The sequence below is a fragment of the Candoia aspera genome, chromosome 12, assembly GCF_035149785.1.
Source record: "Candoia aspera isolate rCanAsp1 chromosome 12, rCanAsp1.hap2, whole genome shotgun sequence".
Lineage (NCBI taxonomy): Eukaryota > Metazoa > Chordata > Lepidosauria > Squamata > Boidae > Candoia > Candoia aspera.
Window position 1 is genome coordinate 11109795 of NC_086164.1, and position 69063 is coordinate 11178857.

General features: G+C 50.0%; 3 protein-coding genes across 6 annotated transcripts; 1 reads left to right on the forward strand and 2 right to left on the reverse strand.

Moving 5' to 3' along the window:
* Positions 1–237: 237 nt before the first annotated feature.
* On the reverse strand, positions 238–4011 carry MARS2 (methionyl-tRNA synthetase 2, mitochondrial). The gene is made up of 3 exons (XM_063313602.1): positions 3645–4011; positions 2185–2519; positions 238–1400 (listed from the first exon to the last, which is right to left on the reverse strand). Exons 1-3 carry the CDS (start codon positions 3892–3894, stop codon positions 240–242), a joined length of 1746 nt encoding a protein of 581 aa, XP_063169672.1. The 5' UTR covers positions 3895–4011; the 3' UTR covers positions 238–239.
* A 12-nt stretch (positions 4012–4023) lies between these two features.
* On the forward strand, positions 4024–29905 carry AIFM1 (apoptosis inducing factor mitochondria associated 1). Of its 3 annotated transcripts, none has more exons than XM_063313598.1 (17): positions 4024–4196; positions 16150–16289; positions 17056–17152; positions 17733–17762; positions 19177–19301; positions 19393–19523; positions 20705–20795; positions 21345–21429; positions 21732–21808; positions 22321–22429; positions 24667–24774; positions 25544–25632; positions 25993–26133; positions 26506–26648; positions 27607–27731; positions 28598–28794; positions 29660–29905. In XM_063313598.1, the coding sequence occupies exons 1-17, from the start codon at positions 4124–4126 to the stop codon at positions 29729–29731; spliced, it is 1833 nt and encodes a 610-aa protein (XP_063169668.1). In that variant the 5' UTR covers positions 4024–4123; the 3' UTR covers positions 29732–29905. The 3 variants fall into 3 exon arrangements, with proteins under 3 accessions (XP_063169668.1, XP_063169669.1, XP_063169671.1); XM_063313601.1 differs by lacking the exon at positions 4024–4196 and adding an exon at positions 11921–12140; XM_063313599.1 differs by lacking the exon at positions 17733–17762.
* Positions 29906–32261: 2356 nt separating this feature from the next.
* On the reverse strand, positions 32262–57037 carry BCORL1 (BCL6 corepressor like 1). 2 transcript variants are annotated; one of them, XM_063313343.1, is made up of 14 exons: positions 55601–55806; positions 46906–47038; positions 45709–45793; positions 42551–44893; positions 41419–41557; positions 41100–41180; positions 40084–40503; positions 38123–38343; positions 37460–37645; positions 37201–37367; positions 35425–35570; positions 34891–34968; positions 33787–33940; positions 32262–32825 (listed from the first exon to the last, which is right to left on the reverse strand). In XM_063313343.1, the coding sequence occupies exons 2-14, from the start codon at positions 46989–46991 to the stop codon at positions 32543–32545; spliced, it is 4389 nt and encodes a 1462-aa protein (XP_063169413.1). In that variant the 5' UTR covers positions 46992–47038; positions 55601–55806; the 3' UTR covers positions 32262–32542. The 2 variants fall into 2 exon arrangements, with proteins under 2 accessions (XP_063169413.1, XP_063169412.1); XM_063313342.1 differs by lacking the exons at positions 32262–32825; positions 33787–33940; positions 34891–34968; positions 35425–35570; positions 55601–55806 and adding an exon at positions 56806–57037 and having other exon boundaries at positions 36993–37367.
* Positions 57038–69063: the final 12026 nt, after the last annotated feature.

The following is a 69063-nucleotide window of genomic DNA, read 5'->3' on the forward strand; positions in this document are numbered from 1 at the left end:
ACAAGTGGTTTGCCATTGTCTCCTTACTAGGGCTGAGAGAGAATGACCGGCCCAAGGTCACCCAGCTGATTTTGTGCCTAAGATGGGACTAGAACTCCCGGACTCCCGATTTCTAGGCTGATGCCTTGACCACTACACCAAACTGGCTCTCTTTTCCCTTATTTTAGTTAACTCCAATTGCACACTCTCAGAAGTCTTAGTTCCCTATTCCTCTCCAATTCTATTTTTTAAAAAACTATTTAAGGATCTGTGCAATGGCTGGCTTTAGATTTCTTCAGCCTGGGAAACAGGAGACCAGGATCTGGGCCAAGCTTCCTGCCTTCAAAGGAGCATTTTCCACCATGGTAGCGCGGAAGAAAATTCAAGTTCTTTAGAGATCTTTCTGTGGGAGAAACACCCAACCTTGAGAGAAGCTTGTCAGCCAAGTCTGGGACCACTGGTTGCAGCAGAAGCCCATATACCCGAAGACATTCCAGGCTGACATGGAGAATGGTCTCTTGCCACTGGCGCTGTGCTGGATCCTCGGGGCACAGTTTCCATGGCCTGTGCCTCTGGATGAAGCCATTGGTCTGTCTCACACACTCCATAATGGATTCTAGAGCCTTGTAGATCTGGAAGCGATCAAAAGAGGTGCTCACTTTCAGAGGCAGGATCTCTACCAAAGACACCAGCTTGTAGTCCTCCACTGAGGCCTTGCCAGATCCACTCCCCAGGTCCCTAGGGAAGCACGCCTCTGAGAAGATGGGATAGGTCCCGCTGGGATTTAGGGCAGGGGCCGTGCACCGGTTAAGGAGCCCTCCCAAGGTGCCGGCCAGCTCCGAGTTGAGCAGCTTAATCACCTTCTCATCATAGTAATCACAATCCCACTCTGGGACCCCCTGTCTCAGCAGGAAGTACCGAAAACCATCCACCGTGTAGTGCTGGAAGCAGTCCTTTGGGGCAATGACGTTGCCCAGGCTCTTGGACATCTTCTGTCCTTGCACCGTCCAATGAGAGTGGACCCAAAGCCGCAGGGGGGGCTCCAGGCCTGCAGCCATCAGCAGGGCAGGCCAGTAGATGGCGTGGAACTTGAGGATGTCCTTGCCCACAATGTGGCAAGCTCTGGGCCACCAGGCCCGGTGCTCCTCGGGGTACCCTACAGCCGTCAGGTAATTCACCAGAGCATCCACCCAGACGTAGATGGTTTGCGACGAGTCCCCGGGGACAGGGATGCCCCAGTGCAGCCGGTTTCGGTCGCGTGACACAGAGAGATCGGGTAGCTCCTCTTCCAGCCACTGGAGCACCTGCTGATAGTAGGGCTCAGGGTTTATGGCGTCCTTATTCTCACAGAGCCATCGCTGCAATGGCTCCCGGAACTCGGACAGCTTGAACATGTAGTTTTCCTCCCGGGTCCAGTGCACCTACGATGCCAGAGAGAAGTTGTGACAAGGTTTTTCCTGGATTCATCCACCAGCCTCTCCCATACAAATATATTTATCCAAGCATTTATATTCATGTCTAACTTTCCTTCTTTACAGCGGCAGGCCGCATGCATGCATCAAAAAGCTTGCCTCCCGCCAAGGATCTCATCTTCTTGGCTCCAGCAAGCGAGCAGCATCCTAGGCCTTCAGTCTCCCTTTCCCCAGTTTTCTTGGACTGTAGCTTTTCTTTATGCTATTACCCCTTTCTATTCTGGCAGTGCTTGCTTATATGGTGAGTCAGTCTGATGTAGTGCTTAAGATGCTGTCTTAGAAACCAGGAGATGGTGAGTTCTAGGCCTCCCTTAGGCACAAAAGCCGCCTGGGTGACTTCGGGCCAGTCGCTCTTTCTCAGCCCAACCCACTTCGCAGGGCTGTTGTTGTGGGGAAAACAGGAGGCAGGAGTATTAGGTACCTTCACCACCTCGAGTTGACCTACATATATATGTGGGATAAACATCTAATAATATTATTATTATAGGGGGACTCTGGAGAAGACACATGAAAATAATCCCCAATTTGGGTGTTCTGTAGACATGTGGACACATTACACTGGGCTATCTATCATTTGCACATCATTGGCTGGGTATGCACAGAATGTTAAAGCACAACACAGAACAGCTGGATTCACACAACCTAAGCCAAGACCAAACCATTTGTGTGAAGGCGTTGCAAGCTGGCTGACTCAAGGCACTGAGAGAACTTGCCAGGATAGACCGTACTGTACCTGGTGCCCGCTCTCTAAGGAAACCATCTGCTTCCTCCCTTGGGCATCAGGGCACTCCATCACCTGGGACGCTGCCAAAAAGCTCTCCTCTGCTGTGCAATACCACCCCTCATAGTCAGCTTGATAGAGTGAGCCTCCAGCCTGCAAGGCGGCCCAAAAGCACTCGACAGCCCGCCGATGCCGCAGCTCCGTGGTGCGGATAAAATCGGAGTAGGAGATGCCTGCCTGGGCAAAGAGCTCCCGGAATTCAGCTGACACACGGTCACAGAACTCTTTTGGAGAAATGCCTGCGGCTGCCGCTGCTGCCTGAATTTTCAAGCCATGCTCATCCGTTCCTGGGAAAGAAAACAGGAGGGCACAATTGGTTAAGGAGCCAGGAGCCAGCCTTCTCCAACCCACTGCCCCCTGTGCTGGGAGGGCTACTCCGAGAGTCACGTGTATGAGGTGGGCAGCTATATCAATCTGAATAATACATAAATAAATAGATGCATTCATTCTCTCCAAGCAGGGCCATTCCTGCAAACAGTACTTCCAGAACATTTAGAGGAGCTGCTTCTGGATGAAATGAATGAAAACTTTGGGCGTTAGATCACATTAACGCACGTTTCTTGAGCAAACTAGTAGTCTAGTTCACACATAATATAATCAGCCAGGGTGGAAGACCTCATCAGAAAATGAGGTCACAAAAAGAGGTATTTGCCAATCTGCTGGTTGAAATGCGACACTTTGGAAAAGGAAACTTGTTTTATATTCTATTTTTAAAGTGCCCCCCCAGCAAAAATTCAGTCATAAAACTTTAGGGAGAGTCCCCCCCTTACATTTCTGCTGTCCCAAATCAGTCATTCAGGGCCAAAAATTGGGGTGCAATGTGAGGGTGTCGTGAATGGATTTTCATCAACCAACCTCCAACTACAACAGGACTATTGCAAAGGACAGAAGCATGATGATCTGTCACCCACTTTTCTTTGTACCGATAATCATCATGCCGACACTCCAGCACTATACATACTGTACTGTATGGCAATAGTATTATGTTTTTCCCAGAATTCCCTAGTCCACACAACTTAAAGTGGCCCAGGTTGAAAAACACTACACCAACTCCTGGAAATACAAAAGGGAAGGAAGGATGAAGTCCTTGTTTTTCCATTTATAGCACCTTTTACGCATCCTTGCTAAAAAGAAACCTCCCTATTTTTGTAAGCCCCGCACTTCCACCCGTAAATTTTCCCAGCCAGCCATGCTGGCTGGGGAATTCTAGGAGTTGAAGTCCACACATCTTAAAGTGGCCAAGGTCGAGAAACTCTGCTCTAGAGCTTCAACCGTATCGATCTAAGCCTTCACCCATGAGTTTCTAGCCGACTCCCTATGACTCTCGTGCTTCCAAAAGACAGACTCGTGTCTGCAAAAGCCCTGCAGCCCCGTGCACACGGCTCCCCGCCGCTCCCCCTCGCCCCGCCGACCTGTAGCCAGCCGCCCTCCCTCGCAGCCCAGCAGCTCCCGGTGCCGGTGCAGCGCATCAGCCAGCACCGCCGAGTAGAGATGCCCGATGTGAGGCGGGCCGTTCACGTAGAAGATGGGCGTCGACAGGAGCAGCCGCGGGGACGGGGACCGGGACGAACTCCAGCGGAGGCTCCCGCCCGGCTCGGCCAAGCGCCGGAGAGGAACCGCGCGGAGCAGGGAGCGCGCGGCGCGAGCGGGGAGCGCCGGCATGGCTGTAGCTTGGGGTCAGCCCCGCCCCCTCGCGCCGCTGGTTGCGCCCCTCGGGGGTAGAGTGCGGATGCCTAGAACGGCGTCGTTGCGGTCGCGCGTGCCCAAGGACAAAGCGGGCGACCGGTGGTGCGCGTGCGCAGATGAGGTCCGTTCTTTGCGGACTGACGGTGAGGAGGAAACGGGAGTGACCTGAGCCGCCTTGAAGCTCGTCGGGGCCGCTGCTGCCGTCATGTTCCGCTACCGCTTGGCTGCCAACCTGATGCGGGCGGTGGGCCCAAGGTCGCGTCTTCTGGCCGGGCCAGGTGAGCGGAGCTTCGCGGGGCGGGGGCGAGTCTGACGAGGGGGAGGGGCTTGCGCGGAAGCCGTTGCCCCGGCCTGGCCCTCCCGCAGCGGGGCTCGCCGCCGCTCCCTTGGCGGGAACGTGCTCGCGGGCGCCGCGGACAGCCTCTCGGCCGGCGCTCGGTCCCCTTCTTCACGTTTCCTCATCTGCGCATCCTAAGCCGCCCGCAAGGCCCGCGGCCCTCCGCCACGCCTCGGCCCCGAGGCCCGCGGGACGCCCGGGATGGGCGCCGAGCCTGCAGCGGCCGCGAGGTCCGCCGGAGCCGCCGCGGGGCCTGGCTGCCGGGCGCTCGACGCCCAGGGCGTGACCGGCCGAGGACGGAAATGGCTGCCGGTCCGCTGCGGCGGGAGCTTCGGCCGGCGGGTCCCGCGCCCTCCCTGGGAGGGAGCTCGAGGACGGCGGCGGGAGGAGCCCGCTTTGGTCTGGGGCTGTGCAGATGCCCGGAAGATGCCTTGGCATTTTGCGAAGACAAGGGAGCTGTGCCTTGCCTTCGCAAAATGCCACCTTTCCAACGAAGGGCAGCCAAACTCCGAGCTTCAGAACGGGCTTCTAATGAAACGTCAAAGCTGTCTGTAATTGTAGCTTTGATTTGATCAGTCAAATCACCCCATAAAGAGAAGTGATTGAGATTGCTTGAATAATCACTCGGCTCTTTCTGATAAACATCAAAATCCACAGATGTTAGCACATTTAGGAGCAGCTAACTTGAGCTAGAATTGGTTTGCAAACATACATATACCTACATCCATACACTTATTTATTTAATATCCCGCCTTTATTATTTTTTTAAAATAACTCAAGGCGGTGAACATACCAAACACTCCTTCCCCCTCCTATTTTCCCCACAACAACCACCATGTGAGGTGAGTTGGGCTGAGAGAGAGGGACTGGCCCAAGGTCACCAGCCAGCTTTCATGCCTAAGGCGGGACTTAGAACTCTCAGTCTCCTGGTTTCTAGCCTGTTGCCTTAACCACTAGACCAAACTGGCTTTATATTGATAAGCTGCTGTTGATTTTGTGATAGAAGTGGATTCTTGTAAGAAGGTCAAAGTTGTAAAAGAAAGTCTCCAATCTGGGAGCCACCAGAGAAAAAAACCTGATATCAATAACGCTTGTTCTCCTCCTCATTGGGACTCTTGAGTTCAGTCTCAGTGCATTGGGATCAAGGGGACATGTGAAGAGCCTATCCTACTAGATCTAACTGGTGGGCAGATATTACTGGGAGAGTTCTCCCCACTTTCTAATCTGGCGCCTGCCCAATGTTGTGATGTCAACCACTGTCATCTTCGGCCAGTCAACTGGCTGTAATGGGAGCAAAGCCTGCTTGTGGGAAGGTTGGCCTTGTTTTCATCAATGGCTTATTAAAGTGCAACATTGACAATCTTCCCTGCTAATAAATTGTGTTTCCAGGCCTCCTTCAGCAATGGAAGGCTCCCTCAGGACAGCCCTGCAGACCAATGGGAACCTCTAGTTTTGCGTGGCGGCACAACAAAACTCTCTATACCTCCGTGGTATTGCTTATCTTCGGAGTTGCAAATGCGTACTATGTAAGTAGGAAGGCTTTGGATGACCAAGAAAAGGAACCCAGTCTCCTCTCACAAGGTGGCTACCTGTCTTCTTGCTTATGTTTTTTTTTCCTCTCCCCAATTTCTCTGCAGAATCTTAAGTGGAAGCTTAATACCTAAGAAGTCAGTGGTGGCTTGGCTCAGGCTTACCCTTTCACCTCTCATTGCTTCAATTATTTTCCTAGAAGGGCACTCGGAAGACGTGCAAAAATAAAATACTGCTTTCTCGTGATTTGGCATTTAAATTCAGCTTGCAATTCTAGATGTGCTGCTGCCAGTTCAAGAGAGACAGAAGTTTTCTGTGGACTCCCATATTCCTGCTATAAATTGAGATTGAGAAACCATACCCTCAGATATCAGGGACACCAGAACAATCAATTTCCATTCCTTTTAGACCCTAATGTTGTACACTTTGGAAATGTCAGTTGGATGTGGCTTTGCCATTGGCAATTGAGTATAATGAAGTACCAATGAGTGTGGTACTTCATTATACAAGGAGTGTTCATAGGGGCAGCCACTTGGAAGATGTCACTGATTGAGTTTAGGAGGATAATGGCATGCTTTGGGGGAAGCATCCTTTTCCTGTCCACCAAGAAAATTGCATTCTCATCAGCCAACCCAATCTCAGGTTGAAACAGACTTTTAAAGGGCTCGTGTAGGCTTATGGCAACCTTCTTTATCCAAAATCAGTTTATTGTCGGTTGTCAAATTGTTCAGCCCTTGGCACCCAAAATTTTTTTAACTTGGAGATGTATGGATTGGCAAACACAAAATGAATCTTGCTTGCTTTTTAAAGTTATCCATCACACTCTGCTTATCAGCATTGGCAAGAAAATGGAGTGATGAACAATTTTTGAAGAAGTGTTCGTGTCCTACCTTTCAGAGCATAAATTTACCAGCTGCTTGAAGCAGCTTAAGAACAGTGAGGCTTGCATATTTATGGAGTTAGTTAGAAATTACTGTGCGTTCTTCTCCATCTGATAATGACTGCTTATTTGTTGGAGATTGTTTTATTCATATTTAAGGAAAATCCCATTATTGGGGCATGGTGATTTACCTCTTCAGAGTCTATGAGGAATGTGTGGGAGAGACAGGGAGCTCCCCCTGGCTGGGCAGGTTCTTGACTGTCTATACTGCTAAGAAAGAGAGTTACCTCCACTCAGTAGCAATATTGAGGACAAAGGTTGGGATGACTGGAAAAAATTCTGCTGCTGTATCCCAAACGATCCAGTGTCCTAAGACCATAGCTATGGATTTCTACACTTCTGTTGAACTTTTTTGTTTCTGGTTTCATGATCCTTGATCCTATAAATCAAGGGAAGGTTATATATTAATAAGGATTAAGTGTCTAGCTGGCCCTGGACACCTGCTATGACAAAAAGGGGAAATTATTTAAGTGGGGTTAGAGCAGAAAGTTTGTTATCTTGCAGCTCACAAGAGTAAATAGGAAGAGCTAGCTTGTCTAAGCAGTGTCAGTTAGAAAATGCAAGTCAGTCACAGGACTCCCACCCAGAATCCCTTCCCTTTTGCCCCCACCGTCAAACCTTTCCTTATCAACCAGGGGAGTGGGGTCTCTTGTTCCCTTGAAATGCTGCTGTTTTCCAGAACAAGCAGAATAAAGAGTAAGCTCAGCTCAGCTGTAGCAAAATGGAAACTTGGAAAAATTGGAGCTCCCCCCTGCTCCCTATAATGTTATGTAAAATGTTGCCTTTTTGGTTGCACAGGGATATGAGATTCTGAGGAGGGCTCGACAGCGAGATGTAGACCGGGCGGAGAGGCTCGCACGCATGGAGCTCCAGATGAAGGCACACTCCCTTTAAGGTAGGAGAGAAGTTGTAGCAAGTTGGCTTTTATAGCTGGGATTTGTAGGCTTTTTGTTTCAAAGAGGAACTCTAAGTGGCCTTTTTTAGACTCAGCATGAAAATTCCAAGGAATGCTGATCTCCAACTGTAACAGGCTGAGTATCAACTTTTGGAGGGATTCTGGAGGTACCACACCCAAGGATTTAGGGCACTTAGTGCTCTGGAGCCTTGTCTTATGTGCCCTTTAATGATCTCAATATGGTCAAAGATTGTAGGGAATTAGTCCAACAATTAGAGGACAGGTGCTTCATCCAAATCTTTAAACTGCAAGGCATTATTTTCTTTCTCAGAGAATTACTCCCATTCAAATTCACACAGAATTATTTTACTCCTGCTTGATTTGTTACAAAGAGATTAATTTCCTATTATATTTTTAGTATGTAGTATATCACCTTCTTTTGAATCCCACAGCCGAAACAGTAACATGGGTCCTGGTTTCTGTGTTATGTAAGGACCAACTTTCTCCAACCCACCATTCCCCCAGAAGTGTTGAACAACCCCTCTCAGCCCCAGCCAAATATAAACCCTAATAGGGAAGGCACGGTATTGGATTAAACACTACTGGATTCAAAAGAATGTTGATAAACTAAATAAAGCAGTGTTGTTGATTTGCACTTGAAAGAATTCCTAAAAACTATACCACTGCGATATCCAAGATAAACATGCAGTAATTCTTAATTCTTTGTGAAATTCCTTTAGCCCTTTAGAGCTGTTTTACCTGATTCACTTTGAACTAATCTCAAAATTAGTTTGTTTTGGAGTACAGGGTGGTTCACTTGTAAGATTTCAGATTGCTGTCCTGAAGAGCCACATGGAAATAGTTTCTGTTCATATGAACAAGACCTTTGAATAAATATGGTTAGAATTGGGCTGTTCAGCACTTATTTGCATGCCAGTGTTTAATTATATTATGTAAGGGCAACAAACTGCCTTCTGACTAAATTAAAAAAACTACTTGATCTCTTGGAGCTTCCAAAATTAGCTGGTATAAAGACTTTGGCTCTTGTTCATTTTTTGCCTGCTAGTGAGTTTTGACAGCTTATTTTAGCTGTCCTGCCCATTTTTCCCACCTGCTTCTGTGCAATATTTATATATCTGAGTTGTTAATAAAAGTTTGCAGAACCTGCCTCTACAAAATATATCTGCTGTTGGGCAAAAACTTTTTAAACATGAAATTGTATCATTCCCAGTGGGCAAAAAATCAACAGGAGCCAAGAATTTTATACCATTCATAAAGTTAATGCACACGTGTAAAAATGGCATTTGATCAGTCAATAAGAAATCAGTAGAAGTCAAGTTCTCTCACTAGTTGCAGCTTTGTAGACTTTCTAATCTTCTTTCAGGAGTTTAACAGCACCAGAAATAATATCAACTAAAGCTACTTCTGATCATTCATCTCCCCTGGCTCTTCAAAGTGGTAAATAAATAAAGCAAGTAATATGGGGAATGTAACTCCAGAATAGAGAAGCAGCCATGAAGATTAGTTGAGCACTGCAATCAAAGATTTGGGGGCAGTCTCCTTACTTTAAACACAAAGCTTTTCACAGCGGCACGATTACATTTAGATGCAGAGTGTCAAGTAATAAAACATGTGGAAAGAACAAAGAATTGTGTGGTCTTTTACAGTGCTAGAAGACTTTGACAGTGAGTGGTTATTTTTCTTCTCTTTATTATATTTTAGTCTCTACATTTTCTCATCTATAGAGACAGAGACATGTATGTGTTTGAATAGAAAGCCCAGGAAGCGGAGCCCATTTACTTGTACAGGAATAGGCAAAGAATGGATATTTGGCTTACTTATTCCCAGTGTCAAAAACAGTAACTTTAGTACCTTTCTTTGACTCTGTTGCTTCATTCATATGGAATGGAATCATTACTGAGGGTTTTTTCTCCCCAAGCCCCAAAGAAGTCATTTTCCTTGTATAAATGCTTGATATCTTGCTGACAAAACATTCTCTACTCACCAGCTTCTGTTTTTTGTGGGGTGGGGGACAAGGCATAAGAGGAACCATGGCAACAGAATCTGGTCACAGCATGTCTGCAGCTTGAAGTCTTCCTCAATCTTACTGGCTTTGGGTGATCAGGGTTAAAGACACCAGAGGAGAATAAACCACCTGAATCATAGTAATCCGGGACAGCTGGGCGTCATGTGAAATAATCCTTGTCTTGGAGAGCCAAACAAGACAATGCAGTAAGTCTTCAGTACATATCATGAGCAGCTTGATTATTTTTCTTGTACCTGCTTAGGTGGGGACAGGAGAGATCAGTGAAAAGCAGTCTATCCACTCATAACAAAATCTGTCCTAAGCTGCCTGGCCACAGAGCTTTTCAGAAAAAGGTTTACCTAAGGGACAAAGCTATGGTTTGTTTAGCCATTGTTTACTGAATACAACATAACCAGATGGGTTCATACTACATGCTAAAGCCTAACCATTCATACAACATACTAAGCCAAAGTCAAATCAGTAGTGATTCAGTCTTTTCCACATTCCAATCGATTTAGTCCAAATATATTAAGTGACAAGAAAAAAGCCTAGACCTATTGAATGTATCTCTCTCTTTTAACATAGTGGTACATTCACACCTTCCATTAAACCATCAAGTGGTTTAATTGGGTTTGCTAAAAAGTCATCTTAAGCCAAGCCACTAATTTTCCCTTCTAAAGGCTCCAATTGCACATTCTCAGAAGTCTTAATTCCCTATTCCTCTCCAAAAGTTTAATTCAGGATGATCATTTTAAAGAAGTATGTAAAGATCTGTACAATTGCTGGCTTCAGAATTCTTCAGCCTGGGAAACAGGAGACCAGGATCAGGCCAGGCTTCCTGCCTTTAAAGGGACATTTTTCCCTTCTCATCATAGTAATCAAAATCCTACTCTGGGACTCCCTGTCTCAGCAGGAAGCACTGAAAACCATCCACCCAGTAGTGCTGGAAGCTGTGCTTTGGGCAATGACATTCTCCAAGCTCTTGGGCATCTGGCCTTGACATTCAACAGGAGTGGCCCAAATCTGCAGGGGTGGGGGCGGGGCTCCAGGCCTGCAGCCATCAGCAGGGCAGCCCAGTAGACAGCATGGAACGTGATGTCTTTGCCTACAATGTGGCAAGCTCTGGGCCACCAGGCCATCCTCAGGGTAACCTACAGCCGTCAGGTAATTCATCAAAACAGAAGCTGACAATGAATGAAGACTTTGGGACTTAGATCATACTAATGCCTGGTTTGTTGAGCAAATCCTAGTAGCCTAGTTTACACATAATATCAGCTGGAGTGGAAGACCTCATCAGAAAAGTGGTTACAAAAAGAAGTGTTTGCCAATTTTCTAGCTGAAATGGGACACTTTGGAAAAGCAAACAATCTATATCCAATTTAAAAAGTCCACCCCCCAGAAAAGTTCACTCATAAAACTTTAGGGGAGCCCCCTCTTATGTTTCTGCTGCCCCCAATCAGCCATTTCAGGGCCAAATGTCAGAGGTACAATGTCAAGGTGTCCTGAATGGGTTGTCATCAACCAACCTTCCCTCCACTACAACAGGGCTATTGCAAAGGGCAGAAGCATGATGATCATCTGAAGCCCTTTTCTTTGTACCAACATACATTATGCCAACACTCCAGAACTGTAGGTACTGTACGGCAACCTCGTTATATCAACTCCTGGACCAAGGAGAACGAAGTGCTGTTTCTCCATTTATAGCACCCTTTATGCATCCTTGCTAAAAAGAAACCTATTTTTGCAAACCCCGCACTTCCACCCGTAAAAACAAACACACAAAGTTCCCGGATTCCCTAGAGCTTCAACCATATCGATCTAAGCCTTCACCCATGAGTTTCTAGCCGACTCCCTATGACTCTCGTGCTTCCAAAAGACAGACTCGTGTCTGCAAAAGCCCTGCAGCCCCGTGCACACGGCTCCCCCCCGCTCCGCCGACCTGTAGCCAGCCGCCCTCCCTCGCAGCCCAGCAGCTCCCGGTGCCGGTGCAGCGCATCAGCCAGCACGGCCGAGTAGAGATGCCCGATGTGAGGCGGGCCGTTCACGTAGAAGATGGGCGTCGACAGGAGCAGCCACGGGGACCGGGACGAACTCCGGCGGAGGCTCCCGCCCGGCTCGGCCAAGCGGCGGAGAGGAACCTCGCAGAGCAGACAACGCGCGGCGCGAGCGGGAAACGCCTGCACGGCTGTAGCCCAGGGTCAACTCCGCCCCCTCGCGCCGCTGGCCGCGCCCCTCGGGGGTAGAGTGCGGATGCCTAGAACGGCTGCGGCCACGACCACGGCGTCGCGCGTGGCCGGGAAGGACAGGCGTGCGCAGGCCGGGCGGCGGTGCGCGTGCGCAGAAGGTGGTAGTCCTTCTGAGCGGACGGTGCGGGGGACCGTGGCCCGTCGAGCAGGCTGGAAGCTCGTAGCTCCGGCCGTCATGTTCCGCTACCGCCTAGCCACGAAAGTGGTGCAGGTGGTCGGCCGAAGGTCGCGTTTTCTGGCCGGGCCAGGTGAGCGGAGCTTCGCGGGGCGGGGGCGAGTCTGACGAGGGGGAGGGGCTTGCGCGGAAGCCGTTGCCCCCGGCCTGGCCCTCCCGCAGCGGGGCTCGCCGCCGCTCCCTTGGCGGGAACGTGCTCGCGGGCGCCGCGGACAGCCCCTCGGCCGGCGCTCGGTCCCCTTCTTCACGTTTCCTCATCTGCGCATCCTAAGCCGCCCGCAAGGCCCGCGGCCCTCCGCCACGCCTCGGCCCCGACGCCCGCGGGACGCCCGGGATGGGCGCCGAGCCTGCAGCGGCCGCGAGGTCCGCCGGAGCCGCCGCGGGGCCTGGCTGCCGGGCGCTCGACGCCCAGGGCGTGACCGGCCGAGGACGGAAGCGGCTGCCGGTCCGCTGCGGCGGGAGCTTCGGCCGGCGGGTCCCGCGCCCTCCCTGGGAAGGAGCTCGAGGACGGCGGCGGGAGGAGCCCGCTTTGGTCTGGGGCTGTGCAGATGCCTCGAGGGGGAGTTCAGCAGCCCTGGAGGGCGCCTGGTTGGAGGAGCCTCTTCGAAAAATGGGGGGGGGATCAGGTGAACAATTGATACGGTTTTGTCCGGAGGCTGGGCTATTGCTGCATCGCCAACGCTGAAATTCATAGGTTGGTAAAGCTCCTCAGCTCTTCCTCCAGGGCGCTATGCCTTCTCTTCACAAAGTGCCATCTTCCCCAAGAAGATTAACCAAACTTTTCGAGCTTCAGGAACATCAAAGCTGTCTGTAATTGTAGCGTGGGATTTTTGAAATTTGGCTTACTCTTCAAAGGCCTTTGTATTTATGAGTTGTATATTCTATAGGGACCAGGTTAGGGACAGATCATCATGGAGAAAATCTATGTGGTTGCTAAGAGTTGACACCGACTGGATGGCATATAATATTCTGTAAAGTTGTGATGAATGTTGGCTTAGTTATTTCAGATTGATAGTATTTATGGGTAGGATAGCAAATATTAAGGCATTCAAATGAACAAGCCACTGAGGCTATCAATCAGCGTGTCTTGATTAGTAGTATGGAAGTATAGTGTTTAGAATCGATACGCATTGCATTAGTGGCCAACTGTATGGAAGAGGAAACTTACCTTTGGGATCTGTATGCAGGTATGAGTTATGACCTTAATTGGGACTGGCAATTCCATTGCTAAATGAAGCAGTTGTTAAGCGAAACATTGTGATACCGCAGCACTTAGCAATAGCAGTCCTGGCAGTCCCAGTTGCAGTTGTTAGGCGAGGACCTTGCACTTCTGCCCTGTGCAAATTGCCTCCACTTCAACTCTCCCCCTATCTCCCCCTGCCCTTTTGGCTGCCCTGCACATCACAGCCAAGATGAAGAGGCTGCTGTATTCTACCCCCCACCCCCGCCTAGAGATTCTTTTAGCAGAAGGCACGGAAAGAGTCCAACCCGCAGGGTTGTCCTCAGAATAGCTGACGGGCAAGGCCAGGAAAAGAGCCATTTCTCTGCTACTCTCTCCCCCACTCCCCTGGCCAAGTTGGGGGAAGGGCGCAACTTCAGGCTGGATGCGGAAATGGTACCAGCTCCAGGACCTGACCACCCTCCTTCACCTGGCCTTTCTCTGCCCTCTTAGCAGCTTTGCAGGCAAGAAGCCAGGAGGTTGGCCTGGTCAAGAGAGCTCCCTTGTCAGGGGCAGTCTACCCGTGCAGATCTGGAAGCAGGAAGAGGTGCGGCTCCCTTGCAAGCACCGCAGGCCGTGGTAAGGGAGGTGGGAAGGAGGGACCGAAACAACGTGTGCATGCGCCCACTGCCTGGTGTCATTGGGACAGCTGCCGCTGGCCTCATGGCCCCTGATTTTTTATTTTAAAGAAATTCCACTGGAAAATAAGTCCAATTATTTTGATATAACATTCTTGTTACATTCTTAAGACTTGAGTGCTTGTTAGTTGCAAGCCCTTCCAAGTCTATCATTCAACATACAAGAAGCACCCCTCTTCCCTCCTTTCCCCCGCCCCCCAAAAGAGAAGTGATTGGATTTGCTGAAATACTTAAGACTTGGCTCTTTATATTTCCCAGTTTGATCCTGTGCAGAGTCTGGTACGTCTAAATCCACAGACTTCAGTGTATTTAGGGGCAGCTGGCTAGGCCTAGAATTGGGTTGCAAATATATATTGATGAACTGCTGTTGATTTTGTGATAGAAATGGATTCTTGTAAGAAAGTCAGAATTGTAAAAGAGTTTCCAATCTGGAAACTGTCAGAGAAAAAGTCCTGATATGCATGATGCTTGTTCTCAACAGTTACATTGGGCCTCTTGAGTTAAGTCTCAGTGCATTGGGAGGGTCGAACAAGTGCGGTCTGTCCATAAGTGTTTAGGTTTTACAGGTTAAAACTACTATCTCACAGGACAATGTATCTGTTTGCCAAATGTGGCTAGTTGTGAAAGAAATGGATAAAACTTACTATATAAAGCATCCTGATCTTTTTGTTTTATTTCAGTTTTTTTCCCTCCATGTCCTATTTCGAACAATTTATAATAAATGTTACTTATAATAATAAACTACCAAGTCATAACTGTTACCCAACAAGAAATCAGTGAAATGAAGCATTTAAGACATTGTTTAAAAAGCCACATTAAGATAATTAAAGTAATAAGAGGGTCAAAAGCATCTCCTTGTCTAAATTCTGTTTTATGAGAACCCTAAACTCAGGTCATAGATTGCCATCATACATTGCCTTAAACAGTTGTTTAACATGCATCTTGCACATTCCTTTGCTTCCCTCTTGCAGGCAACCCAAAAGAACCGAAATTCTTCCTTCTACTTTTAATTTGGCATAATAGACCAGTTAAGCTAAACATTCTAAACTCTAACCATGTGAAAGGTAAGGGAGGGAGCACATGAACCAGAGGCTTGCTGTGGCATGTTCCTGCTTACACATGGTACCCTGGGAACTGTAGCTTAGGCACTCTTGGCCCTACTGGCTGAAGCTATCTGTTTCATAATATATCTGAAGTCTTATAGATGCTCAGATGAATTGGAAGTGAATGCAAACGGAATGTATGAATTTTATTCTAACCATTGGTCTCTGAGAAAAGGGCTGCAGTTGTGGGCCAGTGTTTGTGACCAATTTCAAGTAGCTCTAAAAGAAGATGAGACATGTTCAAGGAGGAGAAGGTTACCAAGGGTTCTACTCATGTTAGATGTTATCTCCAGTAGTTCAGGCTGTCTGTCTGTTAGTGCTAATGCTGAGGAACACAAACAGAAACACATACTGCAACTGGTTCACTGCTGTGGAAACCAAGTGGACCTTTTGGTCTGTTCCAGTAGGATTCTTTTTATACTTGGATGCTAGTCATATGTGATAACTTTGCCAAATACCTAGTTTTCTCCTATGACATTTTCTACATACTCAGCTGTCATCCTGCAGTTCCCATCATTTCTCCCCCCATAGTCTGTCGTTGCATGCATCTAATGTAGTGAATAAAATGGTGTCCTGGGACAAGTGGGGTGATGGTTCAGATCTGGAAACTGGGATAAAACAATATATAGAAGCTAAAATTAAAAATGAAGACTATACATTGTAAACAATTACATGTACCGTGAATCAGACATTCTGAAAAGGACAATTAAAATGATTGCTTATCCTCAGGAATGGTCCTATCATCCGTGCCCACAAGGCTGGATAGAATAGCCAAGTGTTTGCCAACTTTCTGAGGATGGGGGGAGGGTCATCTGAATATCTGGGAGCTACTGTCGCAGAGGGGGCAGTGGCTGAAAAAGCATGTTCCTATGGCCCTATAGGTGACAGTCTCTGATCAAGGGGCCATGTAAAGAGCCCACCCTACTAGATCTAACCAGTGGGCAGATATAACCAGGAGAGTTCTCACTTTCTAACCTGGTGCCAGCCCGATGTTGAGATGTCAACCACTGTCATCTTCGGCCAGTCAAAAGCCTGCTTGTGGGAAGGTTGGCCTTGTTTTCATCAGTGGCTTATTAAAGTGCAATATTGACAACCTTCCCTCCTAATAAATTGTGTTTCCAGGCCTCCTTCAGCGATGGAAGGCTCCCTCAGAAGGACAGCCCTGCAGACAAATGGGCACCTCCAGTTTTGCGTGGCGGCACAACAAAACTCTCTATACCTCCGTGGCGCTGGGCGTCTTCGCAGTTGCAAATGCGTACTATGTAAGTAGGAAGGCTTTGGATGACCAAGAAAAGGAACCCAGTCTCCTCTTACAAGGTGGCTACCCTAACCTGTCCTCTTCCTTCTTATGGTTTTTCTTCCCCCTGGAGTGAGTTAGTTAGAAATTACTGTGCTTTCTTCTCCATCTGATGATGACTGATTATTCATTAGAGATTGTTTCATTCATATTTAAGGAAAATATTAAGTATGTTTGCCACCTTGAGTTATTGATGAAAATAATAAAGACGGGATAAAAATCAAATAAACAAATAATCCCATTATTGGGGCGTGGTGATTTACCTCTTCAGAGTCTATGAGGAATGTGTGGGAGAGACAGGGAGCTGGGCAGGTTCTTGACTCCATACTGCCAAGAAAGAGAGTCACCTCCACTCAGTAGCAACATCGAGGACAAAGGTTGGGATGACTGGAAAAAATTCTGCTGCTGTATCCCGAACGGTCCAGTGTCCTAAGACCACAGCCGGGGATTTCTCCACTTCCGTAGAACTTTTGTTTCTGGTTTCGTGATCCTCGATCTTACAAATCAATAGTTCCGGATGTCCTGTTCACCTATTCTAGTGGAAAATGTCTATTTGAAAGAAGCCCTCAGCTTGAGCAGTCCAGTTGTTTTAGAAAAGACCTCCCAGCTGCTGCCTTAGCAGATAGAGAGTAAGTTCAGTTCAGCTACAACCGAATGCAAGCTTGGAAGAAGTGGAGTTCCCCTCACCCCCCTACGGTGTTATGTAAAGAGTCACTACTTTCGTTGCACAGGCATTCGTGATTCTGAGGAGGGCTCGACAGCGAGATGTAGACCGGGCGGAGAGGCTCGCACGCATGGAGCGCCAGATGAATGCGAATTCCGCTTCAGGTAGGAGCCAAGCTGTAGCAAATAAGCTTCTCTAGCTGGGATTGGCAGGTTTTCTGTTTCAAGGAGGAGTCCTAAGTGGCTTTTTTGGCACTCAGTAATGCACAAAAATTCAACGGAATTCTAAGGCAGCCCCAGTTGTCCTTAAATTCAGGTTCAGAAATTGGGGCAATAGACCATAATCAGGCCAACTCAAGGATCTGGGAAGACAAAGCTCTGGAGGTCTTAAATAGTAAACAAAGCAACAATAACAGAATAAAAGTGGACCAAGAAAATGTCGAAGATACGGAACCAGAACGTACTCACAGCCCTAAGAAAGAGTAGGAGATAAAGTTGAGACATTGTAGTGCGACTCGTCTCGGTGCGGCCGTGGGACGCACCCCGTCTGATTTCCCATAATGGAAGGAAACCCTTCATGGCGGCAGGGGAAATGGAGTAAACGCCTGTGGCGTTATGGCTCCTCTCTTAATAGCTGTATAAGACAACTGTCAATAACCAGCACGATGCCATGTGCTGTGACATAAAATGCATTCTGTGTACCTGCACCTGATATCCTGCCAGACCGCACCTTCTCTCCTTTCAGAAGCGTATCCTGCCTCCCAGAGCACTGAAGGTGAGAGAGTACTCGTAAAAGCAAGCAAAAAGCTGGTCCAAACTGCACCTCCCCCCCGCGCCATGGTTATGTGTAGCCTTTCTTCCTGTGAGACGTGGCAAGAGCGAGACAATCCTCCTTCCACTCTGATGAAGATTAATCCAGCACAGGTGGAAAGGAAGAAGTGCAATTGAGACCTTTACATTTTGCTTCTGTGAAATGGTTAGCGGGTGACTTTGGGAGACTTTGGACCCTGTTGGGAATACAGGAAATGCCTGATATTGTCCAAAACCATCGGTCCACCCAGCTTAAGTTTATCTACAAGGCTTTGATCCCTTTGGAAGTTGCCGCTAAACTATAATCATGTGATCAAAAGGGTAAAGGGTTACATACATATGCAAAAATATGTGTCGTTGGGATAAATCATTGCTTTAATGAGCTGTTTGGGAGGAAGGAATGATCTTAATCCAGTATCAGTTAAATCCAAAGACTATTTTTGCTGATACGGAGAACTGTCTGCAGTTTTGTGCATACGTTAAAGGATGTGTTGAGCCGCCGGCCGGCCGGCCTGCCCATCCACCCACCTGTCTCTCTCTCGCCTTACCTGGGTTTTTGCTCTGCTGTTGGCCAATCACTCTGCTGTTCATCCCGCTGACTCAGGAGGCGGAAATCTCGGCCGAAAGGACTTTTCCCATTATTTCAGAGCATGTCCAGCAGATTTGGTCAGTTGTATCCAAGGTCTGTTGAACTAAGGGCTGTTAATTTGAGGATTTGCTGTATTTTAATGCTGATCAGCCATACATTTAAATTTCATTAAATCTAAGCTTCATCTTGGCATCAGCAGATCATTCGTCCTGGCCTTGCTCCCTTTTTGGAGCAGCCCCCCTCCCCCCCCCCATGGCAACTCAGGACTCTTGGAAGTTGCACGCACCCCTCTCGAGCAATCAGTGGCAGCTCACCAGATTTCTTTGCAGAACTTTTTCAAGCCCCTGCTCTGACATGCCAGAGATTGAACCCGCATGCGAAATGCCATCTTGCGGTGCTCCTTCCCCCTCCTACCCTGGAGCATCTGATACTAGCTTTAAATAAAGTTTGCAGAAGCGGGCAAGAATTGTTCTGTCGCAGGTGCTGAAACAAGGTTTGGTTGCCAACCCAGTCCACTGTGGAACAGGGAAGGCAGTGCTTGTTCTTGGCCTTAGACAGCAAAAGACCTAAGAAAAATGTGTATGTGATGTGGACTTAGAGTTGTGATCCTTGTCTCTGGTGCGGAGAGAACCAGAGCACTTTTAGCCAGGAACTCAGCCGGCAGCAGGCAGAAAAGGCTCGGAGCTCCTGCGCTTCCGCTTTTGTTTGTTTTCATCCTTCCCCCCTTTCTTGGGGAAAGTGAGGAGTTAACTTCTGTTCAGAATATTTCTATTACTTGCTGTACATGCAGCCTCACCGGCAGAAGCCGTTCCTCGTCCAGAAGTCCCATCCCATGCTCCTTTCTTGCTAATTGGGGGAGGCACCGCCGCTTTTGCTGCTGCCAGATCCATCCGGGCTCGAGATCCCGGGGCTCGGGTAAGCACCCCAAGTTTCTCCCTCTTACCTGGTGGCTTTTTGTGGTTCGTTGAGAGGCTGAATTGCGTGTTCCTGTTGTCCTACATTCCAGGTGCTAATCGTGACGGAAGACCCTGAACTCCCCTACATGCGCCCTCCTCTTTCCAAGGAACTTTGGTTTTCTGAAGAGGCCGATGTCACAGAAACTCTGCGGTTCAAGCAATGGAATGGCAAGGAGCGGAGGTGGGTGTTTGGCTCTCCCCCTCCCTCCTGTCGGAAGTGATAGTTGTGGGATGCCCGTGTTTAAACCTTTCATCCAGGGATCTACAGAGGAGACGTGGCTGCATCCCAAGGAGTACTCCTAGCTTCACAGAACAGTTAATGGCGAAAGCAGCTTTCCAGGCCGATCTCAAAAAACTCAGGATCCAGGAGTCTCTGTAGTTTGATTAAGGGCGCCATCCATCTACGTCAAAGACATTTTCTAGCCGGTCTCAACTCTCGCAGCTCAGGATTCAGAGGGACTGTGCCCACTCTAGCTCAGTTAAGAAATATCAGACATGCCTCAAGTATTTAGAGTTCATGAATGTACATATTTGCTCTACCTGCAAAAGGTTGGTGGACTGCAACAATTTTTAGTAAATACAAAATTGCCCTGCCTTTTGTGTAAAAGAACCTAATCTTTTCTCGCAGAAGAGTTTTCTTTTTATTGTTAGCTTCGTGTGAGAATGCTTCTCTCATCTTTGTTGATTGGAAGAAAGAAATGGGGCTTCCAGCAACTAGGGAATCCTTAAATCTGTATGATGAATCAACAATAAACACAGTAAAAATGGGCAGTTTGTACATTTTACTGAAACTAACCCATGGTTGGGATGTTTGGGCATGTGCTCCAAATGCCTTGGCTTGAGGAACCTGATTTTTACTGCCTTTTTAAAGGACTGGGAGGGTGGTCTTGGTGGGGATTGCAAAGTCCTGAGTTTCATCAACGAAGCTCTGCTTCTTATTGCTATCTGCCTAGGTCAGGTTTCTGCACCTTTGCATTCTCCTCCTGTGTTGGGATTAGAGCTCCCAGAAATCCCCCGGGAAGCCGTGGTCCAAGTGTGGCTGAAGGACAGCCGTTTGGAGAAGGTGGCTGTGGGACTGTGCAACCGTGCCTCTTCTGAACGTGATAGCGAATGAGGATTTCTCCAGGAAGAGGGCAGCTCCTAAAACTGGCTGATTCTGTGCAGCCCACAGCCCAATTTCCAGGTCTTCTGCCAGCAGCACGTAGAATGGGGAAGTGGCAAAGGCATATCCGCCTGCCTCCCTTTGGATGTGTGCACCTTCACAAATCTCCCCTGAAGAAACGCAAAGAAGTAATGGCAGTTAATAATGAAGTCTTCGCTTGTCTCTCCTCTCTGACCTTGCTTCCTCTCCTGTCCCCGCAGCGTGTACTTTCAGCCGCCTTCTTTCTACATATCCCCTCGTGACCTGCTCTTTGTAGAGAATGGTGGTGTGGCCATCCTCAGTGGAAGGAAGGTTAGTGGAACACGGATCAGAACGGTTAATGTTAGGTCCAGCTGCCTTTGGTTTTGGACAGATTTTTACTCTGTCCCATTAACTCTTCTTCCTGGGTCCCAGGGCAGCCGAAACATCCAAAGTGTACAATAGATAAAAATAAATACTCTCTGGTCATCCCTGGTAACACTGTTCTAAATGGGGGTATAGCTCTGATTTGGTGAACAGAGCACAGATTGCACTAAACCAGAATATGTCGAGCAAGCTGTGGTGGCCTTGGTTACCCAGTGCTGAACCATGAATTATTCTGTATAAATCACAGTAGCTGGGTCCACACAAGACATTCAGCCAAAGCTAAACCAGCTACATCATGGCTCTGCATGAGTGCGACTTGGCCAGTATAAAGTTTTTGATGGGGGCCGTGGGTGGGTTGATGCTCTTTGCAGCTGTGATTCAAGATCCCTAAATTTATTGGACCAGTCCTGGTTGGGGATGAGCTCTGTCTCCATTCCAGAGGTGCAGAGAATCATTCTGAATGAGGAAAAACAGGAGTTTGTGTTTGACTTGCAGGTGATCCACATGGATGTCAGAGGTAACACTGTGAAACTTGATAATGGCATGCAGATCTCCTATGACAAATGCTTAATTGCTACAGGTGAGGGCCTACTGGGTTGATTTTATTTCCCTGCTCCCTCCCTCGGGCTTCTAACTTACTCCAGTCCAGCAGGACTTCCCCATTTTGTGGGGAGGGGGAGGCAATGTCATGGGCATCCCCAGTAGGGACAACTGCTGTTACAGACGTAGTAGCATCTGTGTGATGGTGACATTGATTGTATGTCATTGTTTTGGCCTCACTGCCATTTGCCACAGACTGTTGGGTGATAGCCAGCTGACCCAGGTACTGGAGGGCTTTGACCTGAAGTCCGCAGGTGAACTTATCCTACCTTCTGTTCTTAGGTGGTTCTCCAAGGAATCTTCCTGTGATTGAGAGGGGAGGTGAAGACGTGCAGAAGAGGCTCACACTCTTCCGGAAGGTAATCCTGAGGAGGTACCTTTATTGATTGGGCTCATCTACCTCTTAATTTGATAAGTGTGTATTATTTTATTTATTTTATTTATTTATTTGTCAAATTTTTATCATTGCCCATCTCCCCCCTAAGGGAGCGGTTGATTTTTAAAACATGTATTAAAATTCAGCTAATTCGATTTCATTTATATGTTGTTTGGTGGATCATTGTGATTTTGCATCCAGCGTTAATGGGTTATTTTTAACTCTTGTTTGGAAGGAACAAGGAAATACAAATACTACTTTTAAATGGGCGGAAGGAGGGAGAATGCAGCTATTCTATTAGATGTTCAGCCAAAACTTGGGATAAATAGCAGATTTTTCAGAAGTCTTACTGGGCAAATACTCCAGAAGGCAAATTTGTTTCTTCTACCTGCCCCCTGGCAGGTTTCCGGTCTTTCTGAGAAATTACGAAATATAAATTCTTTTGAGAAATATACTGAGGGAAGTAGTAACCCAATCCACGCAATTTCCTTGCAGATTGAAGATTTCCGTTCACTAGAGAAAATTTCCAGAGGAGTCAAGTCGGTCACCATTATTGGTGGTGGCTTCCTAGGGAGTGAGTTAGCCTGTGCTTTGGGGCGAAGAGGTGAGTATGAGGACCCAAAAAGAACAGTTGTGTATGTGTAAGACCTGGCTTTGAGTAGCCATTAAGTTTTTTGGCTAAGTTATTGGAACCAGTAACTCCAAACTGTTGTTTTACCTTGCTAAGTTTCAACACACCTATCAGTAGAGCATTCATTGCCTTAAGGAAGACATCTCTGCTTGTTTATTATGAACTGTCAGGATTGTGTTTAATAATAATAATTTAACAAACTGGTATGCTGCCTTTATGGTGTGTGAAATTTATTTTAAAATACGCGTGTGTCTTTTTGTCTTTCGATTTTCCATCTCCTGAATTTTGGCTCAGTTCTAGAGTTTTAAAAAAATTGCCTGGCACAATCTTTATGTATTCAAATCTTCTTCTGTAGGCTTGTAGTTTAGAAAACTGCTTTTCTTCAAACAATCTGAAAGTCTGGTGCAATCGTTTCTGTGTCCGTTTCAAAGTTTGTACTTGTGTGGCATCACAGAAATAATACAGCTGCGGCCTAGCCTCATTCTGCTCAGTCCTGACATAACAGCTGTTGTGGAGCTGAGATTTTTCCCAGCATTGTTTATGCTAATTAAAAATGCACAACTAGTGTGCTCAGTTTAATGAATTAAGGTTTCCTCCATATTACTGATGAAAACCTACAGAGTAGCATCAGCAAAATAAATAGGTTCCTATTCCAGTCGCAGACTTTGAACGGGGGGATGCAGAGGTCAGGAGAATATGTGAGCAATAGGAGTGACATGTGTAGTGTTTTCAAATATTGAGGCGACTTAAGACCAGATTAAATGTGAAGGAAAGAAAGGGAAACACATACTACCCAGGCACGAGGGCCGCAAGAAAGGATGGGAAGAGTCTGAGACAGTGTTTCTCAACCTCAGCAACTTTAAGATGTGTGGACTTCAACTCCCAGGATTTCCCATGTCTGGCTGGGGGATTCTGGGAGTTGAAGTCCAGACATCTTAAAGTTGCTGAGGTTGAGAAACAGCGGTCTAAGGAAAACAGAGATTAAACAACTCCCGGCCTGTCTAATTTCCCATTTTTGGGCACTGTCTCGTAGGAGTCAGCAAAAGTTACCTGCACACTGCTTCCACTTGGTGTGCACACTTGGTGCATTTTAAATTAAAACATTTGTAAGCTGCCTTTCTCACCCAGAACCACAAATGCTAGAAAATAAAGTGAGAGCTTTATAAAAATGCAATAATATATTGTTAAAATTTTCCCACTACCCCTTTATCCCTGAAGTAAAAAATGACGTTATTTCCAGTTATCCTCTCCCAGCTGTGGAGCACATTTAAACTTTCAAGTAAAAAAAAAAGATCAAAAGTATTTTCAGACTGTGTTTATGCACGTCTGTATGTACCCTCCTAGCGGGGCCGGTAAAACCAAATCAATTATTTAGAACCTCTGCAGCCTCTCAGCCTCACCAGCAACTCCTGTCATTCCTGCTTCTCCTTTTCCAGTGTCTGAAATTTCACTAATGTCTGATCAGCTACCTTTTTACTTACGTTTTTTAAATGTGGCATTTCTCCAGTTCCTGAATTCCTACCCACATGTTTTTCTGGGTACTCGGGCATATAACCTGGCTAAATAAATCATTTTTTTAAAATTATGGCCTAGCACATTAGTTCTCTTGGGTGCCAAAGAAAGAGACACAAACTTTCTGAAAGCTGGCCGAGTTTATAAACTCCTCTGTTTCCAAACAAGGCAGATTCACTGATGTTGCCTCTCACTGGCCTTGTTCCCAGCTGTAGCCTCTTTATTTAGTATGTGTGTTGTCCATGTGTTTAAATATTTACATTTCACCTCCCAGCTTTTTCACTTCCAAGGGAGCTAACAATAAACAAGAAAAAATCAACAATATCCAAGTAAAATCAAAGAAAGGGAAAGAAAAAGGTAACAGTACCAAACAACAACAACAAACGCACAGCAGTAATCAAGTTAAAAACTAGGCATAAGCGGCATGGAGTCTGCACCTTTCTGACCAAAAAAAGGTCAAGTCCCCTCCAGGTGTCTGCAGACGGCATTCCTCAGTCTGGGCAGCTGCACACAGAAGGACTTTTTCCTGATTGCTTCCTGCCTAATAGGAAAACCGGAGAGAAGCTATCAGTGGCCATCTTTTAAAAGAGGCATGTTGGCAGGGCCCATGCCAGCCCCGGGTGCCCGAATTCCAGACTGAGTGAATGGCACCTAGGAAAATCAGGTAGGCAGCCCAAGCTCTCCCCTTCCCTCTGCAGCGCAGTCGAGGGGCCTTGAGGTCATCCAGATGTTCCCAGAGAATGGCAATATGGGCAGAGTCCTTCCTGAATACCTGAGCAACTGGACCACCAACAAAGTCAAGCAAGGTGAGACTCCCTCCCACCCTCTGTGCCACCACTGCTGTAGTGCCATTGGGGGGGCTCTCCTGAAACCTGGGGTCTCAGCTGGCTCGGCCTGGTTTCGAAGCTGCTCCCTGCTCTTGGTTGAGAGTTGCTCTGGCTCTCTCCTCTAGCTGCTGAGTGATAGGCCCCATCTGTTGCTCAGCCCTGGAAAGCTTAGTCAAGGCTCTGGGCTGGATTTGTCTGGGGGCGACAGGCTATAGCAGACCTCCCTGCTCTAGCTGCAATAGAGCTGTTGAAAATAGCAAAGGCAGGTACCAATGCTTTGTGTGTGTGTGTAAAAGCAGACAGCTGATGTTTTCTAAGGGAAGTAATCCCTGCACCAAGATGGTCAACCTAAAAGCTGGGCTCCACCCGCTTTGATGTCATCACTGCACTGTGGCCATGCTCCTGCAGCCCTCAGAGGTTGAAAAATGAAAAAGTTTTGCCCCTGGAAAAGAATGGTTGACTATTCTTTTCTGAGCAAATATGTCTCAGACAAGCTGCCGACCTATCTTTTGGTTACCGGTTGCCTGCATGGAGGGTGGCCTAAGTCAGCCTTCTTGGTTTCATCCTCTTACAAGTTGCTGGGCCCAGCCAGTCTCCCAAACTTTGCTGCCCTGAGCGCCTGCCTGGTCGCTGGAGAGCGTAAAGCCTTCCTGTTTCCTTTTGTAGAGAGGTGGTAATTGCTGTTGACGTAAACCCACTGTTTCTCCTCATCCTAAGATTGTAGCTTCTTCTGCGTTTTTGTTTTCAGAGGGGGTCAATGTAATGCCCAATGCAGTTGTGAAATCGGTGTCTGTTGTTGGGAATCGGCTGCTAATACAGTTGAAGGATGGAAGGAAAGTGAGTACTGTGAAACCTTGAATAGGGTACGGTGCATGAGGCTAACCATGGCTATTCCTCTAGGGTCCAGTGCCTTTTAATACCATTCGCTGTGGAGTTCATGGACTTCCCAGAGGGGCCTTGTGGCAATGCCTTTGTAGAAGCCAAAATAGAGTAAAGACGCAGCTCAGAGAACATTGCTCTCTTTTGCCAGGCCCAATTGTGTGAAATGGACATAAATGCATGTTCTCTGTTCTTACTATTGTTCCTCAGTATAACCTGTCCCTTGGGGCAGAACCCCGTCCTTTGGTTCTTTGCACAATAAAATCCCCTTTGAAGCAGGTAGTATAAACAGTTGTGTCTGCTTTTTCTTCTGCTTAGGTGGAGACGGATCACATCGTGGCAGCCGTGGGCCTAGAGCCCAATGTGGATCTGGCGAAGTCAGCTGGCTTGGAGGTGGATTCTGATTTCGGGGGCTTTAGAGTTAACGCAGAGCTGCAGGCCCGCTCCAATATCTGGGTGGTAAGTCTGGGTGGCATCGCAGAGACCTACAAAGATTCCTTTCCAGCACGTGGAACAGTCATGCAGCCTGGTAGGGGCATGCAGGCTTCTGAGCTCCACCATCCAGCTCCTACGCCGTTCCCACTTGCCTCCTACAAACAGGCAAAACCAACAGGAAAAAAAAATTCTGCTAATTGCTGAAAAATTTCTGCACCCCATCCTTGCACCACAAATGTTTGTCAGTCTCATGCTCCCCTCCCCAAATGGAGACTGAAAATCCCAAACTGAAACCATTGCAGCAAAATGAAGGTGAGGGGAAAATGCATTTTTGCTCATGAATGTCACCTTTTCTGGCTGATCCTTCCTCCTCTTTTTTCCTTTTCCCCCACACAGGCCGGAGATGCTGCATGTTTTTACGACATCAAGTTAGGCAGGAGGCGAGTGGAGCATCACGATCACGCAGTTGTGAGCGGAAGGTTGGCAGGAGAAAACATGACTGGAGCCGCAAAGCCATATTGGCACCAGTCCATGTTCTGGTAACTTTGATTCCTTTTATTCTTTCAGTCCCAAGGGACTGGGTTGTTGGAAAAAAATGATCATAGGGGCCGGTATCTGGCAGCAGGAGAATGCTCCATAGATGGAGCCCGTAATGACTGGGAGAAGGTAACCGAAGATGTGGCTTGAAAGGGGGCTGAATCCACCCTGGGTCTGCAGAAAAGGAATTCCAGAAAAAAATCCCCTCGGTGCTTCCTTAGTGGGCAGGCACCTGGGCAGCAACTCAGAAGTTTGGTGACTGCTGCTTCCTCGGTCCCTGCCTCTCCTGGTCCCATGAACCAGAGCGCATTGAGAAGCTCCTTGTGGTTCCCAATGTGCCCAAAAGCAGCACAGAAGAAAATGCAGACACTTCTGGCCACAGCTGTTAAGGGCTGGAAAGAATTCCAGAGGCTGTACTGGACATGCTTTGCCAACCTTGTTTTGATCTAGCCCTGCTCAGCTTGAATTGGTCTTTCAGTCCTTGTGTGCAGGCATGCGGTGGGTGGCTTCAGAGCCACCCTGCAAACCCCTCCTAAAGCTGCCACCAAGCTGTCATTTGTAACCTGACAGAAAGGAAAATTACTAAACATGCCAAGCAACTATATTAATTGTTGTCATCAACTTAATTATACTTCAAAGGAGAACTCACTTTACTTTTCAGGGAACTGGACTTTGGTACCCATGCCTTTTTGTAGAAGAAGTGAACACTGTCAGTAAAATGACCGCTACTTTGAGGGTATTTAATTTGTGTCTGTGGAAGGTCAGGATTTGGTTTTTCATGGCACCAAAAGAGAACTGTGCTCCAGAATAAGATCACTTTGTCTACAGGTGGAAAATGAGGTGTGTGCTCAAAAAAAGAGCTCCCTTTGTGTCAACAGCAAGATTCCCAGTATTTCATCATTCCTCTGTACTGTATTTCTGAGCTAACCCCACTATTTTACTTTCCTGGCTTCGTTTTAGGAGCGACCTAGGTCCAGATGTTGGATACGAAGCTATTGGCCTTGTGGACAGCGGCTTGCCCACCGTAGGGGTGTTTGCTAAAGGGACAGCAAAGGACACCCCAAAATCTGCCACAGAGGAATCAGGTTAAGACTCTAAACTATGCTACAGTTTGGCTACTGGTGACTCTTCTTTTCTGGTGTACTAACATCCTGCAAACAAATGTATTTCACTTTTAGTCTTGGCAAAAAGCCCTTGTGTGGATCAGGCTATCAAGTTAAGTCATGATGTGGTTCATCTGTGTAAGCATTACCTCTTGCAGGAACACACAAATCACTGAATCACAGAATGTAAGGATCAGGAGGGGCTTCATAGATCACCTAGCCCAGCCTCTCCTGCCAGTGCAGGAATCCACCACTGCAGCATTCCCAGTAGAGGGGCTTCCAGTGTCCGTTTTAACACCCCCAGGAGAGAGTTTTCCACCTCCTGAAGCAATCTGTTCCACTCTTGAACAATTCTTACCATTAGGAATTTTATCCTGGTATCCAGCCAACATCTGCTTCCTTGAAACTTAGCCCCCCCCCCTCTTTTTTTGGTCCTATCTTCTGAAGCAACTGTGAACAATTTTTGCCGTATGACTTTCTGTTTTGCCTTCATGTGCTTGAACATCACTATCATCCTGGTTTGCTTATCCAGACTGAACACACCCAACTTCTTCAACCATTCCGAATAGAATTTTCTGCAAAGGCCCTTAGGATCTTCAGTGCTGTCCTCTGGACATGCTCCAGTGTATCAGTGTAATTTTGTTAACCCAGGTTTAGGACACCATATGCTGTGAGAAGTTAGCCTCTGCATCTCTAGGGCTGAGCAAGCTTCTCAGTTTCACCCAGTGGAAGTCACAGCGCCTTTCGTTTGAAAGTGTGGGGCCTCTAGTGTGATGTGAAATGGAAGGGGCCCAATGGCTTTTGGGCAAAATGTTGATCCAGTTTGTGTCTGACTGGTGTGCATCTAGGAACCGGAATCCGCTCAGAGAGTGAAACCGAAATGGAAGCATCGGAACTCAAGGTTTCAGCAGCCTCCCTTTCCACTCTGCAAGCTCCACAGCAGGGAGAGGATTATGGGAAAGGAGTAATTTTCTACCTTAGGGATAAAGTCGTGGTAGGAATTGTTCTGTGGAACATCTTCAACCGGATGCCAATCGCTCGGAAGGTGAGCCTGTGTGACTCTGTTCTGGGAAGGGGTGTTGGGGTGCATGTACAGAATCAACTGTGTTTGAGGAATGGGGGAGTTGATGGGTGCGACATACTCTTATTTAGAATTCTCTAGTCCGCTGATTTACATGGATATACTGTATATGTGCATCTAGTCCTCAGGATGGAGGTGATTAACTTGGGCAATGCCTCCATTTCCTATCTTTGCCTTTCTCACCTGAAAGGAGCATAGCAATAGGCCAAGGAGACATTTAAGAAATACAGCGGGGGGAGACAGTGACATGGGCTGATGCCTTGGAAGTCAGCTTCAGCATATAAGGAGAGGAGATGATGGTGACGGAGAATGGAGTATTTGCTGGGCCTCAAAGGCTGTGATAGGCTGGCAATGGGAAATACAGGTGTTTGGGGGGGTTACAGATCAGCTGTTGGAGGGAGTGACTATCTTAATAAAAATCAGAGTGCTCCAGTGTGTGAGCAATTCCTCCTATTCCACCTCAGAACATCTATGTGCCTTTGACTTTCTAATTATGGGTTGGGTTATCTTCTTTTTCCCCCCATCTTCATCCTCCCACTGCCCTTTCTCCACTATTCAGCAGTAGCTAAGAATCTACACGTAGGGTTGTTTGAGAAGTAGGCAAGGATAAAATGGTTCTAAAATGCAGAGTATGAAGGATGGGTGAGACACAGTGAAATATAGTGTTTCTTCTCTCATTTCTTGCCCTTCAGGCATCAAGGAAGCAGCTGAGCAGCCAGAGATTGTCCAGCTTTAAGCTGGGCTTCAGTTGGGTGGGGCAGCAACAGATCCAGCAGAGAGAAACCTGCCCCAAAGGCATTTACTGAAAATGGTTCCCTTTCTCTTGCAGATCATCAAGGATGGGGAAGAGCATGCTGACCTGAACGAAGTTGCCAAACTTTTCAACATCCATGAAGAATGAACATCCAGTGGGGAAGTCTGGATTGCTTTTCAAAAGTGAAGTGACAGAGGGGCGCAGTCTGTATGAGCTCTTCAGCTTGTGTGTCTTCCTCCCACTCTGGGCATATGTGAATATTTGGCTCCGAGCCCGTTTTGCACCATGAATTAAATCAGATTAACTTTGCTATTATGAGGATCCTGCCGACTTGGGTTACAACTTCTCCACTCTTGATTGGGCATTAGCAATGCAGAGGTTACAGCTAGCAGTTTGAGTTTCATAGGATCTTTCCTGCTACTGGACCTTTAGGACAGATGTAGCAGGTAAGAGATACCAACTAGGAACTTTATTTTGGACAATTCCCCAGTACTACTGAGATGCTCAATTCATCATCTTGAGTCAAGACAGGGTTCATTTAAGCAATAAGGAGCAGCATGGAAAATTGCATAGTAGGAACAAGGAACACCAGCTGACCAAGGCTGCCCCATTTACAAGGAACATGTCTTAGGATATTCGCCTTATTTGCCCACATGGGTATTGCTGCAACTGGAGCGCTGTGCTGATGAGATGCACAGGGAGAACTACTACTGTATGTCAGTGTACCTTCGTAGGCACACTAGCACCTTGCCAGGGATGGCCTTGGGCACTAGAGAAATTCTGTGGTACGTTGGGGGAATAAGCCAGGCTGAAGCAACCTTTGTGGCTTCCTGCTGAGTACATCCCTGTTTGCAGTAGGCCAATTGAGATAAAAGCACCCATTTTTCACATCTCTTAAGACTAAAGAGGGCTGATATTTTAGTGGAGTGAAATTCTCCGTATGACTGAGGGTCCTTCTGCAGCAGTCCCTTAATATTTGTATTTTAAAAATAGCCCGGACACTGCAATTCAACTGACTAGCATAGAAATTAATGCAGCAGGGTCTCTTAAAAATTGCACATCCGCAGCTGAGGCTGCTCTGGCATTGTTCAAAGCAGAGGTAGAGATGGTTGGCCCGGGGCCGCTGAATTTCCACTGGGGTCTCTGACTTGTGACTTGGCCACCTTTGTGGAATAGACACTTTCAAAGAACAGGCAGGAAACAAGAGTTAAAGGCTGCTCTAAACAGAAGCTTCCAGCTGCTTTTACCAGCTCCCATCCACTTTGATTAGGCTGGTGGGAAGAGCAGAGTTCAAGAGATCTAGAAGGCACCAACTGGGAGAAACTTAAACTGCCTTTGTAAGAAAAAGAGTTGGAAGCATGGATCAGTCCCATTCCCTTGACCAACCCTTCCCTTGCTGCCTTCAGCTTTCTCCTCCACGCTTCTCTATTTGTCCTGGAAAATTCAACACAATCCCTTGAAGGTACCTGCCCATTCCCCCCCCCCCACGGGTCTGACACGCGTTTGTAGAAAAGGAGGCTGGATTTTGATCAAGGAAGGAAGGATGCTTTTCCCCAGTGCTCGTTTCACAGCCAGGCTATTGCTACAGAAGGCTGCCCTTCGCCAGGGCAATCCCAGCTCATCCTCTGCCTTCTCTTGGTGCAGCAGGGCAGAGTCCCTTTCCCTTCAGAGAAGCCACGGTGCCACTCTGTCACACCAAACTTCCTGGGCAAGACAGCCACACCCCACCCAAGAATGACGCAGGAGACAGGGGCCCTGATGCAGGTTTTTCTGTACATAAGTGTTTTTGACACCAAAGCATTGTTTAAGAATAAAACAAATCAGAGAAAGGGTGGAACCAGCAGCCAGAATAAACACCCAAAGGCCGATGCCTTGACATGAGAAAGGGGAAAAAACAGAATGGTTTTGCTTATTGGGGAGGGGGCTTGAAGAGGCAGCCTCCTTGGAAAGAGGAGGGGGAAGAGAGAAGCAGAAGGAAATGCCGCTCCCCAGCTGGGAAGGTGGGGTGAAGTGGGGTGGGGGAACTGCAACACAAAAGAATGAAAAAGCACCCAAACACCCCGTCCTGTTACAGGGGAGAGCCAGTAAATGGATTGTCCAGTCCTTGGTTAGCACCTGTACATTAAAACTGTACCATCTATGCCCCCTGCCCCTTTCATGCCCCCCAGCCGAGATGTGTTTCCGCTGCCTGCCCCCCACCGCCTCACTGAAGAAGATGGCCTTGCCACCTGAACTGATTGAACAAAGGGGGATTTTTTGAAAAGCAGGACGGAGGGTAGGAGAAAAGTTAGCCAAGAATACTGAAATGCCTTTGGCTCCATATCGATTCGGTCTCCTGTCTGTCTCTCTGAACAGCAGGCCAAACATCAGAGACAAGACGATCTTCTGGAAAAGGGAAGGGGGGAGCCAAAGAGGGAGTCCCCAACAGAAATGGGATGTCCCTCAAAATGAGCAGAGGAGGGAGACGGGGCCCGCCACCCTCCCCTCCTTACATCTCATGAAAACCAGGGGAGGGGAAGCAGCAGTCTGGTCCAGCAGGGACAGAGTAGCTACAGGAAGACCCCCTCCCCGCCCTGCAACTCTTCCCAAGAATCACAGTGATACAGACCTAGAAGAAATCCCCTCCCCCCTCAAAGGAACACCACAAATTAAATACTAATTAAATAAATACCCTGGAAGAACTTGGGGCAGGGTTTAGTGGGGTGGGGGGGAGATGCGTTCCACTTCAAAACCACCAAGGCCTGCAGGAAGGGGGGGCAGCGAGCTTCGAGTCCAGGGCCAGGGAAGAGGCAGCGTCTGGCCCTCCCCCCACGGGAGGAGAGCAACCAGCTGCTGCAAGTCAGTAGAAGGGCTGAGGGCAGCGCCCCCCCTCTGGCCTCGGAAGGCAGCCTTGTTGGTCCATTATTGCCTCGTGATGCGGTCTGACGGCAGAGGGGGTTCTCCAGCAGGCCGGCCCCGTCAGCTGCTCCAGGCTTCAGAAGCCACTTCTGAGCCCAGCAGCCTGACCAGCTCCGGCTGGTAGCGGACCAGCTCTACTGTCTCTACGGCCCCCGGAGCCGCAAGGGGGGACACGTGTTCCTGGATTTCTTCTGGAGCCAGGACCTGGCTCAGTGAGACCTGGTGCTGGAACTCTACTTTGGGCAGAGTTGTCACCTCAAAGTGCGGGAAGCGAGCTTGGAAGATGCGGGACGAGAGCTTCAGACGCTTCAGGACGTCTGAGAAGAGAAACCAGTTGCAGGGCCTGGCAACGAGAGAGAGGGACGTGGGTCAGGGGGAGCCCTGGAGTCTGCTCTGCCATTGCCTTCCTGCTGTTTTGTTCCAGGGCCTTTCCAGGTATTCCAGAAAAGCAAAATGCTTGATCCTCTGACCCCACTGGAAGTGCCTTCGCCTGCAATTCAAGCCCACGTTCAACGGGAAAGGGAAAATGCCCCCTTCGTTTATTTCTAGTGCTCGGCCCGCAGATCCTTTCCTCGGAGAACTCGGGATGTCTTGATCCCTGCCCCTTAACATCCCTCAGCCCGCCTCCCGTCTCTGAGGCTGCAACTGCACACAGCAAATGCTTGGAGGATCACGCTGCTGCTGCTGCTGCTGCTGCTTTCGTTCCTTTGTCATCCAGCTGCCAGGCTCTCCTTGACAAGGTACCTGTGTTGGTACCTTCCAAGCTGCACTTGTTGGGTGAGGTGAGGCCACCTCCCCCCAGCTTTTGCTCAACTTAGTTCGCTTAACTGGGTGCCCTGAGCTGCCGTTGTGGGATTCTGGAGATGAAGCTGATCATTATCTGGTGGACTGAGCTAATGCATCGGGAGCCCAAGGCGCAAAGTGCGCGTGGGGGTTGTGGCTAAGGCCGTCTGGCCCAGGGCTTGGAACTGGATGGAGGATCACAGTCCCTGCCTTTCCCTCGATGTGTGGAATGGGCCTCCCGCACTAACCCCCAGGAAATACTACTCTTTTGTGTCAGTTTTTTGCCAGCCTGCAATTGCCACAGCAGGTTGCCTGAATGCCCTCCCCCTCTCGGAGCAGCTGGCAAGCCTCCACCGCCCTGCCCAAGCCCAGGAATCAGGGAGGGGGAGAGAGATGCTCTCAGCTGCTCCGGGCTCCTTTGTTTCCGATTCTCCTCTTACCCTTGCTGGGACCCCCAGACCTGGCTCCACCTTCAGGCTAGCAGGGCGTCTGTGTGCCTCTGCATTCCCCCTGAGACTTACCCCCGGGAGACAGACACTTGCAGGTTGTAGCAGGGAAGCAGAGGCTTGTCCGAGAACTCGAACATTAAGTGGTCCGAGTCCCGCTCCTCCTCATCCTGATCCGAGTTCCCAGGAGGGTCAAGAAGAAGGTCGCAGCCAATCTCCTCTTTCCCCTCTGAAACAGGTGTGGATAGGGAGGGAAGATGAGAGGAGGAAAATGCTGCCGCCGGCCCCAACGGTCACGCACAGATGGCCTTGGCCTCCCTGCCTTTCCGTGCCCGGCCAGGCCTTGCCTGTTACAACTCATCAATGGCCGCGGCAGAAGCACCACTGCGAAGAAGGCTGAAATATGCTGACAATGTCTGCAGGAGCACTGGCTGAACGCGGGAGGCGAGGGCCCCAAATTACAGGTTCGCCCTTCTTTGTAGCTGGCTTGAAAGAAAAGCAACTCACTCCCTAATTCTTCTGGCTGCAGGATGGACAAGCAATGCCCCCCTCTTTTTTTTTTTTTCTGTGGTGGTGGTGGTGGTGGTGGTGAGGAGTTAAGGAGTATCTTAGCCTTTTATTCAACTAGCAAAACCAGTAACAAAATCTTTAAAAAAAAAACAAAAGCAAACCAAGTGAAGAATCGGGCAAAGGAGGAGAAATCATGCGCAGGTGCACCATCTGCATTTCCGCAGGACACCGAATTCCACTCTCCGGCATGCCAAAGGCAGAGGCTGACTTGCCAAAAATGAGGCAGTGGCAAAAGTGGTACCTGTGAGCTGGGCACGTTCAGAACCGGGAAGCTTTGGTTCACCCAAACCGAACCACACACACACTCGTCAAAGGATAGCAGAGACCATTCCTGTCTTTTGAGGATTGTGATTCAAGTCCAGCGTTCAAAGCTCTCCTTTTCCTGGCATGGCTGACCAAATAAGCATTTTCTACTCAAGAGGCTCGTCAGTGAGGAAGCCGTGGAAGGGAAGGAGGAGAACCCCATCTTTTTTTTTCTTTTCCTTTTCCTTTTTCGTTAAGCCACCCAACCTCCCTCTCCTCTCACTCGGGTGGGAGGATATTGATACCCCCCCACTACTACTTGTGTTGGCCGTGCAGTAGAACAGGCAGGGGGTGGGTTCTACTCACCGAGCACAGAGCTGCTGTAAAAATCCCAGGCAGTTTGGGGGTCGCCATCAGCTCGCCCCTGCAGATCCAAGAGGTAATCTACAAGAGGAGCAACACAGGGAGAAGGAAGCTGAGGCGGATTCTTCTGACCAGAGGACCTTTGGAGAAAGTCCCACAATGTTTGCCTTTTCAAAAATCACACTGAAGTGGTCAATCCCAAATAATTTTGCAAGTCAGTTTCTTGCTGGGTTTTATGTTTCTTGCTCAAGGATCTTTCCTGCAAAACCCAACATGCGCATTTTGCATTCAAACCCACCTCTGGCCTTCCTCTAATAGGGGAAAAAGGAATCAGCATTTCCTAGCCAATTCAATGGCAGCAGAGTTCATCTGGTCATCTCCTAGAAATCAGCAATCCTTCCCACAAAACTGAAATAGATTTTCCCTTTCCACATAGCCTCTGCATACATTCTCCATCCCTGTGGAGAAGGGATGGATGGTGGATAAAGTAAACAGCGAACACAACGGCTGCCTTGCTTTCAGGAGAAAACAACTTACCAGTCAAGAAGGTTTTCATCACCTCGCTGTTGGCGAGCTTCAAGGCCGTCTGCCCCGAATATGTCGCCAAGGTTGGGTCAGCCCCGTAGGAGAGGAGAAGCCACAACATTTTCAGGTTGTCATTCGCCACCGCATCATGTACAGGCCTGCCGGCAGGGAAAAACCTTTAAATAAATTTCATCACATCCACCCCCTAGAAGAGACTTTGTGCAGACCTCCTATTTTTGCTGCAGCCCAAATGCCAGAATACAGGTAGTCCTTGATTTATGACCATTTATTTAATGACGATCCAAAGTTACGACAGCCTCAGAATGGGCACTTTATGGCCTATAAAGCACTTCCAAGCATCGCAAAAGTCACCCCGCCCCGCAGTCACATGGCCAGCTGCAGCGTCCCGCAGTCATGTGACCATGTTTTGCGATGTTTTTTGCTGTTTTCTGGTAAAAAATACCCATTGAGGAAGCTTGATTTGCTTAATGACTGGTGATTCACTTAATGACCAGTGATTCACTTAATGACTGCCACAAATGGCCGTAAAATTGGGTCTGGTCATGTGACGACTCAACTTATGACCACAATGACTTATGATGGAAATTCTAATCCCAATTTTGGTCACAAGTTTAGGACTACCTGTACCACCAGTTCCTAGGATCCCTCCAGCTTACATTTACACAGCCAAAGAAGTGAGCATTCTGAATATTATAGGTTTTCATTCTCCCTCTGCAAAACTACTTTTTCAGACTTTAAACACCGCTCTACCTGGAGAAAGGGACACGATGATTCTGCCCTTGGTAACTGAGCAACTGCTGAATTATTAATAAATACTGTGTGCTGCAGGAATGTTCCTGAATCAGGCTTGGGAGAAAAGTGTGGGTCTCATGCAGATTACCAACACAGAGCTCAGAAATCCCTGTGGAAAGAATTCAAGCAGCTGTGCCCATCTATTAGGGTGGGGAGCACAATGGCAAGGTTGGAAGAATAGTTACAGGCACCGCTACCCTTCCCCACGTGAGGCGGCGGCACGCACAGATCATGGCCCACTCTGAGGTCTGCTGGGAAAGGCTTCCTTATTCACCCTCTCCAGAGTCAGAAGAACCCTGACTATCCCACTTCTAAGTGCAAACTGAAATGTTTTTGTTTTAAAAGAAAGAAAAAAATTCAACAGGTGGTTCTCCCAGCTCAAGTCTAAGCTGGTGCAGTTCAGCAGAACACACTTGGAATGAAATAATGAAAATAAATATTTTCTAAGGGGAAAAGAGGAGGAAGAGGGATTATTAGGTATGTTCCCCACCTTGTTATTTATAAAAATATTAAAGGTGGGTTTAAAAAATATCTAAAAAAAAAATTCTGAAGCTGATTTGTTCTGTTCCACGTACTGCCCGCATTTCCTTAAAAGAATTCAAAGCAGCGTATATATCCTTGCAACAACAAGGCCTTGCGGTAATCTTCATGGCCAAGTGGGGATCTGAACTTGCATCTTCACCATCCTAGGTCTGATCCCTCAACCACGTGGATTCTCAACAGCTGAGCCAATACAATACACTAGACTTGGGTGATTTTCATCTCAGTTTACCAAATTCACCCGGGGGTCTAGGTTCACACTAACCACACTCCCAACTATCCAAGATTAACATGCTATGCAAAAGCAGCCCTCCCTTAACTAGGGAAAACCCTACAGATTCAAGAGTCGGGACCGAGCATCTCAGGCTCCGTCCAATGCATGCAATTCCCCAACGGCCCCATATCCCCCGCTTCCCCATTCGGGCCCCAACTTGCCTGGTACCATCTTGCGCGCTGCAGTTCACATTTGCACCGTGTTCCAGCAACGTCTGCAGGATGTCCACCCAGCCCCGAGCACAGGCCTCATGCAGAGCTGTGTACCCGGCGTTGTCCCGGTGGTTGACGTCGTTGTTCGCTTTCTGCAGGCAGTACATCACCACATCCTGGAAAAGGAAGGCTGTGGCTTGTAACACGGTCCCTCCCCACTGTTTGCCTTCACCTTCCTCATGGCATTTACCCCCCCAAAAGCACCCACCTTGTACCCGAGCCGGGCCGCTCGCTGCAGCAGCGTTTCTCCAGCGTTTTTGTTCACAATCAGACGCCGAGCTTCAGGTGGCACGGGTGGACTCGTGGGGGTCTCGGGGGCCCTCTCCAAGCCGTGCTGCCGAGATTTGCCAAATGGGCTGGGCTCCCGGGATTTCTTTGGAGAGCGGGACTTGGCCTGCGCACATGAAGACGGGGAATTTCGTCAAGGCTGGAAAGGGGGAGGCAAAATCCGCTTCTTTTCACTGAGGAAAAAAGGCAGGACGCTGCCTGGTGTGCACAAAAAGCCCTTCTAGATATTACATGCAGAAGAAATAATGAACCTGAAATAAATGTATGCCACAATTTGCACTCGATTCCGTTCGTCCTCCTTGCGGTGCCTTGCTAAGTAGTCATTACATTTCGGAGAACCGCTTTCCACGTGCAAATAATAGTTTTAGTGATATATTTAATGGCTGTGCTATCATTTCTTTTCTCTTGCTCTCTTTTGGAATGGTTTTCTTCTATAGTTATGGGGTAACTCAGCTGAGTTCTTTGGGAGGACGGCCATATAGAAATAGAGTCAGTGACTAAACAGAGTCATCAAACGACAGCAATCTGCCCAAATCACCAATTTTGTCACTTGGACCGTCACGTCTCCAGCACCTCTCCCTACCTTCCCCTCTTCGCAGATGCCCGACAGATGTTTGGTTTTGCATTTGCGTTTTCCGGAAGGTTTCTCCAGCCCTTCTTGGATCGGAGCCACATCGGAGTGGTCCAGGAGGAACCCATTCTGGAAATCCAGGTGGCTTTGAAGGGTTGGAGACAGCCTGCTTCTCAAGAAGAGCTCAGAGCCTTTGCCCAGGGCCGAGCTTTTGTGCTTCCTGTACCTGAAGTCTGTGGGCAAATCACAGGGAGAGGAAGATCAGAGGCATCCAAAGGGCCCCCAAAGAAAAGATCCTGGGAAACCAGGAGGCGGCCCTCCAAAAGTTCTCCCATTAAGAGGGGGGTCAAGAAAAAGAAGGGAGCGGCAAGAACCCAAGACCAGCCTGCCTTTTCTGAAAAGTCACTCCTCGGGTTTGGCAGTTGACCTGTACGGCCGCCCGCGCCAGGTGTGGAAGAAGTCCCAAGCTTTGGAAAGCTGACTCTGTGCGGTGATGAAGCTGAAGGGGAGCACTCCGGGGCTCAGCACTTCCACATGCTTTGCCAGCCTTTTCCTACTATCCCGAGCTGTTCTCCTGCGCCTCTGGCAACACGTCCTACCATCTCCATGTTACAGTCCCACACACCCAGCCTTCAGCCCAATCCCAACCCTTTACTTAAGGGCTCGGGGAGATGTTCGGAGCACAGGACCGCAGTGGAAGATATACTGGGCCCCCTCCCACAGGGGAAGACAGTCTGCCCTGCTAAACCATTTTAGAATCAAAATGTCCTCTCTCTTCGGTGGCTTCGGTGTGCTCTTTTCTAGCTGCATTCTCTAGCTCTGCTGGTATTGACCCATCTTGGTTACTCGAGCCCAGTTCTAGGCTCACGTTCCCCGGCTACCAGGGTAAAAGGAGAGGACAGTCGGTGTGATTCAAAAGCAAGGGATTCTGGGGAAACAGGGATGCTCCCTTCAAGGAAAGGCCAGAAGCCAAGGATTCTGGGACAGGGGAGCTGCTGCCTTCTACTAAAGGCTCCCCCCACCCCACCCCCACAAAGAGGATTTACTTAAAAACCAGGGAGGAAGCCACAACACAGAAGTTCCTCGAGGACTCCTGAGAAGGGCGGCTGTTCACCCCACCCAGATTCCAACCCCCTTGGTGTTACCGCGGAGGGCGCGCTGCCTCCCCATCCCCCCCTCATGCCCGCAGCGCTTCCCGGCCTCCCAGCCTCCCGCCGCAGCCTCTTCTGCCTGCAGCTGCCGCGGCACTTGTGCGGGAGAAGCCCGCCCCCTGGCGGTTGCTGCAACCAGGAGGCCGCGGCCCATTCCACACCGCCACGGGCTTCTATTGCCAGTCGCCCTGAGCCGGGCTCGGCACAGCGGAGCTGGGCTGTTTCAGCCCAGTCTGAGCTGCCCTGATCCGTAGAAGCTGCCGCCCGTCTCCCTCCTGCCCCACGTCCTCACATTTGAAGAGAGGAATAATAATAGAAGTGCCACCAGGGAGAGAGAAACAGCCACTCTTTTCCAACTTTCTCAGAGCACTGCTTTTCAATTGCAGGAAGGAGGCAGAGACAGGATGAAACGCTCAAACTGGGAGGGGGGAGGGGGCCTGCAGTCAATCCCTGACCGTTGTTTAGGCAGATCAGCCTCCAGGGAGCTTCTGCAAAGGGAACTGGCTCGGGTGGGCATCCCTCGGGGGCACCTCAGGCATTTTGCAATCTCCTGTGCAGCTTTGCCAATACAGGAAGCTGACGGTTTTGTTCTAAAGCTCTGAATCTCCCCTTGTGCTGCTGCTTGTGCTTCCCCAGCGGGCTGCACGCTACATGCTGCCAACCACCCCTCGCCCAATCCTCTTATTCCAGCTGGCCAGCGTGACCTCAAGCTGGAAGACCGGGGACGATGGGAGCCGCAACCCAGCACCGGTCAGCGGAGGGGAGCGACTGCCTCAAGGTCCCTCCTCCCCGAGGTCCACCCCGGAAGGGTGTCCTCGTTACCTGCTTTTGATTTCCGCCGCTTATGGCAGCAGCTCAAGTGTTCTCCTTTGTCCCTCTCGATCAGATACTCTCCGGTCTGGTACTTCCAGCTTTTCTGCCGCCGCCTCTTCTTCCTCTTGGCGTGGCTGCTCTCTTCCTCAGCCTCCTTGTGGCTCCACAGCTGCCTGCTGGCCTCTCCCTGCCAGAGCAGCCCCTGGCTCTTGCTCGGGTGAAAGATGCCTCTTTCCGACCGAGACCGGCCCCGCTCCCCTCTGTCCTTGCAGCTGGAGTGGGGGGACAGGCGGTGGGACTTCCGCAGCCTGTGATGCTTTGGGGAAAGCGCCTCATCCTCGTCGTTTCCCTCCTCCAGCAGTGGCACCATCTCCACCCCAGCTCCGTCACACTCCCCTAGCATGTTGGTGGAAGACCCCCCCACGCTCCCTGCAGGGAGGAAAAAGGAAAGACCCCGTCAAACTAGAAGCGCAGAGACCAACAGGATCTGGGCTTCTTCACTGCTCCGCTCTGGGGCGGCTTCATTTGGCCAACTCATCATCCTTCCCAAATGTGCAGATTTGCTAAATAAGTTAGAAAAAGGCCACCAACCGTTCTCCGAAATGCAGCCTGCGGAAGGCACCTGTACAGTTCAAAAGTCTGCACACTCCAGTTAAGAATGAGAGCGCCTCAAATCTAGTTACTGCTCCGGCTCACGCATCATCCTAAGCCATAATGAGGTGTGCTTGGCTTTGGCTTAGTGTGTTGCAGGAACACAACCACTGTGGTTTGTAAAGTACAAACACAACCACTGTGGCTTGTGGCTTGCCCGAGGAGCGAATTCAGACAACTGTAGCTTCTTTGGCAAACTATACTTAAGCAAACCATGGCTTAGTGCAATGTTCAGCCCCATGATTAGCTGTTTTGTTTGGCAGCATCGCCAAGGAGCCAAATGAAGCACTGCTATGAAGCTGGCATGACACCAACCCCAAGACAGGGTCACTCGATCATAACCCTGCCCTTCCTCGCCTGGATCAGCCACTAACCTGACTGGCTACGGGTCCGGCTGCTTAGCACAACAGGGATGAAGTCTCGAAAATTGTTCTTGGCTTTCTTCTCCACATAAACTAAAGGAATAAAAAGGCAAGAGGTCTCAGAAACAGCCATGGAAAGGGACTTCATTTTGGGCCCCAGAAAGCTCGATTGCTCTCTGCCCCATCCAAGATCACAGGGAAGGGCTTAGGGTGATCCCTGTGGCAACTGACTGAAGACAATGGCTAGATCTTCCAGGAGGCTTCTTCAGTGACCAGGGGACCACCCTGGGTGAGAGAGGGAATGGCCACCGCCCAGCTTGAGACCCCATACCTTCCTCACATCCAAGCCCTCGGTGGCCTGGCGACAGCTTCCGGCGCTTGCGCTTGGCACGGAGGCTGCCCCGCTCCTTCATGCAGCCCAGCCGGCCCTCGTGCTTGATCTCACCAAGGTCACTGTGATGCTTCCGCCACTGTGGATACGGCAGAAGAGACCAGCCCGCTGTTAGCCTGGGGAAGCTTCTCGCTCCGTATTTTTGAATAGGATTTGTTGCCTCGGCACCCTGTATGTTCTCTGACTGTATTCCCATTTTGTACCAAAAAAACCCCTCACCCCCTAGCACAATACAGCAGCGCCCTCCCACATGGCCCTACGGTGATGCTCAGGATTTCGTACTGCCCTGGCGTGATGGGGACTTCGGTTCATACTCATTAGAGGGAACTGCACTACAGAAGAGAAGGTTAAAATCAAGGAAGGTTCCAACCCAGTGTTTCTCACTGGCAACTTGAAGATGTGTGGACCAACTCCCAGAATTCCCTGGGCAGCATGCTAACCATAATAGCCATAACAAGGACGTAGCGGTGGTAACAGATAGCAGGAATCGCAGCCATCAGCTTTGACTCCAACAGCTAGACAAGCATAAAGTTCTTACATTAGAGTGGTTGATGGGCACGGATTGTCTTCTGAGGCTTTTCAAAAGTGTTTTCCAGAAAAAGCAGTGGCATGCCACAATAAGAGAATTCATGCCATGTGACAGCTGAGCTGTGCATCTTTATTATTAGTCTATGTATTTATCATGAAGGTAGAGCAACTTGAAGACACACAAGTAGCACACACATATACACACACGCACAAAATCCAGACCAGGAAGTAGTCACAAGAGCTTGCCGTATCTGAATCACCTTCGGTAATTCAGCACGTACGAGAAACCAACGATGTTTCGTAAGATACGGTCTCAAGCGCAGTAGCTCCCTTTGGTCAACTGCGATCTCACAGATTAAAGGGTGATACCGTATGGATGTTAACACTGTTAATGGTTCAGACGCAACCAGCTCTCGTGACCACTTCCTGGCCTGGCTCTTGTGTCTATGCAAGGGGCTAGTCCATCCTGCAGGCCCCCAATCCCACTTCTCACTCCCCATCCCAGGATCCCCGCCTTCCTCTTCTACCCGGCCGCACCGCTCACCTTGCGGCTGTGCGGAGCCTGGCTGCTCGTCCTGCGGGAAGCCAATTCCTCGCCTCCACGGCTCTTCAGCTTCTTGTGGGTGGGCCGGTCTGGCCCGTCGTGGTGCCGTTTGGATCTGCAGGGGAAGCCTCCCTCTGCTTTGATGTGGACCGTCCCCTTAAGCTTGGCTTTTGGAGGGTCCCTCGAGGCAGCCGTGGCATGCAGGCAGGTAGCCGAAGCAAAGGGGGTTTCGGGCTCCACCCGCTCCTGCTTGACCCGGCTGAGGTCCACCTGATGCACCGGGTGGGGAGGGACCTCCATGCCCGGTGGGTTGCGGGGGTGGTCTCCCCGCCTCTCTTTGCACTGGTGCTTGGTGGGGGAGGCCGACTCAGCAGTGACCCGAACGCCCGCCTGGCTTGCTAAGGGCAGGCCGTGGGGGAGGTGGGCAGTCAGGAACGGATGCTTAGCGCTGGGGTCCCCAGAGCGCTTGTGGCCACAGCCCTCTGGGGGAGCTTCGGGTGGGGGTGGGGGGAGGGCGCTCTCAGCGGCCGAATCTGCCTCTCGTCGCTCCAGGCCCTTGGAGCCCTTTGCCTCAGGCAGGCTGGTCTGGAGAGCTGGTGAGATACACAGAGGACTCTCGGTGCTGGGTAGGGCTGCCTTACAACCCTTGCCCTGGGAGGGGGCTTCGGGGGGCTTTTGGACCACCGGGGTAGGTTCTGCCAGCTGCCCGGCAGGGAACACTGCTGGTTCACCGGGGCCAGTGGTCTTAGAGGGCCCAACTTGATTGGGGGGCAGCTGAGTGGCTGCCGAGATGCCAATGGAAAGCAGAGCACCTGGGTGATAGTGGGACCACCCAATGGGCAGGAGTTGAGGGCTTGCCGGCTTCCCGTTCACCGAACACCGGGAGTAAACGCCTCCTTGGCTGGGGTTCCAAAGGGACAGCTCCTTGGAGGGGCGTAACGGAGCAGCCGGGGCACGCCTCGTCGGGTCAGCCGGTCCGTCTGCCCCACCTTTCTTCCCAGAAGGCAGCCCAGTGCTCCGGGGCTCCCCCTGATCAATGATGCAGATGGGCTCCTGCTTCGGGAGATGGCGGGAGTCCCTGCTCAAGTCGGACCCGGAATCTTTGCTCAACAAGATGGAGGCTGGCACTGGATTGGCCACCCCCATGTAGGTGCCCGGGATGGTGCCAATGAAGGTCGTGGAGTTCTTCGCCCAGGCGCCTTGGTCTCCATTGCGCAGGAGCTCTGGGAAGATAACGAAGGGGGAGGCCGCGGCCTGTGCCACCCGCTGGCCCTTGGAGAAGACCGGCGTGAGCAGAGCTTTGCCGCCCGGGTGCACCGGGGTCAACACGGGCATTGGGGGTGTCTTGCGCTGGCTGGGTGGAGGCAGCTTCTGGCGGTTGGACTTGGAGGACAGGTCGAGGGGCATCTCGCTGCACTCGGGGGAGGAGACCATCTCGCGCTCCAGCTGTGGGGGGGACTTCAGCGGGGAGACGGAAGCTAGGACCCCTGCAGCAAGCCGCTCGGGGCCTCGGGGCAGCACGCTGGCAGGGCCCGAGAGTGGGACAGCGCTGGCACAGGGGGTTGCCAACGCAGGGGTGCTAGAGGCGAGTTCTGGGCTATTGGCAGGAGGGCCAGCGCCTGGCGTTGCAGGGATGCTGTTTTCCCCTGGAGGTGGAGGGCCGCCTGGCTGCATGGCCTCTGCGCAGGCTGCTTTGGGGTCGGCAGCCAGCGGCCTGGCTGCAGAGAAGGCGTATGGATAGGAGCGAAGGTCCGAGGGGGCCAGGAGACCCGACAGGCAAGGCTCTTGCTGGAAGGAAGACAAGACAGGGAGGGCAAGGGTGGGTGAGACCCCAAGCGTGTGGGAAAGGGGAGGCAGGTAAACCAGAGGCTGGCTGGGGGCCAGGACGGCTCCAGGCGGCAGGGAGAGGGACATCTTTTGCATAGGAGGGGCCTGAGAGGTCGAGAAGCAGACGCTCTTCAAGGTGTAGGTGGCAGGGGCTGGGGCCAACGTGCTGCAGCTGCTGCTGGCCGCTGTTACGGGGTTTACGGAGGCACTGGTCGCCAGGAGGCTCTTCTCCTTCCCCATCGGTTCGCTCTCCGGAGCCTTTGGGCAGAGCAGGGCCCCCTCGGCCGCCTCCTGAGCAGAGGACCACGCGCAGTCCGGGCTGCAGCCTTCCGGCTTGGGGGGTCCTGGCTGCTTAAACTTGCCAGGATTGGCATCGCTGCCCTTCGAGGCCTTCCGAGCACAATCCTGCTCGTGAGCCTGCTCCTGGAGTTGGGGGCCAAGCTCTTCCTCCACGGTGCCCTCCGGCTCAAACCCTTCGGCACCCCCGCCGCTTCCCGAAACTGCTGTGATCTCCACCTGCAAGCATGAAAGAAAAGGAAGGATCATGACTGTAGCGGTTCAGCCTGCTTCCCAAGGCGAGGGTGGCTGGGCTGAGCGCCGGGACTTCTACCCCAGGAGGACGGGGGAGCCCAGCTGGGACTGTGATGGAGGTGAAAGTCAGGACAGCCCGGGTCCTCCTTTCTTTGCCCGTTTATAGCAAATGATCAAGGTCCCCTTTTAACCCCAAGAGGGTTAGGCTTGCTATGATTTCAATGAATACCCCGTGGTTCCTATCCTCAGGGCACTCAGGGACCCGACGATAAAAATTAAAATATAAAATTATGAAAGCGCCATTTAAACCAAGCAGACCTGTAATCAGGTACCGCCTTCAAGACCAACTGCCTTTACTGGGACAGGAGGCTCACCTACAGGACGTCTGACACCGCAGCTACTGAGCTGTCGTATTCATGGGTAACAAAGCCTGACAGGCCAGCTTCCACCCTGGATCTGCCACCCCACTTCAAAGCCTCCCGTGCCAGTGGCTGCCATCTGATTCACAGGGGCCAATTCCACAAGTCATTCTTTTGTTTCCATTCAGGCTCACCTAGATGAACAAACAAGTCCCTGTCCAACTGGACAGCCATCTCTCATCACATCCTAAGGCCACAGGATCTACTGAGGATCCCAACTAAGATCAGGCAACACCCAAGGGTCTTACAGAGATTTTGGTCTACAATTCCCACAATTCCGTGTCACTGGCCATCCGACTAAGGCCCATGGGAGTCAAAGGGCAAGATGTCTGCTTTTCCCTGGTCTGACCCTACTCCCCCCCACCCACCCATCCATCTCACCTTGGAAAAGCTGTTGCAGAACTCAGGCGAGCCCAAGTGCTGGGAACTACTGGTGTCAGATTCTTCATCAGAAAGCGGGGCTCCCCTGCAGAAAGAGAGAGATCGGGAAAAATTATCCAACGCTGCAGAGCTGAAGCCACTGATCTGACAGACACAGCACCTCTGTGGACAGTGGTGGCCAAAGTCAGAGCAAGGGCCGCAAGCTGCCAATCCCCTTGTCTTAAAAGGGGAACGAGTCAGGAAGAAACAGTGTCTTGCATTAAACCAGTGTTTCTCAACCTTAGCAACTTTAAGCTGTGTGAACCAACTCTCAGCAATCCCCAGCTAGCCATGCTGGCTGGGGAATTCTGGGAGTTGAAGTCCACACAGCTTAAAGTTGCTAAGGTTGAGAAACACTGCATTAAACAATCCAGCATAGAAAACTGCTCTTAAGCCAGAGCCTCAAACAGCTTTCCCAGGTCTACTGACAGGTGCTAGGTTGGGAACAGCTACAGGTTGGGGAAGACCACTTTAAAGTCCTTTCAGTCAGCCTGAGCTTATGCTGCTTACATTATGGATCATAAAATAAAGAAATATATTCCTTAAAAGCTTGCTGCGCACTGGAGAGATGCCAGGTGATATTTTAAATAGACACAGGACTTCCTTCACCTCTGTTATGAATATAAAAGTTACCGGCAAAACATCTCACAAATTCTGGTGCTACTGCAGGCTTCACGCCGATCACTTGGGTTTTGAAATGTTCAGATCCAATTTCAAAAATGCTGTCTTGTGGAGGTGCACACGCATTGGAAAGGCAGAGATGCTCACACACATTAAAGACTGGATTAAACATTTGTTTAAACCACAATGATTCTCACAGGGCAGAGCATCAAATGAGGCAGGGACGGACTTAGTTCAAATCCCGACTCAACCAAGCAGCTCACTAGAAGACCGTGGGGGGTTGCTTCACCCACTTCACGGAGTTGGTGGTTGGGAGAATAAGGGGAAGGGGAGAGAAACAGGACAGACCAAAACCCTCCGGGCAGAAAAAAGTCACTGTTAATGAGAAAGCCTCCCTCATGCCCCAAAGGGAGCAATGATTTTAAAAGCTGCTACTTGAGAGAGCCAACACACAAAGAAACCCAGATGTTTCTCAAGTGACTGGAAGGTACAGGATCCCGGTTCACACAGACTGCTTGGCAGAACGCCCCCCGCCACCTTTCTTCGTTGAGGCCGCACATGCGAAGCCGCTCAGCGCCCGTCCAGTTATGCACCCCGCTGTAGAGAGGTGCCGCAGAGATCATGACAGCCGCTCCACGCCAAGCACGTCCGGTTCAGTCAGGGGCTCCGCCTGCAACAGCACAATAAACACACCCCGTAAGGCTTGGATTCTAGAGCCGTCGTTCTTTGTTGGCGTCGGAAGGGCAGTTCCAGAAGCAAAGGAAAGCACATTTGCACCACCCGCAGCAAGGCTGAGATGCTCCTATGCATCCAGGGAAGGCTGACACAAAGCAGAGGACTGCCCAGGAATACACCGAAATAGTCAAGCCAAACACCGAAGGCATCCCAGGTCCTCTGATGCTGAGACAGGCCCTGGGAAATCTGAAACTGCATTTGGACCGCATGTTCTTGAACTGAAGCTCTCGTTAAGGAAGCAGCCATCATCCAAGTGGCTCGCAGGATAGCTTTGCGAGATCCGAGCCGTCAAATTTGCAACTCAGAGCTGCTCTGGGAAGAGATTAAGGCCACCTGGACTGAGCTGTCAGTGCTGCTTCAAGACTCACAAGGAATTCAAGCCCAGCGAGACCCACCATGGCTTCACACGGACTTCCTTCTGCCTGGCTGGGAATGACCAGCATTGTAGTACAGCATGTCCAGAGAGCACCAGGCTGGGAAATGCTAAAGGCAGTTTATGGATGCCAGACTAGGGCTAGGGAGAAAAAGGCTGGGATAAATGGGATGACTTTGCTGCATTCTAAAGGCTCGCTCTAGTCTACCTTGCAGGGGTGCTGCAAAAATATAGATGAATGAGGAAGACAGCACCACCTACATTTCCTTGATTAGTTTGGAGCAGACGTGAGGTATATGATTATCGGAAATAAAAGAATGAAAGAAAACTAGTCCGTTGGAATGGCTCGTGCGCCAGACCTAGGGAAATCCAGGGAGCGATGGGGCCCCCTTGATGGCTTTGGGCCATCTATTCTTTTAGCCCAGCTGACCTTACAGGAGTATCTTTTGTGTAGATAAAAACGAGGCCCCTCTCCTGAGCCCTCTGTCAATTCCCAGGCGAAAGGATATATATATAAGATTACAAAACCTCAGAAAAGGAAATAAAACAGGGAGAGGCGGGCGATCCAAGTGAGACTTTCCCGCTGACGCTTGACACGGTCCTTTTTCAAGGCCCCAACCGGGTTGGAAGGGGAGCAGAGGGAAAGCCAGACAGAAAGAAAAGCCGGGGGCAAGGGGAGCAGCATCGGGCGGACAGAGCCAAGGGATGGCAGAAGCACAGCACAGCACAGCTCCAGCAGAACCCAGGGGACCCCGGGGGCAGAACGAGGCAGGGTCCCTGGTGGACCCCAACAAAAGAGGCCAGAAGCAGAAAGGGGAGGCTGCCACAGAAGCTCCACGCTTCCCAAAGACACGATGGGGTTAGCAGGACATCCACAAAAACGGACGTTGTTGTAGCGCATTTTTCTTTCTCGTCTCCCAGGGAAGATGTGGGAAATGAGCCAGACAGAAGCATTCCCAGGGAGCAGCGAAATAGCAGGAGCAGGAATCCCTCCCAAGCAGAGCAGAATCCCAACATTTGAAAGGGGGCGGGGAGTGCGGTGGGGGAAGAACACACATGCACACCCGTGCATACACATGGGTGCACAAGCTTATGGCATCACAAGAGCATGTTTCTGAGGTGTTTTCTGGGAGAGGTGGCAGGAATGGGAGGCGCCAAGCATAGAGTCTTCCACAAAGGAATTTGCAGAGGTGCCCTGGACCAAGGCCACCAACAAGCTATCCCAACGGGAAAGGCTCCAGGCCACAGCTGGAAGAGCTATCCAGGAAAAGTCGCTTGCAAGATGGGCGGTGTAGAACTATGAGAAACAAACAAACAAACAAACAAAATAAAGCTTCCCAAAACTAGATGGGTCTGCTTTGCTATCTCCCGGGAAGGCCCGCTGCCGAAGAGGAAAAGTGGCCATGTGTGCCGCATGGATCCTCCTCTCTCCCTTGGGTCAGTCACGTGGCTGAGCAAGAGGTCAGGCAGCCAGATGTTCCTCACACCGAGCTGCAGCAGCGTATCTGATCCTTTCAGGACGAAAGGAACGGACGGTGCCCACACCAAAAATAGGGGAGAGCAGAGGAGCTCACGCGTTCTGGACCTGGGAAAGAGAAGGTAAAGAAACTTTTCCTGGCTGCCGTGGGGTGCGGTGGGGAGCCAGCTCATGATTATTTGCCAAGGGTCAATGCCACCGCCACGACCACCACCTCCGAATTGAACCAAACACTGCTTTCGCAAGGAACCAGCTTGAGTTTGCACCTTTCCCTTTGGAACAAGGCTCGACAGATTTCAACCAGAGTCATTTCAGCGTGCAAAAGACTGCAGCTGAAGCAGAGCTCCTCTTTTTGCAAAAGAAAGAAAGCAAACCAGCCAAGAGACAGGGTGCCTCACTTAGGGGGCAGGCTGGCTGTCTATGACCATTTCTCTCTTTTCTCTACCTTTTCAGAAACTCCCAGTCCAGGCTGAATCTAACTCACGCTTCATTGTCTGCTGAAGTTGAGTTTCCCGACATTCTCCTTGCCCTTTTTTGCCCAGAGAGTCAGCTGAAAAAGCCGTTCTACTGAGAAAACCTGGAAGACCATCATCCAAACTACGTCTTTGGTGGGAGAGGCTTGCAAAGAAGAGGCTGGGAGGAACAGGAGGCACAAAAGGGAATCAAGTGGGTGATCCAGAGAGGCAGGTCAAAGAACACCTATGCGTGACTCAGAAGCTGGATTTGCATGACACATGAAACCACAAACTAGCCTAGCCCACCTGATTTTAGCTGAGCCAGGCATATGGACCCCGCCTGCCTGTTGTACAAGCCACAAAACGAGGTTAACTGAGAAAACCACGGTTTGGTTAACCCTTTGGAAGCGTGTCCTACCAACATCACCAGAAGGGATAGTGCCAGCTGAACGAAGAGGAGAGGTTTATACGGGACAAACAAGCAAACAAACAAACAAAAACAAGGCAAGGCACTTGCTTCATGGAAAAGTGGCTATGCCTCCAAGTAGGGCTCAGTAAAGCTCCCTTCAAAATTCTTTCCAAGCTGCTGCAATGCTACTTAGGCTTCAAACCGGGACCCTCCCAATGCATGGGGGGGGGGGATGGCGCCCAGAATTCCTGGGAGCCCACTTGGGAAGAGGAAGCAGGAACAGACGGCAGTCTCGAGCCACCTGGCCCCGGTCTGGCTTGGTCTATGGGCTGCCCGAGTCCCAACTGAAAAGCAAGAGCCCCACAGCGAATCAAAGGCTAATGGACGGGAGGCGGAGACAGCCTTGCTGCAGAGAGAGGCAATTATGCCCGCCCCCTTCCTAAAGACTGGGAAAGGTGCACACAGTGCGCGAGTATAGATTTTTCAAAGCCAAGCCGGGAGGAACATCTCCATTTTGCCCGACCTGGCCGCTCAGTCAGAGTCTGAAAGCAAAGTCTGAAGGGTGAGGGGGGAATGCTGACCGGCCCAGGGCCTTCTCCACCTTTGATCTTCCAACCCCTTGGGAGGCTAGATCCTCCTGCTGGATCGGCCAAGGCCCACACAGCACGCAGAGATGTCTGCTGCACTGTGCCAGGTGCTGCTCAAGAGAGCCGCTCCTACATTCCAGACAGCACTGCAAATAGCCCCCTACCCCAATTTCACCCAGCTGAGCAACAAACTTCAGCTTCTCAACCCCACGCGGCTGGGTGAGCGTTGACAGAACTGCAAGATGCTCTTAAAAGAAGCACTTCCTCAAGAGCAAAGGCTCCAATCCTACACAACTGGGTGAATCACGAATCCCCACTTCTGATGCTAAATAATCAGCGAGGCAAAAACCCCCAGTAGTGCTCGCTGGAATGCCAAGAACTAGCAAGAACTCAGCGGGTCACCTAAGCCTGCAGGATCTGTAAGAGCTCTAGCCACAACTGGGAATCTGGGCTTGCCTCCCTGCTCAGCTCCCCAGAAAATGCTGGGCTTCGCTCCTTCCTTCTTTCTAACCAACCCAGAAGGATGAAATGGGACAATTCTCACACACCTGTCCGGAACACCTTCAAGCAAAAGCAGCACATGGTCAAACAGTAATAATGAATAAATCCTCATCCTCAGATAAGCTCTCTGGAGGCATCGTTCAAGGCAGAAGAGCTGACCAACTTCCAACACAACTCTTGTGGTGGCACCTCCAAATTCTTAGTTCCATTTAGCCCACATCTGTCATGTCAGTTCTTCACTAACTAAAATGAGTCTGGAGGACACCACATCTGAAACAGGAAGCATCAAGATATGGTTGCTGTATTTAACCCTAGTAGCATGGATGTGCGAAGTGTTTTCTGAAGACTGGATATGGAAACCAAAGGAAGTGCAGTCCTATACACACTCCATTCCCAGTCTGATATATACACACAACTAAACAAACAATACATGCACATCTACCAAGCGCTAAGACTTATGGAACTTCCTAGGGCTTATAGTCAAGGAAACATATCTGCAAGTACATTGAATATAAATCCTGTTCCCAGAGCAATGAATGCCTCTGGTCTAAATTTTGCAAAAAAAGGGCTTTTTGGCCAGGGACTTCTTAGACACCCTGACATGGATTCTCTGTTGCTAAGGGGATCTGGACAAATTTTGAAGGGGGCAAACAGGTGGAGGGGGGGCCTGGCACATGTAGTTTGAGCCTTCTGGATACAGGATTCCAGGGGCAGACAAAAGTGGGTTTGTGTGTGTGAAGAAAGATCACTTACTCTTCCTTCAGAAGTCAAGGCGGCTTTGCCTCAACAAGTGCAGGGGAAAATGAAGGAAGAAACAAAGAACCAGCAAGACACGAACAGGATGTAATACTGAATGGGTCAACTGAAATTACCATTTAGTTCATGCAGGATGATCTCTGCAGAGCAATCTCCAAAAGGAAGGTCATTTCGCGTGCCAGTGAGGACACACCCTTCAAGGGCAACGTGGCCAATAAAATGAATCAAATTCTCTTCCCTTCTGCCACGCAGCTCCAGCTATCCAACACTCTTTCTTTGAATGCATGAAAATGAGCATTTTGTAGCCATTGTGTGCTTCTAGGGGCGATCCCTTTGTGCTACTCGTGTTGCAGAAAAGGCACACAGAACCAATGCTTTCCTGCTGAATCCGAGGGGCTTTGTACCCAGATCGAGTTCTGAACAGAGTGGGTATTCAGAGGCACCATGTTCTTCAATTATGAGTTCATGCCCACCTACCTGGGCAGCTCTTATGACCTAGATTTAGTTAATGGAGCTGAGCCTTCCAGTAAAAATATATGGATCCAGTAAGTCAGAAGTCTGCCCAGCCTGGCTGTTGTCCTCTTTACAAGTTCAGTCCCTCTGTTCCTAGGGACACTGCTCAGAATACTGCTTTACAGCTTGAAAGAACCAAACTGCAAGCTGGAAGTATGAGCATGGCTGGCAAGGGGGCAGCAGGGGACTTCTCATGCTAATACAACTGGGAACGTCAGAATATTCAAGACTGTTACATACCCTGGCCATTAATTCTCATAATGCTATGGGAAGGCCAATATTATCACCCTTGTATTATAGGTGGGAAGAGGCTACAGTGAATGATTTATCTAGCCGGGACATAGGAACCAGATACTTCTTCATTCCTGCCTCTCTCAAAAATATTAGATTAAAATTATATCTCAAAAGAGCATCTATTCTAGATTCAGATCAGATCAGATTTCAATCCTAATCCATGTCCCCGGATATGCACAGCCTCCCACCTGCCTTCAAGCAATCCTTAAAAACTTGGGTTTTTTTTCCCCCAGGACTTAGGTTATGGTGCTTGGATAAACCCCTTTTAGTTGAGGGTGATAGGGAAGAAAGTTGATGTTCCCTCAGATGAGTGCTGTCCTTTTTATAGAACTTTTTAGGTTGTTTTTTGTGTGTGTGTGAAGTTGCCCAGAGTCGTCCTGGAATTGGGCGGCCTAGAAATTCAGTAAGTAAATAAATAATATTCTAGCACGTTCAATTAAAAAAAGAAAGAAAAATGTTCCATTGGAAATGACTTCAGTAGCTGGGAGTTTTAATGGCTACCACAAAAAGATGACACTCACACCTCAGCTTCAACACAATAGTGAAAAGCTACAGAGGTTGAAAGTACTTTCCAAGTTTTCAGGTCTGTCATTCAGATGAAGAGGTTCATTCCTCATTTAGTTTCTTAAGGAGAGACATGATGCAAACAGTATAAACTAGCCTCTTAAATTGCACATGTGGCAGAGAGTATCTTTCAAGAATAGCTGCTCCCCTCTCCCCCAAAAAACACCACAGCCTCCTCCTAGTGCTGCAATCAATCCAGCAGGGACAGGCTCCCAAAACTTTACGAATGTGCGAAAGATAATGCAGCCCTATGTACTAACGTGACTTCCTCTACTGATTCACGAAGGTGCGTGCTTGGAGCTTAATTAGCGCCAAGGCACAGCCACAACCAGGGAAAGAGGGCATGAATTGCTCTTTACATTTAAGAAGCAAAGAAATGCTGTGATCAAAAAAGCCAGCTTCTGAGACGGGGGCTGAAAGTTGCCAGCTCTTCTTTGGAAACCAACCGATTCAGCAGCACGAGGACGACCTGCCAGATGTAATGGAAGGCGTGCCTTCAAGCCGCAGGCCTCACAGTAGAATTGCCCATTTAAGCCCACCCTTCCCTATTAACAAGCCGAGTTATGTGCACAGCAACTGCCGAGACGTCTTTGCTTGCACACCAGCTCGGTCCTGTTCCAAGTAGCAACGTGCTTCCTTTTCCAAGCAAACAGGGTGGTGCTTTCTCCCCCCCCCCCCCGCCCCACACAAACTTTCGGACCCTCTCCGAGGCAAGGCGCCTCTCTTTTTCTCGCACCTCTTTTTCTCTCAGCAAATGGGCACAGCGGCAGGCAAGTTTCCCTCTGCAGCCTCACGGGCCAGCCTCATTGTGGAAACCTGTCGCAGCTGCAAATTAGCATCATGCTTCAAAAAACAGAGGCAGAGGCGGTGAGCAAGGCGGGGGGGGGGGAGCCTTTCCCAGACCTTTTCGAAGAACCGGAGAGAAATAAAATCTCCCCCCCCCCACCCCTTCCCGGCCTCTATGTTTGAAGCCAGAGTTTATCCCTGAAAAGACAGGACGCCTGCAGCGCTCACCATTTGGGCTTCTAGAAGGTGGCATCGCTTCCCCGCTTCCCCTCTTTCTCGCTTCCGCCACCAGGCTCTGGTTCTCCAGGCAGCAGGGAAACTAAGGACGGTAAACAAGCGGAGTGCCGGCCTGAGGCTGGCATCTGGAGGGCCCACCTGGAGGCGGGAGAATGCCTCCGAGGCAGGGAGGGTGCTCTTGCCCCAGTCCGCCCAGCAGCCGACCTCTCCGCACAGCCACTTTGGGCTCGGCAGACCTCCTCCAACTCCCCAGCTGCCGGTCCCTCTGTGCCGCTATGCACTCTCTCCAAAGATCGCCGCTGGTTTCTCCCCTTCCTTCCCTTTCCAGCTACGGCAGGCCTCTGCTCAACGGACCTCTTCCCGCGAGCAGCCAGCGAGGTTGCAACCCTCCTTCCTCCCCCGAGTCGCCCCCTTCCCTCCCCCGCCATCCCGAGCCAGCAAAAGTTGTCTCGCTCGCTCGCCCGGCCCAGCGGCGGCGGCATTCTTCCCCTCCTCGCCCGCTTCGCGAGCAGGGTCTGCGCCGAAGCTCAGCGGCATCGCCTCCGGGCGGATGGGCTCCGCCTCCGCCGCGCACACCGACCGCTGCCTCCAGCCCCGAGCTCGCGCGCTGCGCCGCGCTCCTCCCCGGCCTCCTCTCCCGCCGCGCCACCCGCGAGGCTGCCCGTTCCCTCGGGGCCGTCGCGGGCATCGCCCTTGTCTCTTGTTTTGGGGGGGGGGGGAGAAAGAGCGAGCGCAGATGCGGAGGAAGAAGCGAGCACAACCAGCCAGCCCCCCCACCCCAGCCGCAAGTCTCCGAGAAACGAAAGGAAGGGACCCGCTCGCGCTCTGGGCAGCGTCGCCGGGCCTTTCGGCGGCGCCACTCTCTCCTTGGGGCAGCCGCCCGGACAGGGGTGGGAAGGGACGGAGGCGACCCCGGTGGCGCTCCTCACCCCGCTCCCCCCGCAGCAGGAACTGGGAGAGGGGACCTGCCCCGGGGAGAAATGCTCGGCGCCCCCCCCCCACCGCGCGCCTTCGACGTGCAAGGAGACCTTTTCCTCTCCGGAGGCCGCAGCGAAAAGAAGCGGGGGGGAGGAGGACGCTCTCCCCGGATCGCCGCTCCGCCCGCCCCGTCGATGGAAGCGAGGGCCGGCGAGGGGGTGGAGGGGAGGCGCGCCCTCCCGCGCTGGAAGGGCCGGCGAGAAAGTGGATCGGCTTCCTGCTGGACGGAAGGGGCTCCCCTCGCTCCTCCCGGCCGGGGATCGCCTCCCCAGGGGCGAGGGTGGCCGGGGAGAGCCGCGGGCGCTGTCACCCCGTCGGTCTTGGACGGGACCTTACCCGGGAGGGAGGACGGACCGACGGACGGGGAGGCGGGGGGCGCGCGCAAGGAAAGGGCCGCGGTCCAAGGCCCGCTCCCTGTTTCCATGGAAACCTCACTCACACGCCGCGCCCCCCCTCTCCCTCCCCGATGGCGACGGAGGCGCGGAGGGGGAGGCAAGCGAGCGAGCGAGCGCGGCGCGGCGGCGGCGGGCCTGAGGAAGGGAAGCGGCGGAGAGCGTTCAGACGCACCTGCTCCCGGGGCGGGCCCCCTCCGAGGGACCAGCGACGTCCGGGTGGAGCCCGAGAGAAGCCAGCCGAGCGGAGCCGGGGCGGAAGGGCCGGACGGCGCGGCTAGCTGGCTGGCTCGCCTTCGCCCCACAGCCGCGGCGGCACTGGCAGCCGGAGAGTGCGAGGACGAAAAGCCAGGCACGGCTGCCGAGTCCTGCTGCTGCCGCTGCAGGGCCTGCCGGGAAGTGTAGTCCGGCCGCCCGGCGGCCCCCCACGCCCACACCGCACCCGGCCCTGCCCTGCGGACTACTGCTCCCAGGCTGCACCGCGGCAGGCCCTGCCCGTATGGGAAGGGGAAGGGGGGGTTATTCTGAGCCAGCCGAGTCCGGAGAGGGAAAGAAGGGGGGAAGCGAGCGAAGAGGAGGGGCTTTGCGCCCTGCCCGGGGAGGGGGAGGGGCCGGGCAAGGGCGGGTCCGTCCTCCACCCGAGGGGAGGGAGAGATAAGAAGGGGTGGGTCGAGGGACCAGCGCTGGGGGCAGCCGTGACGCTTGGGCTCTGCGCGACCCCCCCGACCCCCTTCCCCCGGGGTTGTCTGTTCCCACGCACGGCGCAAAGCCCGGGGCGGGGGGCGCACCCATCCCAAAGAGAGGCGCTCGCTTCTCCCCATCGATAAGGTCACGGGACCGGAGCGGAGGCAGCGGGAGGGGGCCGGAGCATGCATGGGGGGAAACGCTGCGGATCGAAATAAAAACATGGGGTGGGGGCGCGCAGGGCAGCCGCGCAGCACGGAGAGGGCCACCCAGGTGCGCGCGGCGGAGCCCTCGGCCACGGGGCAGCGCGGGGTCCGGCACCGCACGCCTTGCGCAGGGCAGGGAGGCGAAGCCCGGCGCGGAGGTCCCGCTGCACCGACGGAGGGAGCCCGCAAGCGACTCCGGGGGAGGCGGGCGGGCGCCGCGCGCGGGGAGGCAGCCCCGTGTCGGCGTTACCGCGCGCAGCCCGAGGTCGCCTCCCTTCCCCCCTCCCGGCCCCCCAGGCCCAGCCGGGAGCAGCTGCTGCTGCGCGCGGTTTTCGCTCCGCACCTGCGTTGGCTGGGCGCACCCTCGGATCCGTGGCGCAGCGCGGCGCCCAAGCCTGGCTGCCTCCCAATGGCTTGCCCTTTCTAGGCGGCGCGAGCCCTGCTCGGCACCGGCGGCGCTCCCCAGGGAGCGGTTGGCTGGCCTGCTTACCTCCTTCCGTCGCCTCCTCGGCTTCTCTCGGGGATGCAGCCGGAGGGAGGCGCCCCAGCTCGGCCGGAGGATCGCCTCTCGGGCTGACCCCCCGCCGGCCGGCAGTTTCCGTCGCCTGCCTCGCCTGCCTGCCTGCGCTGCCTCGGCGGCCACGCTCCTCCCGACGCCGTCCGGGCAGGGCTGCCGCGCCGCGCCGTGCCGTAGAAGTTGGTCAAGCTTCGAAGGCCCCGATCGTCGGCCCGGCCTGCTGCCACTCGCGGCGGCGACGGCGGCGGCGGCAGAGCAGAAGCCAAGCGCCCCTAGCACGCCGCGGCGCGCCGCCCTACTCAGCCCGGCCCCCCTGTGGGCCGTCTCGGCCGCGATAGAGTCCGGCTTCCCCTCCCCTGGGCCCTTCTTCGCCACTGCCCAAGGCCCTCCCCTCTGCTGGGCTGGGACCCTCCTCTCCCCCCCCCCGGTGCCTGCCCAGCTCGACCGCTGGCGGCGTCTTGCCCCCTGCCCTCGCCCCCCGCCCTGGCTGGTGGACCGTCTAGGACGGGGCGGGGGCGCCTTCCACCTTTTTCCTGCCGCGTTTCCCGCCCCCTCCCCGTGCCGATGCTCCGGGCTTTTAAACCGGTGGCTCTCCTCTACCTCGCCCGCCCGGCCGTTCTTCCTTTCCTGCCTTCTCCATTCCGCCCGGAGGCTGGCGAGGGGGGTGCCCGTTCTTTCCCGCTCCCCGCCCCGCCACCCCTCCGGATCACCACCTCGATCGACGCGGCGTGACTTCCTACGGGCGGTGGCGACTCGGAGAGCGCGACTTTCTCGGCCTCCTGGCTTGTTCCAGCGGGCCCTAAAACCAAGAGGAAGGTGTTACATCGCGCCGGGCTGCAACGTTACAACGCGGCGACTCGCCCTTCTCTGTCGACACTTTTTAATGGGGATGGAGGGGAGCCAGCGGTGAAGCGGGGAGGATGGTTTCAGTGACCCAGGCTCGGCCATTTAACGATAACGGGCAGGAGGGAAGAGATCGCTAAGCTCCCAGCAGGCCTGGGTCGGGAAGCATCATAGTCCGGGCTCCCTTCAGACGGTACCTCAAGCAAGGCTTTGCACTGAGTCCAAACCAAGAGTATGGGTTGAGTCTCCTAAATGAGAGGCACCACGGGTTTTAAATTTGTTTTCACTTTGCCTAGGGCTCCTTTCTCGAGCATATAACCACTTCCTGGAGTGGAGAAGGAGCAAAAGCAGCGTGGCTTGTCAAATACAAGCCAGGGCTTCTGACTCCCGGGTCTGGATGTGGTTTGCCAGCTGGTTGGGCAAAGAAGGCTTTGTCAGTTCAGACGTAACTTCTCTGTATTATGCTGCATCCTTAAACAAGTTTGACGTGATGCCAGATGCCAAGCCCCAAAGAAGGAGCTGATTAGTTCTAAAAAGACCCCTGCCCCTGCCCCATTCATCAGCTGGATTCACGCAATGGGTTACACCAAGACTTATTTTAGCCATGATGTGGTGAACAGGCCATAGGAGCCTTGCTTGCATGTCACTAATCCATAAACTGTGGCTTACAGACCATGTGGCTGAATTCACAGCACACAAAAAAACTTAGCCTAAGGTGAGAACGGGAAAAACTCAGAAGTGTTTATGCAGTGGCCTCCCCTACCCCAGGACAGCAGTTTTGTATACTTCGCTGAGTTATTGTAAGATCTATGGACACTCTATGAACTCTTACCAAAATGTTTTTTTTTCTTCCCATTACTACAAATCACAGGAAGAGTGCAAGTACTTAATTATCTATGGATTCCTACCGTGAAGAATATCTTCTGTGTCCTTTGCAGTGGATGACCCAATTCCCACACTGCATTAAGCCGTAACTTCTTTAACCTGGATTCAATAACTACATATCCACAACTGTTTGGATATCCCGGTTCACTAAGCCATATACACTACTAGTTTACGGACCGCCATGGCTGGTTCAACCCAAACACTAAACCGAATTCTCTTCGATCGGTACTAACCTGAAAGCCCAACTCACCTCACTAATGTGCTTGCACGGCACACATACACAAGGTTGGCTGAACCGCAGTTTGTTAGGCCAAAATGTGGTTGGCTGGTCTGTGCATCATCCTGTTGGGTGAATCCAGCCAATACGGTTAGTTTATGAGAGCCAGTTTGGTCTAGTGGTTAAAGTTCTGGGCTAGAAACCAGGAGTCTGTGAGTTCTAGTCCCGCCTTAGGCACGAAAGCCGGCTGGGTGACCTTGGGCCAGTCCCTCTCTCTCAGCCCAAGAGCCAATCAGGCGTGGTAGGAGAGTTCTAGTCCCGCCTTAGGCGTGAAAGCCGGCTGGGTGACCCTGGGCCAGTCCCTCTCTCTCAGCCCAACTTGGTGCAACGTAGACTAGCCTCATGGTGCACCCCGGGCAATGTGACTTTGTCACGGCTAAATAGTCTACACATCTGGCTGCTGGACCTCACAAGGATTTCCCAGCAAGAAAAGCAGCATGAACCCCGAACTGCTTTTTCTTTAAAAAGAAAAAGTCAGTTTATGTTTACATGCACCCAAACAATACAGTTAATTCAATAAACCATGGCTAGGACCACTATGGATTAATGAGCTGTGTGCACAATCATGCTGAACTTTAAGCTACACTGCCTAGACCAGATCACCTAACAACCTGAGCTCCAAATTACTCAACCACAGTTTGGCCTAGTGATCCCAATCCGTGACTTTAGGGCAAGCTGGAAATCCAGTCAATTTCTGCAAGATTCCACACAGAAAACATCTGCTGCAGTAAAAAAAGTTTTAAAAGGCCCAACTGCTTTGCCACTGGACTAGTGCAAGGAAACCATTAAGTGCCCAGCGCACATAAACTTCAACCTGCTATGCCTCCCACCTATGACTGTGAGAGCAGGTCATGATGGAAGAGTTGCAAGCACAGGAAAATAGGGGCACCCAGTTACCAATGGTACATGCTTGTTAAAAAGTTCCATGGATACTTAATGATATGTTCTTCCTCTGTCCTCATGGAAGATTATCTTTTACCTTCATCAGTGACAGACCTGCAAGGTAACTGCCTAAGAACTTTACCCTTTAGCAGACATCCTTGCCCTGGCATACTCCACTTGAGATCTACGACACCCCCAAGAGCTTGCATGTGTGAATAGGCATGATGGATCAAATGGCACCAGCAGAATTCTGGTATCCAGTAAAAGCTCATCACGTTGTTTCTAAGGAAGATGGCTTTCTATGCCTGCAGGACCCAGAAAACAAGTGGAGAACATAGCAAAACAAGGTAATAGTGGACTGCTGAATGTACAAACCGCCATCACTAAAAAGGTCTGTTCCTTAACTGACTGTTACTTGGAAAACAAGAAGCAATTAAAACTTGGTGACTCGGTTCAACTACCACGCTGGCTCCGTTCAGTACGCTGGAAGAATTTAAACCACTATGGTGTGGCCAACAGCACAGCACAACTGGATGGTTTAGCAGGATGTAAAGATACAAAGCCTCTTGAACATACATAGAATAATCTGGAATAGGACATGCATTTGAAAAAGGATTGTTTCTCGGTTGATACGGTGCCCAAATTGGCAGTGGGTCTTTTAGAAAAATATTTTCTCAGTTTTTCTTTGAAAGTGGATTTGTCAGGGACACAGAACTGTAGTAAGTATGTCATAATTATATTGGCACGGTATCTGCAATATTCAGTTATTCACACATGCGATTTGCACGCAGCATGATGGGGTTATCAACAGGGAGATTAGACAGGGAGGCTGTATGCAAACATTGAATGTTTTCCCCATCAGATACCCATCTTTAAGGCAAAAGAGCAAATGCCAGGTAGGTGATTAGATGAACCCAGTTCACACATCCCATCAAGCTACGATTTGCTTAACAACCACACTGGCACAGGACGTGAACCCAGCCCTATAAGAGATCTGGTTATTGGTAGAGTTGTGTATCAAGAACCATGGGCTTATCTTCCGATTTTCCATCTTTTTAGAACTGGGCACCAGCGATTCCCAGAAACAAGCCGAGAAGTGTTGAGATCGCCACCCCATCCCCTTTTGACTTGAATGGGAGGGCTTCTGTTACTAGGAAATTACCCTTTCCCCAGTTCCTAGATTCTGACAAAGGGCAGCATTTTCCTGACCTTGGGAGGGAGCCATTGGTGAAGATGTGTCCTAATGGTTGATCAGAAAATGCCACCTAAACTTCACAGCTCAAAGGCTAGTGGATAGAGTGGGCGTGTTAAGGATCTTGTTTTTTCTTTGGAAACAAAGTGAGTCTTCCTCTTCTCCCTTCCCCTGCCTTGGGGAACGTGACCCCAGTTACGCCTTTTTAGTTATCCTGCATGATGACCGATGCACCATCTTGTTGGCATCAAGGCGAAATCTTGCGGAGAACAAAGCTGCATACATTTTGCTTCGCTCAAGGAAAAAGCAGTGGGTGGGGTGGGGGGAAGCGTCCAACAGGCCCTATTGAGAGCTGCTGGAATCTGGCTCTGCATGCTGGGAGTAAGGAAGGCTTTTGGTGGGTTTTCCCCCTCCCAAAGTGACTGATGTTTTAAACATTTCGGAGAGCTATTTCCCTTGGGAAGGAGCAGCGTGGTGTTACTTCATCATAAGTCGACCCTTCGGAAACCTTTAGCTAAATTTGAGCCAAGGTGCATCTAAGTTTAAAAGTGGCTGTGAGCATGTGCAAAGTGTTTTCCCCACAACACCATGCAAGTCAGAAGAATCTAGGCCAGGATGATGGAGGCCAGGATTTCAGACAGGTGAATTCTGGAAATGTTCATTTGAGAAAGGAAGGGAAATTTCCTTCAGCAGTTCCTGGCTGGCACAGAAGCTGCCAAGGACATGAATCCTGTAACCTCAGGTGCATTATTACCATCGTCCTATATGCCAACAGCAAAATCAATTAACCAAGCATGACTCACTCACATTGCCATAATGGAACCATTCATGCACCAGGTGCGAGGCAGTACAGTTTTGGAGAATTCTGACATTTTGCAGAAATACCATTATTTGGAGCCTGGGTGTGTAACCTTCTTTCAGGCTGAAGGCAAAGTGATGTGCTAGAGATCTCACTCCCCAAAGCAACGGGTAGGGCCAGGGCAAAAGCTACATTAAATGTTATGCATTTACAGCTAAGTTTAGTTCCGTCTGGTTTATATGCTTATTCTCCAGTTGTCCATTTAAGAATGTTCTCCTATTAACAACTGTTGGAAAGGGTTGTCTTGGGGCTACAGTGGAGACGTTGGGGGCTTGAGGACTCAGGCTGTGCTCCTCTAAAGAGGGGGGCAGAGAGAGAGAGAGAACTTGAAATGTCTAATGAGAACTGAGTCTGATGAATAGAAAATGAGCAAATGACTTTAAAAAAAATAGGAAAAAAAGGTCAGCCCAAATGGAGTAATCTGAAAGAGGGCATCGCAAACTGCTGGCACCCTCAACAGGGTCAGCCCAAGCTGCAGTTCTTTGCTGCAGGTGGCATTTGCTCTCCTGCGTGTCATGACATGCATTTGGCCCCTGCAACCTTGTTTCTGAAGCCGGCTGCCAGCTCCGGCTTCGCTAAGGCTGAGATTGAGTGTGCCAATGCTAGCAACGTGGCCTCTGCAACTTCCTGGGGCTTAACCAGCCAAAGACTTTTACCCCCCCTAAGCCAGCTGAGCACTCCCAAAGGAACTGATCCTGCGCGGCTGGAATCCAAAGGACGGGAATCTATTCCAAGCTGAAGAAACCATCTTGATCCTCGCAATGGCAACTGATTTGAGCTCTTGGGTTCAAACTTCTCAAAGCCGTAGAAACTCAAATGGAAAAGAATGCCATTGCTGGTTTCTCCAGTCCTCTTTCAAATGGTATGAATTGCATACATATAGCTTGTCGTCTCTCCAGAGCCTCTTGTAACCAGTTAGTAAAAGGGAGTCCAGGGTGACTCCTGGTGACTGCATGGTTACCTCCATGCAGGGTTTTTTTGTAAGAGTAGGAAGTGTCTTCCCATTGCCTTCTTCCAAGATGAGAGGTGTGTGTGTGTGTGTTTCTTTGGAATTCCCAGTTGAGCTATAGCTGAGAGATTTCCTCTTGGTCTCCCATCCAAGTATTAATCAGGTCTGGCTCTGCTCAGTTTCAGGGGACAGGCCAAGGTTGGCTACGTGCCCCACCTTACTGTGGGCTATAAAGAAGCAAAGTAAATTTTTCTCAGCTTGAAAGCAAGACAATGCTTCCAGGAACTTTCTCTGATGCTTAAAGAAAATATGCAGCAAGCAGAGAGGAGAATCCTTGTGTCTGGAGGGCCAAAAGACTCTTGTACGCTCTGGGAGGGGTGGGAAAACATCCCATCCGACAGACTGAGAACATGCCCTCAAGGACTGCACAACATTTTTGCTTCATGCCATTATCTGGAGGACTGACAACCCACCCCCCACCCCACTATATCTACCGGCTAATGGATACCTGCTCTGGGCCTCTAATATTTTGTTTTGTTTTGTTTTCCCATTTAAAGGAAAAGAAGAAAATGTACATTGGAATAAGTCTTATCATTCCTTGTTCATGTCCCAGTTTTAAACTCTTTTGGTTTTAAACCTCCTTGCCAAGATCTTTTATCTGCTCTTAACTTTATCTGCTTGGAAAACTTAATTTTCCTCTTCTTTCTTTCTGGAACTTTGTCCATCAACATACATTTTGGATAGTGTCTAATGGGAGATTCAGGCATTAAAGACATTAAGAGAGAGAAGATTTCCCTTGAAATAAGTGGATTTCAAAACCAAACTGATGTCTGTGAGCTGTTTTGGAAGCTAGAGATAAGACGAGTTGTAGGCTGACACATCTGGGGAGCACCAGATCGGGAAGAAACTAATCTGGATGATATGAGAGATCTTACTGAGAGCCAGTGCAGAGAGCTATACAGGTAGTCCTCGCTTAACGAGCACAATTGGGACTGGAATTTCAGTTGATAAGTGAAGTGGTCATTAAGAAAACCCAACCTGATTTTACAACCTTTTTTGCAGCGGTTATTAAGCAAACAACATGGTTGCTAAGCGAATCACACAATTCTCCAGAAGCCAGCTGGGAAGGTCGAAAATGGTGATCATGTGACCACAGGACACTGCAACGGTCATAAATGTGAACTGGTTGCCAAGCACCCAAATTGTAATCATGAGACCACGGGGGACACTGCAATGGCCGTAAGTGTGAGGGCCAGTTGTAAGTCCGTTTTTTCAGCACCATTGTAAGTCCGAACCATCACTAAATGAATGGTTGTTAAGTGAGGACTACCTGTATAGAGTGGCAGTCTAGGACAGGCAAGGTCTGAGTTCAATTTCTATTTTGCCATGAAATTCACTAGGTTTGTTGGACCATCATGTGATTTCTTGGGTGTTCTCTTAGCATATTGTGGGAATTCAACAATTCGTTGTCTCTGGTTAAACAAGCCATGGTGGAATAAATTACAACTGGCTGTGATTTATAAATAGGACTGATAAAAATGTTTGAGTTCCCACAACATGCAAAGACAAAAGGAGATGTGTGGCAGCTTGGCGTGATACTTGAATCTAGGACAAAGTTGTTGCGTGAATAAAGAAAGAGGAGCAGATCCATGAGAGCTGCTTTGATTCCTTGCAGGAAAAATAGGATCGAGGTGCCATAAAGATATATTCTGCTTTTATTGTGAAGTTCAAGCAGAGCACTATACAACTGAAAGCATGCCTTTTATAGGCAAGGAAGAAAAATAATTTTGCTGGGGATAGAATTTGCTTGCAGAAATAACAAAAGAAACAAACTTTAAGTAGGGAGAACTTAGAGCAGTGTTTCTCAGCCTTGGCGACTTCAAGCTGTGTGGACTTCAACTCCCAGAATCCCCTAGCCAGCCATGCTGGCTGGGGATTTCTGGGAGTTGAAGAACACACAGCTTGAAGTCGCCAAGGTTGAGAAACAACGATTTATGGTATTGCTTTTTTTCTTTGGTGCCTTTGAGTCAGTCTTGACTCCTGGCAACTGCCTGGACTAGTTCCTGTGGTTTTCTTCTCAAGATTTGAGAAGTAGTTTGTTATTTACCTCCTTCCGAGGGCTGAGAGGGAGTGATTGGCCCAAGGTCACCCAGCTGACTATGTGCCTAATCAGGACTGGAACTCACAGCCTCCTGATTTCTACCCTGGTGCCTTAACTACTTCCCCAAACTGGCTCTCTTTGCTTATCTAACCCTAAGCAATAAAAACAAGGATATTCAGTAGTCATTGAATGCTGGCTGATGATCCGGGACAGAGAAGAAGAATGGAAAAGTAGGAGGATATGGGAACAAACCACATATTATGGGAAGGCATGCTCAATTCAGTGAAATGATATACAGCTACAGCTGGATTTATACAGTGATATTTTGGGGTATTCCTACTTGTAATCTCATATAATACAAGCATCAAAGCTCAGGAAAAGGTTAAAAACAGGATCGAGCACGACCACCTGGATCTACTGAAACGGGAGCTAAGGTTCCTCAGGACTTCATGAATTTCGTTGCAGACTTCGCTTGGGGTCTTGTATAATGCGAAATGAAAGCCCACGAAAAAGGTTAAAATTGCATGAAGCGTGAGGATGCCATAGAACAGTGTTTCTCAACCTCAGCAACTCTAAGATGTGTGGACTTCAACTCCCAGAATTCCCCAGCATGTGTGGACTTCAACTCCCAGAATTCCCCAGCATGGCTGGCTGGGGAATTCTGGGAGTTGAAGTCCACACATCTTAAGAGTTGCCAAGGTTGAGAAACACTGCCATAGAATGTCATGACTCAAAGCATTTCTCTCCCAACACTCTATGGCAGTGTTTCTCTATCCCTCATGGGCCTCTCCAAGTGGCAAGCAACAGGCATCTGAGACACAAATAGTTAAATCAAAGCATCTTAAAATCAAACCATGAAAAGAGCATGTTTAGAAAACAAAGCCCTGCATTAATATCTGGGCAGAAAGAAATCCCGAAACCCTAAATCTTGCGACAAGGAAAACATTGATTGAATGCTAATCAGATCGGACTACAGTATTTTAAAAGAATATCTTAAAATTTAGTGGGAGATTCTGGACAATAGCCTATGGACCATGGTGTTATTTATTTATTTATTTATTTATTTATCTTGAACTTCAGAAATAAAAGAGATGGTGGGGGTTGGCAGGGGGCAGAATCAGAGCCAAGGGATGCATAAAATGTAAAGCCAAAAGTAGGAATAACTTTTGAGACCATCCTCATCACCTGGGTACCTTCCAGGTGACTTCAACCTGGGGATTGACTGGGAATTATGGGCATCGAAGTTCAGTATAGCTGTAAGGCCCCAGCCTTGGGAATATAAATTAAGTTTCTGCCACTCCACTGGGCAAATTAATTAAGCATTTTTCTTCCCCTGAAGATCAGATAGAGCCCCAGACTACCCACTTCAGCAAGAGTTTTAATATTAGTCAAGGATGCTTTTATTTCCAAGCAGTTTTCAATTTGAATTAATTTATCATATTTTAAAATATGTGAGCTGTGTTTCACCTTGCCGATTTGACTCCTGTCGTTTTAAATAAAAACACATTATGTTTATAATCTGTGTTTCCTCTGGGAAATGAATGTGGGATTTGCAGTGGTTATTATTATTTTGTATTCCCACAACCACCACCCTGGGTGGTAAACTGGGGGAAGAAACAGCGTCTGGACGACACCTAGGGAGCTCCAGAATAATGTGGGAATTTGAATCTGGAATTCCATAATTATGCTGGGGTTAGATTCATACAACATGCTAAAACATGGTAAACTATTTTGCACAGCACCGGGCAATGCCAGCCAATGGTGCTGGTTTCTTGTTTAATGTGTTCTGCAAATCCAAGCAATTGAGTTTGTTTAATAAACCACGGTTTAATTAACCATAGGCCAGCATGTTGTTGGGGAGACAGGCACTCTTCATTTGGGAGTAAGGAAATTACACATTGAAAATGGTCGTTCTCAGTAACAGGGCTAAAAAGAAAAAAATCTGTTTTGTACAAAAACTAGATTTTGCTTTGCTCTGCTTGTTTGATTGTGAATCAGTTTGTGCGAACTTTGAGTTGACTTAATAAAATATTGCCCTAGCATGCATGTTAGAGAAGTAGTCCCTTCTCTGTGCAAGGAAACAATTTTTCCCACTTAGAAGAAAACTAATTCTTTCAAAATGTTCTGCTGCCAGTCAATAGGGAAGTGCTTTTTTAACCCAAATAAGATTTTCAATTGAATTATGCAACTTGTTATTCTTAGGGCAAATAAATGCATGTATGTTGTAAGAAAATGCAATAGGTAACAACCCCCTATCATTTTGGGTGGTGCCCTGTTCTAAATTCTTACTTTAATATTACAGAGGAGCACCTGCCACACTATGGGAATTTTTTAAAAAAGTAGATTCTTATGTCTTTTCCTTTCCAAAATAAAAAACAAACATCACTTTACCTAGCAGCTGAAACTATGAGGTTTGCAAACAGGCCGCATACAAAGGATATTAACTGGGAAAATGCATTCATGAATGTGAGTGATTCTTTTGATGAGTTTGAGCAAGCGCTAAGTGTTATGCGCCAGAGACCTCTTCAGCATTCCCCATATGACTATGCCTTTGAGATAGGTTGGACCGCAGTTTCCATCCTCCCCTTCCACCATATTGTTTGGGGTGATAGGAATTGTAGTCCATCATGTCTGGAGGTCACAGGGCTATAAAAGTTTAGGGCACTAACAGAAGATGCAAATAGAGAAAACCAGTTTGTTCTAGTGGTTAAGGCACCAGGCTAGAAACCGGGAGACCATGAGTTCCAGTCCCACCTTAGGCATGAAAGCCGGCTGGGTGACCTTGGGCCAGTCACTCTCTCTCAGCCCAACTCACCTCACAGGGTTGTTGTTGTGGGGAAAATAGGAGGAGGAAGGAATATTAGCTATGTTCTCCGCGTTGAGTTATTTATAAAATTAATAAAGGTGGGATTAAAATAATCTAAAAAAAAATAGAAATTGCATCTCCAAGGAAGGGGTGGGAATCATCTGTAGTCAGTTAATTTTTCTGGGGGGTGGTGGTGGTGCTTAATTGTCATATTCAGGCAAAGCAGCCCTGGACTGAGAATTCTGGTGCATTTATTTATTTATTGGCTTTGTTTGACTAGCCAATTCCCCCCTGAATATTGGAGGGAGAAGGGTGCTATATTGTTTTCATGTACAAATGCTACCTGTACCCCTATAAAGACATCTGTAAACCCCTTCGTGACATTTTAACTTCACCCTTCCTCCAAGGTTAATAAAAAACCACATACAGTCTCTCTCCTCTAATTTTATGTCTTCCAACAATCTTGTGAAGTTGGGTAATTTGACCAGGGGTGGGTGGGATTGAACTCAGGTCTAATCAGCCACAGCACAAAGCTGCTGCTGCTGACTGTATCTGGCCTGGGAGAATACTGCTGGTACCAGTCACTGATCTGGTCCTGCCTTCCACTGCCTCTGTACAGCAGAGATGATGGGAATGTCTGATGCAGCAGACGCTCCATTAATGCTCCAGTCATGTTCCTTCCAGCCGAGATGCTTCAATTCTGTTACAGATCTCCATGCAGAAGCCAGGATCCTGCTAAGACATGTGATCTAACTTCTTGTAAGCCCCACTTTCCAGACCCACCTCCCCAACTTTTGTTCATCTTTCCAATGTCCTTCTTACAAGCCACTTCATGGTGGCGATGCATGATTACCCCAGGAGATTTATCCCTGTCGTGCAAGGCGCTAAATCTGCATGCACATATCTGCTCACTAGAGCTCTTTGGCATCATCTACCCTTACCTGAGTGGGCAAAGAGGGTTGTAAAGAAGAAGATAATGAATAGCATAGCAGATCACACAGGGGAGTTTTGTCTCCCTAAACATGCTAGCAAACGGTTTGCCCAATTTCCATTTCAACTATTGAGTAGGTAGTTTAAATAATCTGTGAGTGACATGCACCTTCCCTCTCCTGGTTAGCTTTACCACTGGGGAAAATGAAGCAGATGCCACAGGCAGCAGACTGAGTTGCCTCCAAAAGGAAGCAAAGGGTGATTTCATTTGTTATGATTGCCATTTCAGCAATGGGTGCTGTTGGGTTTTCTACCTTAAAGGACAGATTAACTGGGCTGCTGTGGATGTGGGGGTGTGGGGGCATCTGCATCTCTGCCATAGAAGCCCACAAGCTGGGTGCTCCAGCAGTTGCTTACGCTGCCTGCATCTAAACCTGAGTGAATCTCTGAGCTCCACTGCACAATTCAGTCTCAGCCCCACTGGGATTTCCAAGATGCAAAGCCTGG

Excerpts from the sequence above, each read along its gene's own strand:
- AIFM1 (XM_063313598.1), top strand. The coding sequence starts at position 4,124 with ATGTTCCGCTACCGCTTGGCTGCCAACCTGATGCGGGCGGTGGGCCCA. Across the intron at positions 26,134-26,505 it reads CCCGCTCCAATATCTGGGTG|GCCGGAGATGCTGCATGTTT; the intron begins GTAAGTCTGGGT and ends TCCCCCACACAG. Across the intron at positions 28,795-29,659 it reads GGATGCCAATCGCTCGGAAG|ATCATCAAGGATGGGGAAGA; the intron begins GTGAGCCTGTGT and ends TTTCTCTTGCAG.
- BCORL1 (XM_063313343.1), bottom strand. The coding sequence starts at position 46,991 with ATGATCTCTGCGGCACCTCTCTACAGCGGGGTGCATAACTGGACGGGC. Across the intron at positions 44,894-45,708 it reads TCTGCAACAGCTTTTCCAAG|GTGGAGATCACAGCAGTTTC; the intron begins GTGAGATGGATG and ends TCATGCTTGCAG. Across the intron at positions 34,969-35,424 it reads GATGAAAACCTTCTTGACTG|ATTACCTCTTGGATCTGCAG; the intron begins GTAAGTTGTTTT and ends CTCCTCTTGTAG.
- MARS2 (XM_063313602.1), bottom strand. The coding sequence starts at position 3,894 with ATGCCGGCGCTCCCCGCTCGCGCCGCGCGCTCCCTGCTCCGCGCGGTT. Across the intron at positions 2,520-3,644 it reads GGGAGGGCGGCTGGCTACAG|GAACGGATGAGCATGGCTTG; the intron begins GTCGGCGGGGCG and ends TTTCTTTCCCAG. Across the intron at positions 1,401-2,184 it reads CCTTAGAGAGCGGGCACCAG|GTGCACTGGACCCGGGAGGA; the intron begins GTACAGTACGGT and ends CTGGCATCGTAG.